The sequence below is a fragment of the Lolium rigidum genome, chromosome 2 (genome assembly GCF_022539505.1).
Source record: "Lolium rigidum isolate FL_2022 chromosome 2, APGP_CSIRO_Lrig_0.1, whole genome shotgun sequence".
Lineage (NCBI taxonomy): Eukaryota > Viridiplantae > Streptophyta > Magnoliopsida > Poales > Poaceae > Lolium > Lolium rigidum.
The window spans coordinates 55,451,668-55,516,269 of record NC_061509.1 but is presented as its reverse complement, the minus strand read 5'-3'; the positions used below and the strand labels follow the sequence as shown (position 1 = coordinate 55,516,269).

At 43.3% G+C, this 64,602-nt stretch overlaps 2 protein-coding genes and 1 pseudogene across 3 annotated transcripts; all 3 read left to right on the top strand.

Moving 5' to 3' along the window:
• The first annotated feature begins 14,106 nt into the window (after positions 1–14,106).
• Positions 14,107–18,443, top strand: LOC124691767 (phosphatase IMPL1, chloroplastic). Its single transcript, XM_047225041.1, has 10 exons — positions 14,107–14,419; positions 14,996–15,063; positions 15,191–15,324; positions 16,235–16,323; positions 16,437–16,494; positions 16,572–16,624; positions 16,825–16,923; positions 17,045–17,158; positions 17,649–17,750; positions 18,032–18,443. The coding sequence occupies exons 1-10, from the start codon at positions 14,162–14,164 to the stop codon at positions 18,128–18,130; spliced, it is 1,074 nt and encodes a 357-aa protein (XP_047080997.1). The 5' UTR covers positions 14,107–14,161; the 3' UTR covers positions 18,131–18,443.
• Positions 18,444–18,644: 201 nt separating this feature from the next.
• On the top strand, positions 18,645–21,503 carry LOC124691766 (pentatricopeptide repeat-containing protein At2g35130). Of its 2 annotated transcripts, none has more exons than XM_047225038.1 (8): positions 18,645–18,889; positions 19,143–19,357; positions 19,478–19,710; positions 19,818–20,067; positions 20,163–20,308; positions 20,396–20,601; positions 20,684–20,808; positions 20,905–21,503. In XM_047225038.1, coding segments are annotated over exons 1-8 (1,761 nt in total). In that variant the 5' UTR covers positions 18,645–18,887; the 3' UTR covers positions 21,489–21,503. The 2 variants fall into 2 exon arrangements, with proteins under 2 accessions (XP_047080994.1, XP_047080995.1); XM_047225039.1 differs by lacking the exon at positions 18,645–18,889 and adding an exon at positions 18,896–19,018.
• Positions 21,504–24,588: 3,085 nt separating this feature from the next.
• LOC124689756 lies at positions 24,589–25,578 on the top strand (annotated as a pseudogene).
• The last annotated feature ends 39,024 nt before the right edge of the window (positions 25,579–64,602 follow it).

Sequence of the window (64,602 nt, the reverse complement as noted above, 5' to 3'; positions counted from 1 at the left end):
GATGCCGAAGAGCCGTTCTGTTTTCGCTGTTTTTGGTTTCGAAATCCTAGTAAGGAAATATTCTCGGAATTGGACGAAATCAACGCCCAGGGGCTTATTTTTCCACGAAGCTTCCAGAAGACCGAGGGAGAAACGAAGTGGGGCCACGGGGCGCCGCCACACTAGGGCGACGCGGCCTAAGGGGGGTCCGCGCGGCCCTAGCGTGTGGGGCCCCCGTGACTCCTCCGACTCCGCCCTTCCGCCTACTTAAAGCCTTCATCGCGAAACCCTCTGTATCGAGAGCCACGATACGGAAAACCTTCCGGAGACGCCGCGCCGCCAATCCCATCTCGGGGGATTCGGAGATCGCCTCCGGCACCCTGCCGGAGAGGGGAATCATCTCCCGAAGGGCTCTTCATCGCCATGATCGCCTCCGGATCGATGTGTGAGTAGTTCACCCCTGGACTATGGGTCCATAGCAGTAGCTAGATGGTTGTCTTCTCCTCATTGTGCTATCATGTTAGATCTTGTGAGCTGCCTATCATGATCAAGATCATCTATTTGTAATGCTACATGTTGTGTTTGTTGGGATCCGATGAATATTGAATACTATGTCAAGTTGATTATCAATCTATCATATATGTTGTTTATGTTCTTGCATGCTCTCCGTTGCTAGTAGAGGCTCTAGCCAAGTTGATACTTGTAACTCCAAGAGGGAGTAATTATGCTCGATAGTGGGTTCATGCCTCCATTAAATCCGGGACGATGATGAGAAAGTTCTAAGGTTGTGGATGTGCTGTTGCCACCAGGGATAAAACATCGATGCTTTGTCTAAGGATATTTGTGTTGATTACATTACGCACCATACTTAATGCAATTGTCTGTTGTTTACAACTTAATACCGGAAGGGGTTTGGATGATAACCTGAAAGTGGACTTTTTAGGCATAGATGCATGTCTGGATAGCGGTCTATGTACTTTGTCGTAATGCCCCGATTAAATCTCATAGTACTCATCATGATATATGTATGTGCATTGTTATGCCTTCTTTATTTGTCAATTACCCAACCGTAATTTGTTCACCCAACATGCTATTTATCTTATGGGAGAGACACCACTAGTGAGCCGTGGACCCCGGTCCTATTCTTTACATCTGAAATACAATCTACTGCAATACTTGTTCTTTCTTGTTCTTCGCAAACAATCATCTTCCACACAATACGGTTAATCCTTTGTTCACGAGCAAGCCGGTGAGATTGACAACCTCACCGTTACGTTGGGGCAAAGTACTTTGATTGTGTTGTGCGAGGTTCCACGTTAGCGCCGGAATCCCCGGTGTTGCGCCGCACTACACTTCGCCGCCATCAACCTTCAACGTGCTTCTTGGCTCCTACTGGTTCGATAAACCTTGGTTTCTTACTGAGGAAAACTTGCTCATCGTACGCATCACACCTTCCTCTTGGGGTTCCCAACAGACGTGTGTTAACTGCACGCATCAAGCACTTTTTCTGGCGCCGTTGCCGGGGAGATCAAGACACGCTGCAAGGGAGTTTCCACATCCAATCTCTTTACTTTGTTTTTGTCTTGCTTTGTTTTATTTACTACTTTGTTTGCTCTTATATCAAAAACACACAAAAAAATTAGTTGCTAGCTTTACTTTATTTACTGTCTTGTTTGCGTTCTCTATATCAAAAACACAAAAAAATTAGTTACTTGCATTTACCTTATCTAGCTTGCTTTATTTACTACTGTTAAAATGAATACTCCTGAAAACACTAAGTTGTGTGACTTCACTAGCACAAATAATAATGATTTCCTATAAAACCCCTATTGCTCCACCTGCTACTGCAGCAGAATTCTTTGAAATTAAACCTGCTTTACTAAATCTTGTCATGAGAGAGTAATTTTCTGGTGTTAGTCTGATGATGCTGCCGCCCATCTTAATAATTTTGTTGAACTTTGTGAAATGCAAAAGTATAAGGATGTAGATGGTGATATTATAAAATTAAAATTGTTTCCTTTCTCTTTAAGAGGAAGAGCTAAAGATTGGTTGCTATCTTTGCCTAAGAATAGTATTGATTCATGGACTAAATGTAAGGATGCTTTTATTGGTAGATATTATCCTCCCGCTAAAATTATATCTTTGAGAAGTAGCATAATGAATTTTAAGCAATTGGATAATGGACATGTTGCTCAAGCATGGGAGAGAATGAAATCTTTGGTGAAGAATTGCCCAACCCATGGACTAACTACTTGGATGATCATCCAAACCTTTTATGCAGGACTGAATTTTTCTTCGCGGAACCTATTGGATTCAGCTGCTGGAGGTACCTTTCTGTCCATTACTTTGGGGGCGGCTACAAAGCTTCTTGATGATATGATGATCAATTACTCTGAATGGCACACAGAAAGAGCTCCACAAGGTAAGAAGGTAAATTCTGTCGAAGAAACCTCCTCCTTGAGTGATAAGATTGATGTGATTATGTCTATGCTTGTGAATGGTAGATCTAATGTTGATCCTAATAATGTTCCTTTAGCTTCATTGGTTGCTCAAGAAGATAATGTTGATGTGAATTTCATTAAACGTAATAATTTCAACAACAATGCTTATAGGAATACTTCTGGTAACAACTACAGGCCATATCCTTCTGCTAATAGTAATGGTTATGGTAATTCTTATGGGAATTCTTACAACAATAATAGGAATGTACCCTCTGGTCCTGAAGCCATGCTTAAAGAATTTATTAGTACACAAACTGCTTTTAACAAATGCATTGAGGAAAAGCTTGATAAAATTGATATTCTTGCTTCTAAGGTTGATAGACTTGCCTCTGATGTTGATCTTTTAAAATTGAAAGTTATGCCTAATAAGGATAATGATAATAAGATTGTTACTACAGCAAATGCCATCCAAGTTAGAATTAATGAGAATATAAGATTGATGGCTGAATTGCATGCTAGGTGGGAAAGAGAAGAAAACGAAAAACTTGCTAAAGAGAGTAATGTAGCTAAAGTTTGGACTATTACCACCACTAGTAATGATAATGATTCACATGTTGCTAAACCTCCTACTATTAATGGTAAAATAATTGGTGTTGGCAATGTTTCTACTCCTAGTGCAAAGCGTGCGAAACTGCCCGAAACTGCTGAAACTGTTTGTGATAAAACTGCTGAAATTTTTCAAAATATTGGGGACAATGATCCCATTGCTGTAGATCATAATGGTTTAGATTTTGATGATTTTTATATCTCTGAAGTTATAAAGTTCTTACAAAAACTTGCTAGAAGTCCCAATGCTAGTGCTATAAATTTGGCCTTTACAAAACATATTACAAATGCTCTCATAAAAGCTAGAGAAGAGAAACTAAAACTTGAAACTTCTATTCCTAGGAAGTTAGAAGATGGTTGGGAGCCCATCATTAAGATGAGGGTCAATGATTTTGATTGTAATGCTTTATGTGATCTTGGTGCAAGTATTTCTATGCCTAAGAAAATCTATGATATGCTTGACTTGCCACCATTGAAAAATTGTTATTTGGATGTTAATCTTGCTGATAATGCTATAAAGAAACCTTTGGGGAGGATTGATAATGTTCGTATTATGGTTAACAATAACCTTGTCCCCGTTGATTTTGTTGTCTTGGATATTGAATGCAATGCATCTTGTCCCATTATATTGGGAAGACCTTTTCTTCGAACTATTGGTGCTACCATTGATATGAAGGAAGGTAATATTAAATATCAATTTCCTCTCAAGAAAGGTATGGAACACTTCCCTAGAAAGAGAATGAAGTTACCTTATGATTCTATTATTAGAACAAATTATGATGTCGATGCTTCATCTCTTGATAACACTTCATTCACACTTTCTGCGCCTGGCTGAAAGGCGTTAAAGAAAAGCGCTTATGGGAGACAACCCATTATTTTACTTCTGCACTTTGTTTTATATTTGAGTCTTGGAAGTTGTTACTACTGTAGAAACCTCTCCTTATCTTTATTTTATTGCATTGTTGTGCCAAGTAAAGTCTCTTATAGTAAAGTCAATACTAGATTTGGATTACTTGCATGAAACAGATTTCTTGCTGTCACGAATTTGGGCAGGGTTCTCTGTAGGTAACTCAAAAAAATCTGCCAATTTAAGTGCGTGATCCTCAGATATGTACGCAACTTTCATTCAATTTGAGCATTTTCATCTGAGCAAGTTAAGTGCCCCTGAAAAATTCGTCTTTACGGACTGTTCTATTTTGACAGATTCTGCCTTTTATTTCGCATTGCCTGTTTTGCTATATTTGATGGATTTCTTTGTTCCATTAACTTTCAGTAGCTTTGTGCAATGTCCAGAAGTGTTAAGAATGATTATGTCACCTCTGAATATATGAATTTTCAATTATGCGCTAACCCTCTAATGAGTTTGTTTTGAGTTTGGTGTGGAGGAAGTTTTCAAGGGTCAAGAGAGGAGGATGATACAATATGATCAAGAAGAGTGAAAAGTCTAAGCTTGGGGATGACCCGTGGTTCATCCCTGCATATTTTAAGAAGACTCAAGCATCTAAGCTTGGGGATGCCCAAGGCATCCCCTTCTTCATCGACAACTTATCAGGTCACCTCTAGTGAAACTATATTTTTATTCAGTCACATCTTATGTGCTTTGCTTGGAGCGTCTGTTTGCTTTTATTTTTTGTTTTGTTTGAATAAAATCGGATCCTAGCATTCTTTGTGTGGGAGAGAGACACGCTCCGCTGTTGCATATGAACACATGTGTTCTTAGCTTTATTCTTAATGTTCATTGCCAAGGTTGAACTACTTCGTTCATTGATATATGGTTGGAAACGGAAAATGCCGCATGTGGTAAATGGTATAATGTCTTGAATAATTTGATACTTGGCAATTGTTGTGCTCATATAGATCATGTTTAAGCTCTTGCATCATATACTTTGCACCTATTAATGAAGAACTACATAGAGCTTGTTAAAATTTGGTTTGCATGATTGGTCTCTAGAGTCTAGATATTTTTCGGTTAAGGTGTTTGAACAACAAGGAGACGATGTAAAGTTTTATAATACTTACAATATGTTCATATGTGAGTCTTGCTGCACCATTTTATACTTGAGTTTGCTTCAAACAACCTTGCTAGCCTAGCCTTGTATTGAGAGGAATTCTTCTCGTGCATCCAAATCCTTGAGCCAAAAACTATGCCATTTGTGTCCACCATACCTACCTACCACATGGTATTTCTCTGCCATTCCAAAGTACATTACTTGAGTGCTACCTTTAAAATTCTATCCTTTGCCTTTACAATACATAGCTCATGGGAAAATAGCCTTAAAAACTATTGTGCTGAAGAATATGTACTTATGTATCTTATTTCTTAATAAGTTGCTTGTTGAGCGGTAACCATGTTTACGGGGACGCCATCAACTTTTACCTTTGTTGAATATCATGTGAGTTGCTATGCATGTTCGTCTTGTACTGAAGTAAGGGCGATTTTCATGATCAAATGGTTTGAGTATGCATATTGTTAGAGAAGAACATTGGGCCGCTAACTAAAGCCATGAATCATGGTGGAAGTTTCAGTTTGGACACAAATCCTCAATCTCTTATGAGAATATTAACTGTTGTTGAATGCTTATGCATTAAAGAGGAGTCTATTATCTGTTGTCTATGTTGTCCCGGTATGGATGTCTAAGTTGAGAATAATCAAAAGCGAGAAATCCAATGCGAACTTTCTCCTTAGACCTCTGTACAGGCGGCATAGAGGTACCCCTTTGTGGCACTTGGTTGAAACATATGCTATGCAATGATAATCCGTGTTAATCCAAGCTAATTAGGACAAGGTGCGAGCACTATTAGTATTCTATGCATGAGGCTTGCAACTTATAGGATGTCTTATACATAACACATATGATTTATTACTACCGTTGACAAAATTGCTTCTATGTTTTCAAAATGAAAAGCTCTAGCACAAATATAGTAATCCATGCTTCCCTCTGCGAAGGGCCATTCTTCTACTTTATTGTTGAGTCAGTTTACCTATTCTTTCTATCTTAGAAGCAAACACTTGTATCAACCTGTGTGCATTGATTCCTACATGTTTACCTATTGCACTTGTTATATTACTTTGTGTTGACAATTATCCATGAGATAAATATGTTGAAGTTGAAAGCAACCGCTGAAACTTATATCTTCCTTTGTGTTGTTTCAAAGCTTTCTACTAAGAATTTATTGCTTTATGAGTAACTCTTATGCAAGTCTTATTGATGCTTGTCTTGAAAGTATTATTCATGAAAAGTCTTTGCTATATGATTCATTTGTTTACTCATTGTCTTCACCATTGCTTCGAATCGCTGCATTCATCTCATGTGATTTACAATAGTATTGATCAAGATTATGATAGCATGTCACTTCAGAAATTATCCTTGTTATCGTTTACCTACTCGAGGGCGAGTAGGAACTAAGCTTGGGGATGCTTGATACGTCTCAAACGTATCTATAATTTCTTATGTTCCATGCTACTTTTATGATGATACTCACATGTTTTATACACATTATATGTCATTATTAAGCATTTTCCGGCACTAACCTATTGACGAGATGCCGAAGAGCCAGTTGCTGTTTTCTGCTGTTTTTGGTTTCAGAAATCCTAGTAAGGAAATATTCTCGGAATTGGACGAAATCAATGCCCAGGGCTTATTTTTCCACGAAGCTTCCAGAAGACCGAGGGAGAAACGAAGTGGGGCCACGGGGCGCCGCCACACTAGGGCGGCGCGGCCTAAGGGGGGCCCGCGCGGCCCTAGTGTGTGGGGCCCCCGTGGCTCCTCCAACTCCGCCCTTCCGCCTACTTAAAGCCTTCGTCGCGAAACCCTCTGTACCGAGAGCCACGATACGGAAAACCTTCCAGAGACGCCGCCGCCACCAATCCCATCTCGGGGGATTCAGGAGATCGCCTCCGGCACCCTGCCGGAGAGGGGAATCATCTCCCGGAGGGCTCTTCATCGCCATGATCGCCTCCGGATCGATGTGTGAGTAGTTCACCCCTGGACTATGGGTCCATAGCGGTAGCTAGATGGTTGTCTTCTCCTCATTGTGCTATCATGTTAGATCTTGTGAGCTGCCTATCATGATCAAGATCATCTATTTGTAATGCTACATGTTGTGTTTGTTGGGATCCGATGAATATTGAATACTATGTCAAGTTGATTATCAATCTATCATATATGTTGTTTATGTTCTTGCATGCTCTCCGTTGCTAGTAGAGGCTCCGGCCAAGTTGATACTTGTAACTCCAAGAGGGAGTATTTATGCTCGATAGTGGGTTCATGCCTCTATTGAATGCAGGACGAGTGATGAAAGTTCTAAGGTTGTGGATGTGCTGTTGCCACTAGGGATAAAACATCGATGCTTTGTCTAAGGATATTTGTGTTGATTACATTACGCAGCATACTTAATGCAATTGTCTATTGTTTGCAACTTAATACCGGAAGGGGTTCGGATGATAACTCTGAAAGTGGACTTTTAGGCATAGATGCATGCTTTGGATAGCGGTCTATGTACTTTGTCGTAATGCCACTGATTAAATCTCATAGTACTCATCATGATATATGTATGTGCATTGTTATGCCTTCTTTATTTGTCAATTGCCCAACTGTAATTCGTTCACCCAACATGCTATTTATCTTATGGGAGAGACACCACTAGTGAGCTGTGGACCCCGGTCCATTCTTTACATCTGAAATACAATCTACTGCAATTGTTTTTTCTTGTTCTTCGCAAACAAACATCATCTTCCACACTATACAATTAATCCTTTGTTTACGAGCAAGCCGGTGAGATTGACAACCTCACCTGTTACGTTGGGGCAAAGTACTTTGATTGTGTTGTGCGGGTTCCACGTTGGCGCCGGAATCCCTGGTGTTGCGCCGCACTACACTTCGCCGCCATCAACCTTCAACGTGCTTCTTGGCTCCTACTCGGTTCGATAAACCTTGGTTTCTTACGGAGGGAAAACTTGCCATTGTACGCATCACACCTTCCTCTTGGGGTTCCCAACGGACGTGTGTTAACCGCACGCATCACACTCCCTTATCTTCCGGTTCAGTGAAGCACTTCCCCGAACATGCCCATCCGAGCCTTTTGTCCTCGGAATGAGCAATGCTCTCCTTGACCAACTCAGGTAGTTGCTCATCCCTTCTAACTTTACCTCATTTGGCATGAGCTCCACGTTCGCACCATCTCTCGCTTGTGAAACACGAGCAGACACCCCTTCGCCGAAGTGCTCTCAGCATTCTTGGCCACGAGAAACTGGGCCAGCTTCTCAAGAGCTGTTGTGAGCACATCCCCCATCTTGCACATCACCAGCAGGCACTCCTCCAGTCCACTTCCTCTCAGCACAGCACCACCAGAACCCACGCCACCTCCTGAATCAGCACCACCACCTGCGCAGTCCTCCCAGCTCCACCTTAGGCCACTGCTGTGCAGTCACCATCGCCCCTCCATCGCCCCTTGCTCTGATACCATGATGTACAAAGAGATAGTGTCTAACCTGAATGCTCTAAGAGCTGGGGCGGCTAGGTCAGGAAGAAGGGAACGAGTCCCTTATAAAGCATCTTCAGAACACTCTCTAACATGGGCCACATGGGCCAAGTAGGTAAGTCACACAGCCAGGCCCAATACCTCTTCAACAGGACTGCACAACATGTTTCCCATGATCTGGGATTACTTTTTGGCAAATGGACTGAATTTTTTTGATTGGATTATATTTGATAGTAAAAGTGTATATTCACTGGTCAGCATTGTATCATGTGTTTACATAATTTGCATCTAGTCCTAACTTGCATAAAGAGTCATATGAAATAAAAAAGAAGAACTGAAGCAACCAAGAAAAGTAAAATATTGATGTATATTGATGTACCATGACTCCTGCACTATATCGGCACACGGAAATTTCAGTTACTCTAGAAATCAATGCAGTTTCACTGTATTGTGAAAAATATATTAGTTATGTCACAATTCAAGATATACACGTCATACAAAAAATATATTTAAGAGCAAAACAAATTCATTTCAACAGCTACGACCAGTGCTAGAAGAGGTCTGCTATAGAGGCGAAGAAAAACATACACAGATGCTTTGCTAGTTTGATGTAACATTTTTTACAGGTTCTTCTTATGATTTTGACACACAAAAACCCCAATGACATCAGTGGTGCAGAATAAAGGAAACCTTAAAGTATGCATCTGCTATACATGCTTCCTGACATCAAATGGATAAGCCTTATACGCAAACAGAGGGAAATTCTTAGGCTGAGGAGTAACTTCCTAAACCATTGTGCATTGAGCAAACTTGATTATTTACGGATGGCCTGTCGTTCTGCACTTTTTCCATGCTCCGGCGACAATGAACATCTCAAGTGTAGATCAGCATGGCTGCTACTGACATCAGTGGTATGTACTACATTAACAATATTCAGTAATTAGTGTAGAATAACCAAAAAGCAATGCATCTTGTAGATCTTGTAGTACAGAGTGATGTCATGTAAAGAATGACACCCAATAGCGACATTTTACTCAAGAAAACATGTGAGATTATAAGTTTACACTGAATCTCCAACGCTTGGATAAGTCAACTTTACTTAAGCAAATTTGTACTTATGCATCCTTCCCTGCTCTATTTGAAGACCATATCAAGAAAACACACTCATTTTCTATGCACATAGGATTCCGAGGTGGTGCAGACGTAGATGGAGGAACATAGCTGGAAGCCCATGTCACTGGGTAAGGGGAGGGAATTGGTGGGGAAATCGTACCACTGGAAGGAGCTTTTGATCAAATACTGGTTGCCGTGTGGCCTGCATGCCAGTGTTGCCTATATTTTCCACCTCGAGATATTTGAGAATACCTCTAGCTAGGCTCTTTATGACTCAGCCAACGCTGCACGACCAGGGGGGTTGGGGTGTGATGGTGTGAGGATCAGCCAAACCTGAAGTGCTACAAAACAGGGAAAATATCTTAGTATCCATCATTATTTCATCAAACGGTATGGGATAACATTAGATACAATACCTAATGATCAAGCATTTGCAAGGATCTATACTTGGGAAAGGAAGACGAACCCTATATACGATAGCATAATCCGTTTGAATTCCGAGATCAAATACAATTAAGTCATCATTATACTTACAGGAGGAATCTACTTTAAAGAAGAAGTGTATGTTGCTTCAGTGTCAAGATTGAAATATGAAGAAATTCATGCGGTACACTTAGCAAGGAAATTATGATGATAAAATGTAAGTTTTATGTAATGTAGCAATGGCTGTAGGAAATGGAAAGTTGCAGGAGATGATGGCACCTTGAACTTCAATTACATGGAGAAGAAAAACAGTCATCCTTCATTGATGCAAACTGGACGGGTGTAAGATATACAATAACATAAACAACAATCTAAGAGTACTTATTTTGTAGGTTGCAAGAAAATATCAATTGGGGTTTCAAGTATCACAAGACTCTCTATTTGGTGATAATTCATTTAATTCATTGATATGAGTATTAATGACTCTCTAATTTCTGCTTACCTGATGCCTCCTATATCCCTTCAGAAATTACAGATGTAGGCATATATCTACATGTGAACTCGTCTTCTTTCAGTGGCGAACTGAAAAATAAGGCCACTGTTAAGGTTACTGTTGCTATTTTTAGCAGATGTTTAAGCTTGTAGTCCCCTTTTTTGGTACCTAAAGCTCCCTCTCTCCCCCTCTCTATCTCCCTCTCCCTCTCCCTCTCTCTAATTCGGAAAACACAAACACAATATAGCAACCCAATAATGAAAGGAATTCTCGGTGCTCTAGTAGGACATGTAAAGCAAGAAAATAGTAATCCGACATTGAGACATACAAACATGTGATGTTGTTTGTAGAAGGCAGAGGGCCACTTCCCTATGATGTTATTTGCATAAATAAAACTGTAAGAAAAAATTAGTAATCTGTGAACAAACATGTTCATTGCCATCCTCCCTAGTAAGTGAACAGCTGTGTGCATCCTGGTTATGCAGAGGCTGGATGTAATTGCTTATCAAAAGTAATAAAGCATCCTTTATCGAAAAAAATCCTCCCTAGTAAGTGTGTATAAAATAAAAAAATCACTTTAACGAAATAACTTAGAATATTATCCCGATCCAAAATCCTGGTCTAGGCCTACACCAGGATGAGAAGCAGTAATGATAGATTTTCCAAACTTCAAAATAATAAAAAAAATACATCCTGGATAGGAAATTGTCTCTTTTGTTCAGTTCCTTCAAGTCCAGAGTATGGTGCTTCTTGCAAACACATAAATTAGTATGCTTAGGTTGCAACTATTGCTAGATCGAGAGAGTGAAAGATTGTGAGAGGATGATCAGGTTTAACAAAAATGAATATATGAAAGTGGTACACAAGAGGCATGAACTAAACATGGCATTCATTTTCCTATTGAACAATAGAAGCATAAGAATTAGTTGACATTTACAACATACAGAAAGAAGTATCCATTCTTCTCTAAAGATCCCAAGAATGCAATCAAATATAGAAGATTTTTGCATCCAAAAGAAAAGAAAATTAGGACATACCGGTGGCACAATCAATTGGATGCTTGCCCATGAGGATTTCTGTCCTCTAAACATATATATAACCTGTAGAATATTTTGAAAAGTAAATAATAATAAGAAAGTATCTACAACGGCAAGAAAAGAGGCAAAAGCTAAATAAGAGAGATGTCAAAGTCCTTCTGTCCAGGCCCTAGGTCATGATATTCTTTTTTAACTATTTGTAACACCATATGCATGAACTCATGGAAGCTTCTCATGCATTTGTAAAGACTTGGTTGATTTGTTCTTGAGTCGGAGCAACCAAGGCAATAATTTTAGTATGGAAAGGGATAGCCAACATATTTTTAATACTACAATGAACAAATTTGTAGTTCTGAAATCTGGCCAAATATATTTCCAGCGCATCTAGTTCTGAAATCTGGCCATATATATTTCTAGCGCATCTGGGCAAACTGACATTTCAAGAAGGAATGATCTCATTTCTCTGTCTTGAGTTTATTGCACAATACACATCTATAATCTTCCAAAAAGAGACTCAGATCTCATACGTTTTAGTTCACTACATGATTTCCAGAATCAAGAACTCGAATGGATAACTGAATATGAATATGCAGTATGAATATGCAGTGAGAACTTCCTACACATTAGAAGTACTAAAACCTGAAACTGTCCAGAAATAAAACCAAGTATCACTCTCATTATTGACCGGCAAGGAAAAAAATTGATATGCTTCCCTAGAGCAGAAAAAAATCATGTTGCTGATCAAATGCTTGTTCTAAAAGGGAAGGTGATATATCGTAGTTGATGACCCGCTGGACAGAAAAACTTTGACCTTTTGCAAAATAAGAGATCAGGCCACTGATGTTGTAGATTTGTCCATTCCAAACATCAAGACAGAAAAAGTAAGAAATTATTTGTAGCCTGCAAGGTGATTCATGGAATCCCTCCACCATAGGGAATAATCTGCCGTGGAAGGGAGATAACTTTGATCAATATGAAGCTCACAAATTAATCCGGCCGGCAAGAAGTGGTGGCCGTGATCAAGAGGAAACATGAGAGATTAGAAAGAGGAAACATGAGAGATTAGAAAGGGGAGGTGTACCTACCTTTACTGAAACCATCAATCAGCAAGGAAAAAATTGTAGCAACAGAATCTTGCCAAGGGAATATGAAGAGATAAGGAGGACAAATGGAGATCTTCGGTGGCTCACTGCCGCCTAAGGCTAAGAAGGACAAACTTCGTACCCCAGCTAGGCAGGATGGAGGTGGAGCAAGACAAATAAAACGCCGCTGTGGTCACGACGAATTCTGCCATCTCAGATCTCCTTCCGTGCTGTGCTCGCCGGCCATCACCGAATTGGTCCCCTCTACTAATTCCGATGCTGCTGCTCTTTAGGTGTATGGCCCCTCCCATGCTGCTACACGACGTTGGCATCTCCAAGATTCGAGCAGTAGAAAAGCCGATGTAGCAACAGAGAAGGCGAGGCAGATGGACACGATAGATACCAATCCGTCATCTGCTCGTAGGAACGGAAGTGAAACTCGATGATCTGCACCAAAAGACGAATCACCATGAGGAAGAAAAAGGTCAACAAGAGCAGACCAAATCAAGCAGGAAGAGGAAAGGATTGAGAAAAGAAGCATACCACAAGAAGGCCAATCCGAAGAGGAGTCTGCACGACGAAACAACAAATCGATAGATGGAGGCCGAGGGCTACTTGTGCGGCTGCGCCAACACTCCCAATCCCCCTTCCCCTGTGCCTCCGCTCCCGCCGCCGTCTGCGACTTCGTCCAGCCAGCCCGCGGCGGCGGCGAGGCACCCTCCCGCCTCCTCTCCCCATGTTTTCCCTCTCTCCTATGAGCCTCTCCGCTCGACATAGCAGGCCTGCTTGATTCTGGCGAGGCCTAAGGTGGTTGTACAGTGAGGGGAACAAAGGAGGGGTGGGTGCTCACCTTGGGGCGTAGGCGCCGTCCTCTAGCGGCGTTCGGTGGTGGACCGTGCTCTCCTTGTTGAGCGCCTCGCCGTATTAGGCCTGCTCCATGCCACCAACTGCTTTCGAAGGGAGAGGAGAGGGCGAAGCTGCTCCACCCAGAATGGGAGTACGGCGCCGAGCTCCTCCTCTGCACCGCCAGTCCCCGACGATGCGTTTCGTGTCTTTCTGGATGGCGATGAGGATGCAGACGAAGCGGGCGAGAGCGACATCGACATGAGCGAGAGGAGGGCAAATTGGCTAGTCGGCTTGAACCAATGCAGCGTTAAGCGGCTACCGCTTTGACCGTCCGTTAATGCTACAACCACACCGGGAAGGAAGGCAAAAGATATTTTCCAGTCTTCTTACAAATCCTAGAGAGCACCAGAAGTACACACGGAAAAAATCACTTCAGGCATTAAACTGTCCAAGTACATACGTGTCAGCTCCACATTAACCCCCCAAAAAAATTCAAAACTATCACAAAAAAGATGTGTGTTCCCGAGTAGTATAGTAGTTATGCTGAGCGCTGCAAAGGCTTCTTTTGTTTTGTTTTTTGTGTCAACCTGGTTACCTGACGCACACGAAGTGCAGCGGGAGGGGAAAATCAGACCCTTTCTACCCTTTCTCTCAGCACCAATGGCACGGTATCTTCTCCCTTCCACCACCACCGCCGTCTCTTCGCTCCCCAGGGATGCCAGGACCTCGCCGGCGCCCTTCCTCGCCCTGCGCGGGCTCGCCTCCAGGTCCAAGCAGGCGCGCCCTATCATGGCGGTGGTGTCGGAGCAGCCCACCGCGCCCAGCAAGTTCCCCAAGGTGGCCGCCCCCACGACCGGCCCGATTCCCGCCGACGAGCTGCTCGGAGTCATCCAGGCCGCCGCCAAGGCCGGCGCAGAGGTGCGTTTGAGGTTCTATACTCTTCTCGTCAGGCTTCCTTTGTCATGTTGGTTCAGTTAGATGATTGCAGGTTCCGTCCGGGGTAAGGGTTTGTAGATTGAATTGCTTGCTTCGATTTGGGGTGACGGTTGCGATGAAAATATGTCTGTCATGGGCAGCCATAAGAGCCAGTTCGTCTCGAAGAAATGCTAGTCGCTTAGTTGAATCGGCAGGTGCTGGTCAATGTTCTACGATACCAACTACTGGTTTCATTGGTTTCTGGGGATAGAATAACAGACATATTTGACAGAATCCAATATTGTGACTATTTTTAGACCAACAGGGGCCCGCCTATTTTGACTAACTAGAGAGCCCATATTGGTTCATCTCTTAACCAAGAGAGGATGAACATAGGGGGTACAACACGGTGCTGTATGGGTTGCATAGTTCATATAGTTGTGTTTAAGGTGCTCAGTTCCTCATTCTTGTAAGATGTAGTGTGATACTTCCACGCCCTGATGCAAGTTCCTCATATACTTGTTCTAATTTTAATGAATAAATTCCCAAGTCAATTTCCTTGTCTTCCATTCATTTCAGGTTGTAATGGAAGCTGTTAATAAGCCGCGCAATATCCAATACAAGGGGACTGCAGACTTGGTGACAGAGTAAGAATGCTTCTCATGCATATTCTTATTTCTGCATGTGCTGTTGGCTCCACTGTTATATGAACCAGGGCCTATATTTTTACTTGGAACTTCATGTGAATTTATTATTCTATATACTTCTGTTCAGCACAGACAAACTGAGCGAGTCTGTCATTCTTGAAGTTGTGACCAAGAACTTTAAAGACCATCTCATACTTGGGGAGGAAGGGGGCATTATTGGAGATTCCCTGTCAGAGTATCTCTGGTGCATTGATCCTTTAGGTTTGGCTGCTTTATAACTACTTATAGTACACTCAACATTTTTTTCCTGTAGTGGGGTTAATTGGGATTTTTCTAACGAACAGTATGTATCATTGGAAGATTCTTGTGGTATTTCTGATTCAGAGGATTGTTTAATTTTCTGGATGTAAGCTGTGCACTTGTCTGGGTTAGTCCGTTCCACTGATTTGGAAAGTGACAATTCTACGTAGATTACTAAGTGGAAGAATGATTCGACATTTAGACTTGGTATCTAATTTTGAAGCATTATCACTTTCTCTGAGCCATTTGATTACTCCCTCTGGCCCAAAATACATGTCGGAGGTTCCAGATTTTAGCCTACATTTTGCCTAAATCTGCGACAAGTATTTAGGGTCGGAGGGAATAGATAAAATGCAAAACAAAAAATGCGACCAACCGCACTGGCATTTTAGAGAACTCCTTGACACCCGCCAAGGTTCGAACCGGTGGCAGCGTTCCCCACGTCTTCCCCAGACCGACAGTCTGTTCTCAGATAAAATGCAAAACAACCTTTCAATTTCGTAAAAGATACAATTCATGGTGGGCAATGGTGGACAAGATGAAGATGATGGTAGAAGGATGTATCTCGTGGCAAGACCAAGGCGTGGGATTGTGTAGGATGATATTTTTTTAAGTTTTACCTTAAGTCCCTGCATGGACATGGATCTTTGTTCGTTTTGAAACCTTCGGTTGGCTTGGCCTGGTGCCGTAATATTTTCTGGTTTACCTGTTTTGTTTTGCACCTTCTGCCTGAACTGGTATCCCCAGATGTAACGAACCTATGTTGCTTTCATAAAAAGACAGGGCCCATGTGGGTCTCCCCTCTAAAAATGATACTATTCATTTTCATCATCTTCTTCATGAACGATCTAATTGAGTTTCTCCTCTTTAGATGGAACAACAAACTTTGCACATGGTTACCCCAGCTTTTCTGTATCCATTGGTGTTCTATTCCGAGGAAAGCCTGCTGCTGCCACTGTGGTATGTTTATGCATGTAATATTGTCGAACCATATGATTATGGAGTACTGGAGAAAAAAGTGTTGGTTTTAGAAATAGTTTCTCTCTATTTTACTCAAATGTTATCTCCTTTAGGTGGAGTTTTGTGGTGGGCCTATGTGCTGGAGCACTCGTACAATATCTGCATCTTCTGGTAGGATCTTTGATCAACAATAGGTGTTCTCCTATACTGTGAAATGTTTTTTAAGGATTTGTTTGCTCCTTGAACAGGCAATGGTGCTTATTGTAATGGGCAAAAGATTCATGTCAGTCCAACGGATAAGGTAACCTATTTTCTCTTATGCTACATTATAAGTAATGATATGTGAACACTTGTGTGTACCTTTAGGAAAATCTTCCAGCAATCATAGACTCAAATTATCTAATTTAAATATTTCAGGATGCAATCATAATTCATGTGGCATAGATAGTTCATGCCAGCCGACATGAATTTATAATCTGTTATCTCTAATTGTTTCTCTAGGTGGAACAATCTCTTCTGGTTACTGGGTTTGGATATGAACATGATGACCCATGGCTGACCAATATAAATTTGTTCAAGGAATTTACTGATATTAGTAGGGTAAGTGAATCTTCCCCTGATTAAAAAGGTATTACTGTGTGTCCACTAACAAGGGAACCAAATACCATGCACCCATTTTTTGTCCTTTTATTATTTCTTTTTTTAATGTAGTTTCTTTCAGGGGGTACGAAGGCTAGGCTCTGCTGCTGCTGACATGTCCCATGTTGGTCTTGGCATTACAGAAGCCTACTGGGAATATCGGCTTAAGCCATGGGACATGGCTGCTGGCGTTCTGGTAATCTTTTTAACCTGATGGGAATACCCACAATTAACAATTGGAATCTGAATTGCTAAACAATCATCAGTTTGGCATAAAGTGGGAGTGGCTTATTTGCTTACTTTCAAATCTTACAACCTTTTCATTCAGATGATAATTTTCATGTTTATGATGGTTCTTATATTGTTGAATTCTTATAATTTGGGTTGAAAAATAATATGGAGCAGTTTGCACTAAAGATAATCTTAAAGGTAGAATTGAGCACTTTTGAGCTATTTTTTAAAAGCAATTGATATCATTTTCTGTAATCGAATGTAGATGCATTGTAAAAGGTACCACAATGTTGCATGTATTCTGAAATGTATTTATGTACTTTTGATTTCAATTAGTTGAATTTCTGCTCATTGATCCTCAGTAGATGGCTTCTTTTTTCCGGATCTAAGCAACTCTTACTATGTGGGGTTTATCAGTATAATTACTTGACGAATTTGGTTATTTTTTTCAACAGATAGTTGAAGAAGCTGGTGGGGTAGTGTCACGCATGGATGGTGGAGAGTATACCGTCTTTGATCGTTCTGTTCTTGTTTCCAATGGTGCTGTTCACGAACAGGTTGGTTTAAAAAAAGCAGCTTGTTCTCTTATTTGCTAAAAATCACGCGCTCTAATGCTAGTACTACTAGTATCTCAAGGAATTACTCTCATTTCTACAAAGGGTCAAACCATATGAACTTAATAGTCCACATTACATGATTTGTCATACTAGGGGATCTCCAGGTTTAGGGTGTTTGTGTTGTTTGGTTTATGGATTGCCTACAACAATGATAATTCTGTTATGTTATTTTTTAGAGAGTTTCTATAGGGTTGTTGATGAATCCTATCACTGAACTGCAGCTTTTGGATCGGATCCGGCCTGCTACTGAAGATCTTAAGAAGAAAGGAATTGATTTCTCCTTGTGGTTTAAGCCTGACAAGTACCCTACAGACTTCTGAGTTACGCAGCCCTTCAGCTACTTGTTCTCTTTGAAGCAAAAACAAGGATACTTTTGCTCAACAACCATGTACTTAGACTGACAATACATTTCAAAGTCATTTGAGTTTTTAAAACTTAAAAGCCATTTGACTTAAGCGGCTGGGTTATTATAGCCAAACTGTACAGGAAAAAAGAGTAGAGCTGCAACGAGCTTCAATCAATTTCGTTTTTCTCAATAATCAGATGTATCAGAAATTAATGTCTGCAAAAGAGTTATGTATGCATAGTTGTGCCTGTTGTATTTGGGAAAATATCAGCAAGTTTTGCCAATCATGGTTACTCAGCAAGAGCGCATGAATTTGCCATTACTAAAGAACTTGCTTGCATGGCGATGTTACAATCATGTAAACACAAATGCACGCGATAACCACGAATTTACCCCTAATAAACACCTCTGTCTTGCATTGTGCATATTAACATTTGTACAGAATTAAGAAAAACCACATATATTAGTCAGTCCACTCAAAGGGTGCTGCACTGCCCAGCGCAGCCCCCACAGCAAGGATTTCTTTGCCTTCTGGATAAGACAACTGGATGATATATCTTGTGAGGCTAAAAATGACACGGTAGACAGAACAACCCAAAGGGAAAATTGTTGACAGATATTCCAGTATTTTCCTCACTCTTCCACCACTATCAGAAGCGGGCACGAGCTCAACGTCATTTGTCCCTTCTCAAAGCTGCAGCTTTGCCTGTGGAGACCTTCATCCTGCGCTCATGTAATCCACCTCCTATCTTCCTGAATTCTTCTTACCTTTGTTGTTTCTATGTTCATTTAGTTTTTCCCAAATTCAGGCAACTGCAGTTAAATTTGGTCTGTGTTCTTGATGACACTTCTATATAACCATGTAATTGTTCCCCTTTCTGAATGTTTTGACAGGAAGTTCTCAAAGGAACACATCCTTTCTACTTCTTCCACTGTACTGAATGTTTTGCAGTTGTACTGACATCTCTTCCCTCCACATGTTGTAGGTTGAGGATAGAGTCACCATTGTATTATCCTCCGGTCGTAGGACCAAGATGGCGAATATGTGCTTGCGGAAACATCCAGCAAGGAACTTCCCTGCACGACGCAGAGGTGAACTTATATAGCTACGTCGAAAGGAAGAACAAATACGACGGCGCTTACATTGACAAAGATGGTGAGACGAGGACCTTTGATCGAAAGAAAATGTCACGGAAAAGAAGTAATTGTCCATCCCTTGCTTGATTTAGGCTTGCGTTAAGTTCTGCAACCAAGCGACGTTGCCTTTTGAGTTTTCTGCCATTGAAACGGGTTTAACAGCTTGGAGTCTCATCTCATGTAGCGGGTGCAATGAGAGGCCGAGGTTGGAAGTACGGCTCTGGATTTGTGGACGGGGTGTTCCCCGTGCTCAGTCCAATGGCACAGGACATCTTAGAACTCGTCCAGAAGGAAACAGACGTTGCCAAAGTCTGGGAGTCGCTGGACAGCATCCCTGCCACGCACAGCCTGTGGGACGACATCCTCAACGTCGCCGTCCAGCTCCGGCTGAACCGGCAGTGGGATCCGATCATAACAGTATGTCCCCAGACCAGCACACCGCTGTGATCGTTCATCGCATTTTCGCCATTTCAGCTAAGCCCTGATCAACATCTTGATGTGTGATTTCTCAGAACTGTCTGTAGGTCTGCGAGTGGATTGTGTACCGGAGCTCCTTCCGTCCGGACGTCATCTGCTACAACCTGCTCATAGATGCGTATGGCCGAAAGCGTCAGCTGGACAAGGCAGAGGCTATGTACACGGCTCTGCTGGAGGCGCGGTGTGTGCCGACAGAGGACACCTACGCCCTCCTCTTGCGAGCTTACTGCAATGTCGGGTCCCTGCACCGGGCAGAAGGCGTGATCTCGGAGATGCGGGAGCACGGGATCCCTCCAAGTAGGCACAGTTTGCTCTGAACCGTCTGTCATGGAGAAGAAAGATTCAGGTTAACTGAGACATTCACTCACGAAGAAATGGTTTCTTCTTTCCAGGCGCAACCGTATACAACGCGTACCTCGACGGGTTGCTGAAGGCGAGATGCACCGAGAAGGCGGTGGAGGTGTACCAGAAGATGAAGAGGGACCGGTGCCGAACGAACACGGAGACGTACACCCTGATGATAAATGTGTATGGGAAGGTCAGGCAATGTTGCTAGGAAATGAACTGAAAATGTTCTTTGAGACAGTGGCTTGCGCTCACATTTCTTTGGGATTTCGATTGACAGTCGAAGCAGCCGATGTCGGCGATGAAGGTCTTCAACGAGATGCAGTCCATCGGGTGCAAGGCCAACATATGCACCTACACGGCGCTGGTGAACGCGTTCGCGAGGGAAGGGCTGTGCGAGAAGGCGGAGGAGGTGTTCGAGGAGATGCAGCAGGCCGGGCACGAGCCTGACGTCTACGCCTACAACGCCCTCATGGAGGCTTACAGGTGATCCATCCATCGATCAATCATCCATAGTTAAACTGTTAAATGTGTTCATGATTGCAAGCGTTCTGTCGATGTATTGCAGCCGCGCAGGGTTTCCGCAAGGCGCTTCGGAGATCTTCACCCTGATGCAGCACATGGGGTGCGAGCCTGACAGAGCTTCCTACAACATTCTGGTGGACGCCTATGGAAGAGCCGGTCGCCACCGAGGTAAACTGATCAAACCAATTCCAGCCAGCGTTCCCTGCTCTGCCCTCCTCTTACGAGGTGCTGAATCCGACCGCCATTGTTAATGGATGGATGCAGAAGCGGAGGCTGTGTTCGAGTCGCTGAAGAAGCAGGGGATGGCGCCGACGATGAAGTCGCACATGCTGCTGCTGTCGGCGCACGCCAGGTCCGGCAACGTGGCGCGGTGCGAGGAGGTGATGGCGCAGCTGCACAAGTCCGGCCTCGTCCCGGACACCTTCGCCCTCAACGCCATGCTCAACGCCTACGGCCGCGCCGGGCGGCTCGACGACATGGAGCGCCTCCTCGCCGCCATGGAGCATCAAGGGTCCTGCGACGTTAGCACGTACAACGTGGTGGTGAACGCGTACGGGCGCGCGGGGTACCTGGAGAGGATGGAGGCGGCGTTCGCGGCGATGCAAGGGAAGAGGGGGATCGCCGCCGACGTGGTGACGTGGACGTCCCGCATGGGCGCGTACGCGAGGAAGAAGGAGTACAGGAGGTGCCTGGAGATCTTCGAGGAGATGGTGGACGCCGGGTGCTACCCGGACGCCGGGACGGCCAAGGTGCTCGTGGCGGCGTGCTCCGACGAGCGGCAGGTGGAGCAGGTCACGGCCATCGTCAGGTCCATGCACAAGGAGGCCAAGACATTGTTCACCTTATAACAGAGACTTAGAAGATGTCAAAAAAAATAAAAAATTGAAGGAACATAAGATGTAAATTAGTTAGCAGTATATACGATTATCTTCATAGATTGTTCATCTAAAGAAATTTATTCTTTTACGAAGATCTGAAATCAATAGATTAAAAATTAAAAGTTCCCTCTCGAAAAAAGTTTAGGCATCTTTGATTCAAAGACGCAAGGATAGAAAAAAAAACCACTCCACATTATTGCAATATCATGTCCACTTTAATCTTACATGATTCCGTATGCACCATGATTATTTGATTCCATGCAGGAAAAAAACCTTTAAAAAGATTTGAGTTGATGTTAGATTCCAATAAAAGTCTAAAGCAAATGTTTTTTTTAGAAAAATAATTCTTTGAGACATGATCCTACGAACCCAACTACCCAATATAGGAAAGAATCATAAGGATTATTTTGATCCTCCAAATTTTCTATGCAAGTCGTTCAAGTCGTTTGAACGAGAAATGTGCTGATCCCTTCATGATTTGTGCGAAATTATTGCGAACTAGTCCCAGAATATCTTTTACATTGTCCCAAAGTTGCACTCTGACAGTAGAAAACTTTGCTAATAAATCAGTTGTACTCCCTATGATGTGGATATCATGAGGGGAACTATTATATTATTCTCGCTAAACCATAAGACTAGTAAAGATTAGGTTACTAAATGGATGCCATGATATCATCAAATGTTATCTTACAAATGGATGACAACAAAGTGCTCTTCACACATACGGAAAAATAAATATGTTAAAGTTTTACATTATATCTCTGTGGGAATTGCTACTCCTATGATGGATAGATACACTATGGGCCCACTCATGTGTTCGGATATTCGCTATCGTCTCGCAGAACACGTGACTAAGTTGTTAGTCACAAGAATATCGATAATATGGAATGAGTAAAAAGTACATGTCAGGTAGCGAGAATATCATAATAGTTTTCCATCATGTTATGCCAAGTATCGAGGAGCAATATGACGTGTATCCGACAATAATATGGAAGTTTCACACAATAAATATCTTTGTGTTATATGTTGTACTCGCTGCGGTTATTTATTATTATCGTAGAAGGTGTTCCGGACATGTCCACATATATCCAACCCATAGGGTATGTCACACACTTAAAGGATTAGCGACATTTCGACTGTGAGTGCAATTTAACATATGGATGAAGTGGTCCTGAAAGTGGTTCTAAGAGTCTTGGATTATTCCGCAGGTGTCCGAAATATGATCGAGGGTGTTCAAAGTTGGTTCGAGCAAATACATCAGAAGGTCATACAAACATCATGTAAGGTCCGACATATTCTGCGAAAGGTTTAGGAGGGTGCGCCCCAGATGGGCACCATCGTCCTAGGGAAAGGTGACTCCTAGCCCAACTAGGACTCCCCCTTTGCCGATTTGGGGTGGGGGAGGAGAATTCCACTTGTACTCCAACTCCCCCCCCCCCTAGTCGGCTTGGGCAAGGGGTCACCAGCCTACTATATAAAGTGAGGGAGTGGGGAGGCGGCGAGGCCAACCCTAGCCGACAGAGGATCCTTGAAGAAGAAATTGAATGTCATGAAGGACTCGGAGCCTAGTGTATGAGTACATAGAACACCGAGTACCACATGGAGGACAAATTCAACCCATGAACATAGAATGAGCCAGGCCATCGGTATGGAGACATACTAGGATACGAGGTAAACAACCAAACTTAGAGAAGACAATACACACAAAGTAATACCCGGAATACCAGAAGACTAGTTTGTAACTAGGATTCTACTTGTAAACCAACTTGGTTCACTTGTAAGCCCATCCTTGGCTGCCTATATAAGGCGGGGAGGAACTACCGAGAGACATATTTAGTCTCATACACAAACCATATCATGTGGTACATAAGCAATACACCTCTCCACCACTAGGAGTAGGGTCATTGCCATCATGTCCCAAGAGGGCCCAAACGTGTCTAAATTAGCCTCTCTTGTGCAAACTCATTTAGATATCCTAGCGTACCACCCCATCTTATCACTCCATGTTAAGTATTGTCGGTATAAGACATCCATATCAACCTTAGATGGTGGATGGGCTTTCAAAGACCCCCGAGCGGCCTATTTGTGTATCAAGGACTACGGACGGCGGTGCTACATCTCACGGACAAGCTGGGTCGTGTACCCCAGAGGCTGGTGTTGTTGGTGTACCGTGTAGGGTGCGACATAGTGGTTGGAAAGTCGCGACGACGGCCCCGATGGCTGCGGTCCTCGTTTTATGGGATGGTACAAATGTCACAAGGTTCTAGAGGCAGCTTCACCTACTCCAAATGTTGGGGCGTCAGTAACGGCTTGGTTTCTCTACCTTGCGTTGGTGTGGTGTTTGCGGTTTTATGGTGCGTTGCTTTTCCGTGGTTGCTCGTTTGTTGGAGACTTTGTGGTGTGTTTATCCAGTTCTGTCGCTTTGGCGGGCAACCGGAGATGCCTATATATAAATTGGAAAATCTTTTTCTATATAATGGAATTTTTTTGGTCGGGTTTCCCAAGCAAAAAAGGTGAGTGTGAGAGAAAGGCCACTAAAAATTCAAGCACGTGTATAAAATTCCTTTTATAGTTGTAAAATAAAATTAGAACCTGAGTGTCTTAATTTTAGAGCTACAATTGTGTAATTCAAATAATACGGTAGGTAGAGATTTTTTGTGTGCATGAGATAGATAATTTTATTCTTTATCAAAACGAGATGGTGCCATTAGAGGGCGTTGGTACGAATGACAATCAACGCTCCTATTGTCCTGTCGGGCCCAGGGTCGCCTCCTCACCGCAGCTACTCACCCAAGAAAGCCGTTCGCGCTTCCCATGATGATTCAGAACTCGAAGCGTGCCCATGCGGCCTTCATCGTCATCGTCTCCCAACATTCCAGACTCCAAACGTTCAACCTTCATAACCACTCTCTCTGCTATTGCTCCACTCCAGTTACTAGTTACTATACCCGGAAACCCAACAGTTCGTCGCCCTTCTGTATCAACCATTATATATATAGATTGACATACTCCAACTGAATTACCGGAAGTATTCCACTGGCCATGCATCCAAAGCAATACACAGGCAAAGATGTTCGATTCCTGCTTCATGCCGTTCAAGCTTCACTATGCGGAAACAAAGAACCTTGCCGTCGGCGACGTCGTCTACGCTGAGCCTGAGATCATCTCCGCAGGGGGATACCTATGGAGGATTATCTGCTATCCGCGTGGGGAGAGTACAGAGGACAACAAGGCGGGCGACCACCTCTCCATCTACCTCGAGCTTATGAGCAATGCCACAGGCGTTAAGGCCATCTTTGAGGCCTTCATCCTGGACAAGGACGGTGAACCATCTTCGCTTGACAATAGGCTCCTGGATACACACCCAGCCGAGGACTCTTTGTCCTGGGGGTGGCAAAGGTTTGCGAAGCGAAGCGACATCGAATCTCAGTGCGTGAAAAATGGGTGGATCACGATTGTGTACGGAGTCATAGTCGTGCGAGACGATCCCCTGACTGTGCCGTCCTCTGACATCGGGGATCACCTGGGCAGACTCCTGGACTGCGCCGATGGATCCGACGTTTCATTCCTCGTCGATGGCGAGGAGTTCACTGCTCACCGGGCTGTGCTCGCCGCCCGCTCGCGGGTCTTCAAGGCAGAGCTCCTCGGCTCCATGGCGGAAGCTACGATGCCGCGCATCACACTGGATGATATTGAGCCTGCAACCTTCAGACCTTTCCTCCGGTATATGTATACGGATGCCCTGCCTGGGGATGACGAGCTCGGAGACTCGGCTATTGAGTTGTATCGGCATTTGCTCGCCGTTGCTGACAGGTACGCCATGGATAGGTTAAAGCTGATGTGCGCAAGAAGGCTGTGGGACAATGTGACTGCAGACACCGTTGCTGCAACTTTATGTCATGCTGAGACATACAACTGCCCGGAGCTGAAAGACAAGTGCATTGCTTTCTTTGCGGACGAGAAGAACTTCAGAGAGGCTGTGCTGACTGATGGATTCGTGCAGTTGGTTCAGAAGTTCCCATCAATTGTTGTTGAGCTAAGGGAGAAGGCTAAGAAGTAGGGAGAAGTGTATTTCATAGTATTTCCAATTTGGTCATGTCTGGTTGAATTATGTTTTAAAACCTCTTAATATATTTTTCATGTCAGAGATACATGTTCATATACTCCTGGGTGGCAGCGATCAGGGGTGCGCCCTCGGTGCTGGCCATAGTGGAGTTCATGCTGACCTGGTAGCGTGTTCAGCAGGTGGTTGTCGGCGAGGCGCCGGATACAGTCACTTGGAAACTTTCCACCTCCGGTACTTACACGGCAGAATCCGCATACCAAGCCTTCTTCCTGGGGACAGTGAGAGCCATGGCGGCTACCGACCTTTGGAGTGCAGGAGCCCCCTTGCAGCACAAAATGCACATGTGGTTCGCCATGAAAAACAACATGTGGACGGCAGATAGGTTGGAGAGGAGAGGGTTGGAGCACCCGGTGGAATGCCCTCTTTGCTGCCAAGAATCGGAGACAACGAGTCACTTGACGCTCCAGTGCTCATTCTCTCGGCAGGTTTGGTACAACAACTTGATTCAATGGAGGTTGCACAGGTTTACGCCAACGGCTAACTCAGAAATCGCAACATGGTGGAGCTCGCTTTCGGAGGCAGTGCCCAAAAAGCACAGGAAGGAGGTCAATGCCCTGGTCATTCTAGTGGCCAGAAGTCTCGACGCAGCGATTCTACAACGTCGTGGGCGTCCCCGTCCTATCCGATGGTGTACAGTGCGTGAAGATTGGTACTGCGCCGTTTTGCATTTTGATCCTGTACAAGTCCATCTTCCTGCTCCTATAGACACTGAAGTGGACGTGTTCATCTTCCTCGCTCTCTCACCTTATCCTCTCCTCGTCGTCCTCGACTCCGGTGCCGCCCCGGTCCTCGTCGTCCTCGACTCCGGCGCCGCCCCGGTTCCCGTCGTCCTCTACTCCGGCGACCCCGTCCCCGAGCTGGAAGAGAGCAGCGCCCCTGTTGTCGCGTTCTTCCCGGCGCAAGTCTGGACCGCTCCAGGTCCGCCACGGCCCTGCTCCGTCGCCAACATCGACAAGAACGAGATGGCGCAGCTCGGGAGGCTCGCCGGCCACGTCTCACCGTCGTACCTCTCCGCCGGTTGGGAGCGCTCGTGCGAGCCGCTGTCGGCGATGTTCTTGTTATTTTTCAACCCGACTTGCTTTCTTTCCAATTCTTGTTATTTTGTGTGATTTATTCCTGGTGATGTTTACGAATTATGACGGGAATCAATTTTCTTGTTCGAGATTATTCTCTTCCATTCTTTCCTATTTAGCCTTTACTTTTTCCTAACACAATCCGGTGATTTGCTATTCCATTTTTTTCTACCTATTTAGCCTCCATTTTCCTAACATAATCTGGTACAGATCCTGCATGTGTGCTGTAAAAAAAGGTCCAGATCCAATTAACGGTACTGGACAAAATGGTACAGTTAAATCTGTATGTTGATTTGTTCTAAACATAATGGAAATGAGCTTTGTTGGTTCAAGATTCTGTATGTATGATTTTTGGTGAACATTCTCCATGTTCAGATTGTTTGAAGAAATCAATCTAGATGGTACATGTTCAATGTTAGTTTTATGGTACACATCTAGATTACACTAACGATTCTGATGTGCAAAATTTTCGTTGCGTGATGGATTTGAAGACTGGATTCCTATACTCCCGGGTTGACAATTATTCTTTTCCTAAAACCGTACTAATTAAAGTATACTAATATTGTCCTACACAATATTATGTCCAAAGGTACTGGAAAAAAGGGTCCAGGTCCAATTAATGGTGTTGAAAATGGCTAACGAAATCATTATGTGCTAATTATATACTAACTGATTTGTTGAATCCGTACTGGTTGGCAAGGTAGTATGGAACCTGTTTGCAGCACAGGGATCTGACAGCAAATAGTCTGTAAATTAAGGTTATTTTTTACTGACCAGAAACATATACATGGAGGGGTTTTCTGCAATGTGGACAGCAGCCTGCACAGATCTTGAAGCAAAAATGAACCCCCAGGATAAGCCCGGGACGCCCACATATATGTAGAGAGTGATTTCCGCCAGAAGTCTATGGCTGGAGAGAAACAGCAGGGTCTTCGACAAATTTGCTACCCTGCCCATGGAACTCTGCCGCAAGATCAAGGCTGATTTCGAGCAATGGAAGAGGGCAGGCCTATGTGAAAAATCGAGAGAGATTGAGTAGTCCTCGGTAGCGTGTGGAGTGTGGTAGCCACTGTTCGCCTGTGATCGGTGTGCTGCCTGTAACTTGGGTTCTTGTAAATTCACTCCTTTCTATCTTAATGCAAAAGGCACGCAACTCTCTTGCTAGTTCTTGAAAAAATGTTCATATACTCCACATTTGAGTGTAACACTTAGTCCACTGTTCATATACTCCACATTAGTTAGTTGGTACTCTTTCAAGACCCATTCCAATGAATGTCAATTTATCCATTTAATTGAGCTAAGATTTAGAAGAGATACGGTATGTATAGTTGTCCATGTATTTCATTTTTTGCTGTTATTTTTAATTATATGTTGAACCTCTATTTTCTTGTAGCTTTACGTAGTGTCCCTGTATTAATTTAAGATATTTGTATCTTGATCTTCATGTGTAGTTGATGTGAGTACTATTAACATTTGTGTTGCTATATTTACTAGATATATAACGGTTTATTTAGTGTTTTTTATTTGGTATTGCTCCATAGGTGGATGATCTAATGTACTACCACATCAATTACAGTAGTAAATACATATATTCCAAGATGCTACCAAATGCATGTCATTTCACAAAAAGCTGTACTAGATCGGGTATAAATAGATTTTGTTGTTCGTGTGTACACTGGTGTATGAAAAATGGAAGCACTTATCTCCAATTGTACATCTTCCACTCCCGCTCATATCAGTTCAATTTTGTTTGCGAATTCTCCGGCATGAATTGGCTTTAAACATGGGCTGCTAGTACACAAACCTTGTATTTTATTCCTTTATGGCTCACTCCCTAACTTATTATGTAGTTGTGTCTTAATTAGCAAACTGATGTTCATGTTATTCTAAGGGTGTGTTTGGTGTCGTCTTAGATATTCTCAGCTCAACCTAGCTGAAGCAGCTATTTGTTATTTGTTAGACCGGGTCGGTCCGTCTGAGCACTGCCGATCTCGTACGAAAAATGCTTCTGAGCCAGGCCAAGGTGAGAAGCTCAAATCGAGCTTCTCTGTTCGGCTGTTCGCCCAGGCCGAACTCGCCCCGCACAACACTGTAGCACGGGCCCCGCGTGCGCCCCCCCCCCCAGACCCCCACCCCATCCTCATTTCCGCCCAATCCTGCTCGCGCTCCCATCCTCCTCCTGGAGCGTCGCCGCCGCCTCCTCCTCCCTGCGACCGTCCCCGCGCCCGAGCTCCGTCCGGTGGCGCTCCGCTCTTCCCCTTCCACCACCTTGGAGCAGACCCGGCGCTCCGTGCTTCCCCTTTCACCACCGCGACGAGGCAGAGCAGACACATCAACCTCACCCGGAGGCCGGAGCCACGGCTTGATGCACGCGGCGTGCACGAACACCGGCGTCCGCCATCTCCCGTTCTCGTCCCGCCTCGTCTGCCCCGTTCCCGCCCCCGAGCAACGGCGGCCCGACCACAGAGCTCCGACGCGCCCCGAACGTCGAGCTCCGGCGCCCCGACCATAGAGCGCCATTGACGCCACACTTGCTCTGTCTCTCTCCGTGAAGCTCCAGGATGAAGAGTTCTTGGCGAAGCTCACGGCGATAGCGGCAAGTAGTGCATCAGGTCTGTCGGCCGGGGCTCTCCTAGCAGTCAGCGCCGCCGCCTATCACTGCCAGCCCGAGAATTGCCCCACACGCCCAGACCTCCATGGGGTGGAGTTGAGACAGGGACCCGATTGGTTTTTTTCTTTCTTGTTAAGGTTTTTTTTGTAAAAGAGTTGGATGTGGGCAGTGCCCAGATGAGAACGAACTCCAAACACACTCTCTGTTCAGCCTGGTTTAATGCATACGAGCTACCAAACATGCAGCAAAATCTCTGCCCAACTAGTCTGATGAGTGATCTCAAAAAAAAAAAAAAAAACTAGTCTGATGAGGGCAATGCTCACGTGGGAAAATGATTCCCAGATGATAGTTGTTTTTATCCGAGCCTTGTCTTCTCTCATGGTGTAGCTTCTTTTTAGCAGATGCGCTAACCAATCTCTTGCAATATTCCGATATATAAACATTTAGGTTGTCTTAGTCTACTATAGTCCCCTCGTCTTGATGTAGTTAACTGATTGCATTTTCCCGTGTTTCCCATTGCAATAAGGCGAAAGCATTTCATATTATTTCTCCACTCTTGCACATGTTTAACTTTAGGTTGGTCCACCCCCTTGCCTTCCTTGCTGCATCTAAGTTTATATCAATTATCATCAACATCACTCTCCGATACTTAAGCGAGTATGTTTTCGCTCTAATATTAAGCTCATCTATTATGAGCATGTGAATCTCTCCTTTCCATCTTTACACACACCACTTCGATTCTCAGCCTATCCTCTGAGTAGGGATTCTATCATTATTTTGCCATATCTCAAATGGAGTATCCCTACAGCGATGGCATTACATTATGCTGCCATTATCTCATAGAAACCATCATCTGGTTGGTAAGCGGATAGTTCAAATGATAATTTTACATTTTTACCTAGGTGTGCAATTTTTTTATCTAAAGGACGCTTTATTACTTCAAATATTTAAGCATTGCACTTGGCCTCTACATAACTGAGATGCACACAACCACACAAACATTCAACATCTAACGATACAAAAGGCAAAATATAAAAAGTGCAATATACATGATCAACTTAAAATCAATATGAATACCTAGGGTGGTGGAGGTCTAATCCGCAGACTACACTGCCATCCATGTTGGGCGGGGGGGGGGGGATTCTCTCGCCGTGTCGTCCAACTGTGTAGACACCTCCATAAATAGGTCGTGATTTTCCACGCGCTGAAACGGCGACCATAAACGGAGCATAGCAATGCACTGGTATATAACCTGCAAGAGAGAATATTGATTTTTGGAATGTGCCATGTGATTTTCAGAATTTGATTTTTGGAATGTGGGACTCCAACTCTCTTCCAACTAGCAATGTGGAACTAAACTTTAGCCCCCACTAGTGCTGCCATTGGTTTTTGGAATGAGCCATGTGAGTTTCAGAATTTGATAATGGGCCATGGGCCAAAGGCCAAATGCCCAAAAATTCTAGCAATCCCCCACAAACTCTCATTGGCACATCTCATCAATAAGTTTCCAGAACATTGTTTTATATACCGGTATGTCGTGGAGACTGTTAAGTTGAACTTCCACTTAAAGCTTCATATTACACTAGATTGCAACTTAGATAGTGGACTATGCCTTGAACTACAAGTTTTCTGCGCACTAGCTTCATACAAAGCCTAGACCGATACTAGGTTGCCGCGAGGCTTCCTCCCGGTTTGGAGCTTATACGTCATACTCTAGGGCCTTTCATGAGTTTACTAGAGAGCACCCAAATTTCATAGATTGCGACGTTTAACAATCAAACTCATATAGGTGTGTTCTTCAAAAGATGTTATCAACCTGCCATGCAGGACAACATCTCTGCTAAAATAAGCCACTTAGAACACATTAAGATGATTATCAACTTGCCATGCAGATTAGGAGAGTATTGCAGCTTACGGAGTGGTAAAATTGCTATAGGGATATATACTCTCCTCCCAGCTGACCAACAACTTGTCTCCCAGCTCTAATTCACGGGATCTCCGATCACATAGAGTGGGTTACCACCGTGGGCAGCTCATAGTATGGGTCTCATACCCATCTCCCTCGATGCATTTTCTATCACATTTTGTGATAGTCCCTTTGTGAAGGGGTCTGCCAGGTTTCTAGACGTAAGGATATAATCCAACGCTATAACTCCGGAGTTTCTCATTTTTCTGACAGTTTTCAGTCTCCTCTTCACATGCCTTGATGACTTCATATTATCTTTAGAACTGTTTACTTTGACGATCACAGTTTGATTATCACAGTTCATAGGAATAGCACGTATTGGTTTCTCAACCACAGGTAAGTCCATCAAGAGCTCACAAAGTCACTCTGCTTCAACAGTGGTTGTGTCTAATGCTGTGAGTTCTGCTTCCATAGTTAACCTTGTAATGATGGTCTGCTTGCAAGACTTCCAGGAAACAACGCCACCTTCAAGTGTAAACAAATAACCACTTGTGGCCTTAGTCTCATCAACATCAGATATCCAATCTGCATCACTATAACCCTCAAGTACCCTTGGATACTCAGTATAGTGAATTGCATAACTCGCAGTGCCTTTCAAATAGCGCAAAACTCTCTCAACAGCATGCCAATGAACATCTCCAGGTCTAGACACAAAACGGTTGAGTTTACTTACAGCAAAGGAGATGCCAGGCCTCGTGGCGCTGGCTAAATACATAAGTGAGCCAATGATCGCGAATATCACAATTGATATCTAGCAATTCTTTTATTCTTACGAATTATCACACTAGGATCATAAGGCATTGGAGAAGATTTGCAGTCGATATACCCGAAGCGACCCAGGATCTTTTCCACATAGTGGGACTGAAGCAATGTAATCCCGCCATCGTCATCCTTCAGCAGCTTGATGTTTATGATCACATCAGCTACTCCCAAGTCCTTCATCTCAAAACAACGAGATAAGAACTCCTTGACCTCCTTAATCACAGTAAGGTTGGTCCCAAATATCAATATGTCATCGACATAGAGACAAAGAATAACTCCCTCGCCCCCACCATGGCGATAGTATACACACTTGTCACCTTTGTTTACAACAAAGACTTCAGCGGTTAAAGTTCTTTCAAACTTCTCATGCCACTGCTTAGGCGCTTGCTTAAGCCCATACAAAGACTTCAACAACTTACACACCTTTCCTTCTTGATCATCTACTACAAATCCATCAGGCTCCTCCGTATAAATTTCCTCATCGAGCTCTCCATTTAGGAAAGTTGTCTTAACATCCATTTGATGAACGAAAAGACCATGGGAGGCAGCCAAGAAAAGTAGTACTCGAATAGTGGTCAGTCGAGTTACAGGTGAGTATGTATCGAAGAAGTCTTCGCCTTCTTTCTGAGTATAACCCTTGGCCACAAGTCGTGCCTTGTACTTTTCAATAGTACCATCGGGTCTAAGATTTTTCCTGAACACCCGCTTGCATCCTACAGGTTTGCACCCATAAGGACGATCAGTAACCTCCCAAGTTCCATTAGCTAAGATGGAATCCATCTCGCTACTGACAGCTTCCTTCTAGTAGTCAGCATCCTGAGATGCATAGGCTTCTGAAATGGAAGTGGGAGTATCATCCATGAGGTACACAATGAAATCATGACCAAAGGACTTTGTAGTCATCTGTCTCTTGCTCCTTTTGGGAGCTTCATTGTCATCCTTCACATGATTATCATAGTGTTCTATCGCAATGGTAGGTTCAGGAATTGTAACTAACTTCTGACTTGATGAACTAGGCATCTCCTGATTTGATGAGCTAGACTTGTCTTTCATGGGAAAGATGTCCTCAAAGAAAGTCGCATCATTCGACTCCATAATTGTACCAACATGCATGTGGGATACCTCATATTTTACTATAAAAAAATCTGTAGTCAATGCTATGAAATGCATATCCCAGAAAACACAATCCACGGTTTTTTGTCCAAGCTTGCGCTTTCTTTGGTATCGGCACATTTACTTTCGCCATACAGCCCCAAGTTCGTAGGTAAGAGAGTTTCAACCTTTCCTTTCGCATTCCTCAAAAGGGGTAATGGTTTTGTTCTTTGTGGGGACACGGTTTAGGACATGATATGCAGTCAATATCGCCTCCCCCACCATGCCTTGGATAGACCCGATGTATCTAACATGGCGTTAACCAAATCAGTTAGAGTACGGTTCTTTCTTTCGGCCACCCCATTTGAATGAGGTGAGTAGGGAGGCGTCCTCTCATGGATAATACCATGTTCCGCACAAAAAGTATCAAACTCGTTGGAAAAATACTCTCCACCATGATCAGACCTTAGCCGCTTGATCTTTCGATCAAGTTGGTTTTCTGCTTCAGCTTTAAAGATTTTGAAGTGATTAAGAGCTTCATCTTTAGATTTCAGGAGGTACACATAACAATATCGAGTAGAGTCATCAATTAAAGTCATGAAGTATTTTTCCTCCTTTTGTCAATTCACCATTCATTTCATAAAGATCCGAATGTATAAGCTTCAGCGGTGCCATGTCTCTTGCATCCGCAGTCTAGTGAGACTTATGTGGTTGCTTAGGTTGCACACATACTTGACACTTGGATTTCTTGACAATAGAAAATTTTGGAATTATATTCATATTCACTAGCCACATCATGCTCCCAAAATTAATGTGACAAAGTTGTGAATGCCAAATATCGGACTCACTATCATTGCAAACATGATTAATAATTTGAGTACATACGTCTGACAAAGATAAGCGGAACAAGCCTCCGCACACATAACCCTTTCCAACAAATTGTCCACACTTCGAAATTACAACTTTATTGGACTCAAAAACCAACTTAAAACCATCTCAACATAAAAGCGATCCGCTAACGATATTCTTATTAATGGAGGGAACGTGCTGCACATTCTTCAGCTGGATGGTCTTTCCCGAAGTAAACTTCAGATCCACCGTACCAACACCACGAACAGAAGCACGCGAGTCGTTTCCCATCAGCACGGAGGAAGTCCTTGCGACCTGATAAGAAGAAAACATAGAAACATCAGAACATACATGTGTATTGGCTTCGGTGTCTATCCACCAATCAGGAGAATTACATACTGAAAGGACAGTATGATAAATACCGTACCCAACGTCCTTCATCTCAGTATCAACGCCAATAACAACATTTGCGGACTTGCCGCTGTTCCCACGCCGATCATGGCGTTTTGGGCAATCAGGAGCCCAATGTCTAGGAGCACCACAAACATGGCAGTTCCCTTTCTTCTTATAAGGAGTCTTCCGCTTGAAGTTGGTTGAGTTAGAGGCTTTGTTCTTCTCGTCAAACTTGCATTTTCCATTGTTCTTATTCTTAGACTTGTGAGATTGGAAGTTCTTCTTCTGTACCACATTGGCACTAGAACCTCCCTCAAAACTACGAGCGCGTGTGTCCTTTGCTCTCGCCTTCTCTTCCACATAAAGCGAGCCAATGAGATCCGAAACGGAAAATCTTGTCTCTTATGTTTCAGAGAAGTAGCAAAGTTCCTCCACGAAGGAGGAAGCTATGCAATAATGCCACCGGCCACAAATTTGTCCGGTAAGGTACACTTAAACTGCTCAAGTTCTTTTGCAAGGGACTGAATCTCATGAGCCTGTTCAACCATGGAGCGCTCATCAGTCATCTTGTAGTCATAGTATTACTCCATGACATACAATTCAGTGCCAGCGTCCGAGACCCCAAATTTGGCCTCGAGCGCATCCCACGCATCTTTACCATGGTCGAAAGCCATGTATGGGTCAACAATGTTGTCCCCAAGAATGCTGAACAAGGCCACCCTAAACATGGCGTCGACCTTCTCAAACTTTTCCTGCTCCTCTGCAGAAAGATGCCCCTCAGGTCTAGCACCTGTGGCGCTAAAATAGCCTAGGTTTGTAAACCATAGAACTGACTTTGTGCGCCACCTCTTGTAATGCATACCATCAAAGAGGGGAGGTCGAGTAGCGGCAACAACGCTGCTTGAATTGATTTACCTATAATCAGGTTTTTTGATTGTTGAATATATAAGCAAATATCCATAGAAATAATCCATACAAGTAATTGATAAATCATGACTATGAAAATAACAAATAAACCAATGGTGCATACTAGTAAGGTAGATGAACAGATCACATCTAAACAAGACAAACCGATCACATCTACCACAGAAACTAGAAGAATAAACTCTAACAAAAACTGAAAGAGAAACGACAAGATCACATACTTCGCAGCAGCGTCGTTGTCGCCCATGTTGAGGTTGCCGAAGAAGTCGCTGAGGTCCGGGAAGAAGTTGTTGGTGTGGAGGAACTCGTCGTCCGATGACGACATTGTGATGGCAGCAGTCGTGCCGGAGCGCTCCCCAAAAATTTGATTGCCCCTCACCCGTACAGGTTCACGAGAGGCAGGGTTCCGGAGGCTTACTGTCCCAGCAGTCGGTGCACGCCGACAAACAAGATGAGGAAGACGAAGGCGGCGGCGCAATGTACTGGAAACATGTAGTCGCGTATGTGTCTAGTACATGCTAGGGTTTGCGTCCGCGCTGATATAGTGCGGTTCAGGAAGGTCGTGGGACGCAGCCCACGTACGAGTTCACGATCAGCCCGGAACGAAAATGGCCGTGTTAACGTCCGTTAATGACTCGTAATTGATTACACAATTAATTTCTCAAACATCAAAAAGATAAGCTCGGCTCGGCGAGATTCCCGCAACCTGCGGCGCGTCGCGTCGTGACGTGACGTGACGAGGCGTGGCGAGGCAAGGCGGGTGGCGGAGGAGGAGCAGTGGGCGAGGGCTCTCTCTTCTCACTCACTTACTAGGACTAGAACAACCCACCTTATATACCACTCCAACACTCTTCCAACTAGCAATTGTGGGACTAAACTTTAGCCCCCACTAGTGCTGCCATTGATTTTTGGAATGGGCCATGTGAGTTTCAAAATTTGATAATGGGCCATGGGCCAAAGCCTAAATGCCCAAATGCCCAAAACTTCCATCCGTACGAGTCCCAGGTTCCAGTAATTTTAGGATAAAACCCTTGAGCTAACATACTTTATCTTCATGATGGTTTGCCAAATCTCATCTTCAGTTTAAAGCTTGAATAACCATTTTCCAAGAAATGCTCGGTTTTTTTACCACAAGGTCTTGAATACCAAGTCCTCCTTGATATTTTGTACAGCAAATAACTTTCAGTTCAGTTAGTCGATTTTTTCTTACTATCTCCTTGCCAAAAGAATCTGGATCAGAATAGTCCAATCTTTGCAGGACTCCTTTATGAAACTAGAAGAAGGAAATCATATACAATATCATATTGTTGAGTACTGAGTTAATGAGAACCAACCATCTGCTCAGAGAAAATAATTTGCCTTTCCAGGTACTTAATCGCTTTTGGATTCTTTCCTCGACATGTTTTCATTCAACATTTGTAAGCCACCGATAATGAATCGGGATGCCTAAATACTGGTAGGGAATTGACCAATCCCACAACCAAAAAAATCATCATACTGGATGGCCTCATCTTGCGTCTCACAGAAGCAAAATAATTTATTTTTATGGAAGTTAATTTTAAGACTAGATAGCTTCTTGAAGGCTGATAAATTATCTTATAAATTCTTGCATTCTTAAGATTGTGGTCCATAAATAGAATCGTATCATCGACGTACTTCTTGTGGGTATACTTTATGGGTATATCAACGGCATGGCCTAGATCCGGCAAGCCCGGGTGGCCCATAGTTGGTGATGAGGCATGTGGCCCATCGGGCGGCCCAGTTGCTGTAGATCCTGAAGGATGAAGTCCAGCCCAGGAGCAGGAAGCCGGATCCCAACTGACCTAAGAAGGAGGCCGGATTCGTGACGGCCCATGAAGTATCCGGATCCAGCACGTACTTAGGGGTAGGCGGATCCTTGACGTACACGGCAAGACTTTGTACCGTAGTTAGGCAACTTGTATTCCGGCTAGGACTCTCCGTGTAAACCCTAGATCCGAGCGCCTTTATAAGCCGGATCCCGGGAGCCCTGGAGGCACAACCACAACTCATTGTAACAACGCGAAAGCGCCCAGATAATTCCAGAAAAGCAGCAGTAGGCCTTGCCATTGTGCAGGTGTTCCGAAGCTGGGTAAATCGCGTACCACCGTCCTGTGTGCACTCCGCCCTATGGCCCCTACTTCTTCTCCCCCTCGTGAGGATCCCTCCTCCGAGGTACCATCGAATAGGCAACGACAGTTGGCGCCCACCGTGGGGCCAGCGGCGTCTGGAGGCCGGAACCGGGAGGGTTCCGCCATGGGAAGCTACGACGACACCATCGATGTGGGGCGCGTCCTTTACGCCGGAAACCTTATGATCGTCTCTCCGGATGAGTGCTAGATTTTGGCTAAGACTGACCCCGTGAAGCTCTCCATCGTCCCAGTTGGCGGCATACACATCTTCATCGGCGAGACCGTCGATTCCGACGGGAACGCGCTGGTAAGTAATGCTGACGCGACCACCGCTGAGCAGGACGCAGTCGCGAAGATCCGATCTGAGACGCAGGAACTTCCCAAGGAAGATTCTGCCTTAGATCTGAAAAAATCAAAACCCACCCAATCCGCCCCTGAGCAGGAAATAAAGGTGGAAGACCAATGCAGATCCGCCTGGGTCTCCCAGGTGTTAGAGAAGCAAAGGTGTCACTTCGTGCACTTCTTAGCCCATACCGCAGGAGCCGCCCCCCAAGAAGTCGGAGCAGACCCCATGCAGGTTGAGGAACCGGAAAATAACGCTGCTCGGGATCAGCAGGAGGCTGTCGGAGAAAGTAGCGCTCCGGGTGAAGAGTCGATCCTGGGTAACCTAAGCCCAATTTCCGGGGATACCCCCTCCATGGATACTGAAGAGTTCGATCGCAAAGTGAAGGAATATGGATACGGTGATCAGCCCGAAGTTGAATCCGCCCAGCCTAAGCAGGTTCTCGCAACCTTGGCGGCGCTGGATCAACGGGAATCAGAGGATGAAAACACCCACACTGACCCACAACCATCCCGTGCGGGATCTCCGCTCTCGCGGGAATGTCCGCACAAGAAAGTCCTGTCCCCAGAAGAACTGGTTGAGCAAGCAGGCATGGATGCAATCGCACATTCAGTTATCCTAAACAAACCCATAACCCCTGACAATGCCGCAGATCCGGAGGCTCTAGAGGCCAAAAGGCAGGAGATGCTGGCAACAGCCCAGAAAATCGCCAGAACCGCAACGGCAATGCTGGATGAGAGGAAAGAAGATGCGCACTTCGTGGAAAATTTCCACCAGCGAGAGCTTGAGGTTGACAAACAACTGGTAAAAGTCAAGGAGCTCCAGCAACACTGGAATGACAAGGTCACCGAGCTTCAGCGGGAGGGGGATCAAATCAGGCGAGATGCTATACCTCCCCGTAAGATCACCTTCGCGACCCCCACTGAGCAACAGCCACTCGCAACTCCAAAGGACAACATGAAGAAGGCTGCGGAGATCTTGAAGAACAAGGACGAGGAGATCGACATCGATTACGTCCGTACGCTCGTTGCTTCAGCAATGAAGCAACAAAGCAAGGCAGACACTTCGCGCAGGTTGGAATCCAACCCGGATCACTATATCTCTAGCGCGCAGAAGGACGCCCACGACAATCGCCATCGCGATGATGAATCGCGGACCGGATCCTCGGAACGCAGAAGGAAAACCAGAGAACACCCAAATCCAATCCCTGTGCCATCAAAGACATCCCCGTCAGATCTGAAGAAGGGAAAGGATGCGATGTACACTGGTAGGGACAAGTACCGGAACCCCTCACCTCCGCCCAATGGATACCCGCGTCCTCCACCTCCTCGCCGCCGTAGTCCAGTCGGAAACACCAGACCTCATGGTCCAAGTGGAATCAACATCCGTGACAACGTGCCGCCTCCGAGGAACAGAGAGCGTACGCCGGAACCCCGCCGAAGCCGGAACAATGATCGAGAATCCGAGCCCAGGGGGAGTCGGAACGAGGACCGCGAGCCGGAGCCGCGCCGAAGCCGGAACGGCGAAGGTAGCCAGCACCATGGTGAAGGCAGCCACCGAAGCCGGAGTCAGCACCGCGAAGGGCGAGGAGAGTCGGATGGCGGAAGCAAGAGGTCACATCGGCCCCCTCGCAGATCTCCCTCACCACCACCTAGCGGTGGAGGTGGAGGCGGAGGCGGCGGCCGGAGATCTCGCTCTCGCTCAAAATCCCCCCGCCACGGCACGCGTGACGCGCGGGAACGTCTCAATGAATACAGAACTGACTACATAGGCTCAAAGTGCTTTGGTAGGATGATTCGAGAGGAACCAACGCCAAGGATGAACCTCAAGTTACCCGGAAACCTGAAGACATATGATGGCACGGAAAGGCCGGATACCTGGATTGAGGATTACTATAATGCAGTACCCTTTGCCGGAGGAACCCCTAACATTGCCTGCCGCATGCTTCAGCTGTACCTTGTAGGTCCAGCCCGGATCTGGCTCAGCGACCTCGAGAAAAATTCCATCTTTTGCTGGTTTGACCTGAAGACCGCCTTTGAAAAGCACTTCAGGGGCACCTACAAGAGACCTGCCACGACAAGCGACTTACATCCATGTATCCAGAAGAAGGGTGAAACATCAAGGATCTTTCTCACCCGATGGCTAGCAACCAGGAACGAGTGTGAAAATGTTGATCACACCACGGCTATGCACGCCTTTATAGGTGGACTGCAGAGGGGAGGATTACTGCGGCACAAGCTTACTTGCTTGGCTAACGCAAACAAACTGACTTTGGATGACATGATCTCCATTGCCAGCGATCACACCGCCGCCGATGACGACACAGGCGGAGACCTCGCAGCCATAGCAATTCCCCTGCACCAGCAAAAGAAAATCCGTGATAACGGTAACACCAGCGGCACTAAGTGGAGGAATCCACCTGATGACCAGAAGAGTGGCGGATCCGAGATGATCGCCATGGCTTTCCAGCGCGGAGGTCAAGGAGGCGGAAGAGGCCGCGGAGGCGGAGCCGGCAGGGGCCAGCAGCGCGGTGACGAGGTCACAGCCGCCGGAACCCGCGCCCCCCAAACATATGAGGAGTACAGAGACATGCCCTGCGTGGCCCACCTGGATCCGGCTACGGGGAAGTCCACTCACACTAACCGCAACTGCAAGTGGGTCAACGATCTTAAAGCTGACCCGGAAGCAGGATACAAGCGAGCCCGGAAGCACCGCCCACGCGGCAATGGAGGCAAGGGCAAGAACAAGGACAAAGAGGAAGACAGTTCCGAGGCAATGAATGAGGATGACGCTTCGCCGGACCTCAAAGACGGATCCGCAACTAAATCCAACGCCTTTGGCAAAAAGAGTGTAGGCGCGTACCACACCTTCCTCGGAACCCCAACAGTCCGCGCAAGCAAGTCAGCTTTCCGGATCCTAAACGCCACAGTTCCGGCTGTGCCGCAGTATGTCAGGTGGTCGGAAGTCCCGTGCACATTTTATAGGCAGGATCATCCTACCATTGTGCCGAAATAGTGCTACGCCTTGGTTGTGAGTCCCCGCATCGATGGCTACGACTTCTCCAAGTGCCTCATGGATGGCGGAGCCAGCTTGAACATCATGTACCTGAAGACTCTGGAGTGGATGAACCTTACCAAGGAGCAGCTTAAACATAGCACCACTGAATTTCATGGTGTGGTTCCGGGTAAAAAGGCGAATTCCCTCGGCAGCATCAGACTTCTCGTGGCCTTCGGCGACATCAATAATTTCCGCGAAGAGATGATCACGTTTGAGGTCGTGCCCTTCAAGAGCTCTTACCACGTCATCTTCGGCAGGCCCACCTACCACAAGTTCCACGCAAGAGCGTGCTACATCTACAACAAGCTCAAGATTCTGGGTCCCAATGGTATGATTACCGTATCTGGAGACTACAAAAAGGCTCATGAATGCGAGTTGGGCGAAGCCGCCTTCGCAGAGTCTGTGATATCTGGAGAGGAGCGGAAAGGCTACAGAGCCGCGGTGGATCCGACTGAAATGCAGACCACCAAGAAACAGATATCCGAACAGAAAAACTCCTTAAAGGCCGCGATAGAGACCAAGAAAGTGAACTTCAAGGAAGGGGACGCCACCAAGCAGGCCTCGGTCGGAGCCAACATGGACCCCAAATAGGAAGACGCACTCGTCGAGTTCCTCCGCACTAACATGGATATCTTCGCATGGCAGCCATCTGACATGTCCGGAGTACCAAGGGAACTCTCCGAGCACTACCTCAACATAAACCCGGGGGCTAAACCGGTGAAGCAAGCTATGTGACGCTTTGGAGATAAGAAGCGCCGCGCCATAGGAATGGAATTAGCAAAGTTACTAGAGGCAGGTTTTGTAATAGAAGTTATCCATACTGATTGGGTCGCAAATCCCGTCCTTGTACCCAAAAAGAATTCTGAAATACTAAGAATGTGCATCGATTACTCCGGCTTGAACAAGCATTGTCCGAAGGATCCGTTTCCCCTGCCGCGCATTAACCAAGTCATTGATTCGACAGCAGGGGCGGAACTTCTGTGTTTTCTTGACGCATATTCCGGGTATCACCAGATCCGGATGAAGAAGTCCGACCGAAAGGTGACCTCGTTCATCACCCCATTTGGCACTTACTACTATGTTACCATGCCCTTTGGCTTGAAAAACGCAGGTGCCACCTACCAACGTACGATGCAGCGGTGCCTGAAGGACCAAATTGGCCGGAACGTACACGCCTACGTCGACGACATCGCGGTCATGACCCGGAAAGGATCCGACTTGATCAGCGACCTCGCAGAAACCTTCGAGAATCTCCGACGGTACAAGATGATGTTGAATCCGCTGAAGTGCGTCTTTGACGTCCCAGCCGAAAACTCCTTGGCTTCATCGTCTCTAATAGGGGCATTGAAGTTAACCCGGAGAAAATCAAGGCAATCCTGTGCATTAAAAGACCAACTTGTCTCAAAGATGTGCAACAACTAACTGGTTGTGTTGCAGCAATCAGCAGGTTTGTTAGCCGTCTTGGCGAGAAGGCGCTACCCCTGTACAAGCTATTGAAGAAGACATACAAATTTGTCTGGGACGAGGCAGTAGATGCAGCACTTCAAGGGTTGAAGGAAATACTCACCTCCCCACCTATCCTAGCAGCACCAGGGGAGTCAGAGCCTATGCTCCGTTACCTGGCAGCTACCAACAGAGTCATCAGCCTCGTCATCATGGTGGAGCGACAGGAAGAAGGACACGAGTATGGAGTCCAAAGGCCAGTCTACTACATTAGCGAAGTGCTTACGGAATCCAAACAAAGATATCCTCACTTTCAAAAGCTAGCCTATGGAGTTTTCCTAGGTAGTAGGAAGCTGAGGCACTACTTCCAGGAGCATCCAGTAACAGTCGTGAGCAAAGCTCCGCTGTCAACGATTCTCAACAACGCTGACGCAACAGGACACACCGCAAAATGGGGCATTGAATTATCCACCTTCGACATCAACTACAAAGCCAGGACTGCGGTTAAATCCCAGATCTTGGCGGATTTTATCGCAGATTGGACAGAAGCTCCGGATACAAATCTGGAGCCGGAACCAGAGACATGGGTCATGCACTTCGACGGATCCAAGCAGCATCAAGGCTCAGGAGTCGGAGTCACCGTGAAGTCCCCTACCGGAGAAGAGCTGCAGTACGTTCTGCAGATCCACTTCGAAGCTACAAACAATATGGCGGAATACGAGGCTCTACTACACTGACTGCGCATCGCTAAGGAGATTGGGATCAAGCACATCATCTGCTGCGAAGATTCCGACCTAGTGGCACAGCAAGTAGCCGGAACCTGAAACGTCAGAAACTCCGTCATGGCGGCTTACAGAGACGAAGTTGACGAGATCGCCAAATGCTTCCTCGGATACAAAGTCAAGTACGTCAGGAGAGATGATAACACAGCGGTAGACATGCTATCCAAGCTCGGATCCGGCAGGAAGCCAATTCCGCCTGGTATTTTCCTGGAGCATCTCCGAATACCCTCGGTGAAGGGCGCTAACTTGGAAAACCCAGAGGTGGCAGTATCTCCGGCTAGAGAAGTGATGGCTATCATTCCGGCTTGGACACAACCATTCCTAGACTACCTCATCGATCAGAAGTTGCCAGAGGACGAGGTCCTCGCACGACAGATCATCAGACGAGCAAGATCCTACACAATCGTTGATGAACAGCTCTACAAACGAAGCGCAACAGGAATATTCCTGTAACATTCCAAAATTTTCCTAATTCTGGAATGTTAAAATTTAATAAATTAAGTTGATTGAATTGTTTGACTTTGATTGGAATTATGAATGAAAAGAAATTTTGATGACTTGTTTGAATTTTATTTTTCAACCTTGCTTTAAAATATATTTTTGTACGAGTGGATTAACATGACTATCCAAATTGTTTTCTTTTTGTTTCAACCACTTGGTTTCTTTGGTTTGAACTAAAATAATTACCCAACCATACTAAATGTATAAAGAGAGGGAATAAAATGACTTTCCCAAATTATGGTGGATTATTATTCTAATGTCCCGACTAATTTCTAGGTCATTTATATTTAAATTTGTGGAATCTTCAAAATGTTTCTACCGCCTATTTCAAGAGAAAAGATAATATGACTTCTTCATTTTTTATTTGTATGCTAAGATTGTTCAGTTTTATGCATTTTGTGGCATGTTTGAATTTAATTCGAGCATTAGAAAACTTATTTTTGAATTTACATAAGTAGCCATGTGAGGCCAACCCTGTATAAAACTATTTCTCTACAATAGGTTTCGGACCGGACCAATGCTCCCTGACTCCAATAAAACTATTCGTATTTTCAAAAGAAAATCGAAATTTAAATTCAGTTTTCCTTTGGGAAAAAGTTTATATGAGTTGTTTCTGATCTACATTGAGATTTAAAAAAAATATGGAAAAGAAGAAATAACAATGAGAACGTGACATACCTGCCACACCACGTCCATCCCACATCCACGCACGCACGCGTGCACGAAGCACCGCATCGCTAGTCCGGCCTAGGATGCAACAGCGGAGGCCAGCTCCTGTTTTCCTTTTTTTTCTTCTTTCCTTGCCAAGGCTGACAGCCAGGGTCCACGCTGGCCCGTATCATCTTCAACCTCCTGCAGGAGTTTGACATGAATACGAGACTACTGAACCGACTCAAATCCCCAGAAATTCGTCTCGATTTCGTTCGAATTCGTGATCCCTAGGCCACGAAAACTTCTCTATATAAACTTCCGCATCGTTCCCTCTCTATTTTTCCAAAAATCGTAAACTCTAGATGACGAAAAATTCGATTTCCGATCTCGCCGGAGCACCACCACCGAGCTCGGGAACGAAGATTCCAGGATCTCCTCGTCCCACCTTTTTACCCAACCTTTTCCTGCTGTTATCCTGCATCTCCTAATCTTCTTTTCCCTCGCACAGAACCACATGAATAGGCAGACAGGAACGCCGAAGGTTCGTCGGAAATGGAGGAATTCAGCGACAAACTGCCGTCGTTCGGAAGTACAAGAACTGCTGACGAAGACGGGAACGGGATCTTCTGGTCGAGCCGCACCTCGTCGTCACCTTCAGAGTTGGAGGCCACCACACCGTCGCCGCATATCTCCTTCGCCGTCTACCACCATCAGATGGTAACGCTCCCAGGACAATGCTAGATGTATTTGTACGTATCCGTGAACCGGTAGCAGGACAACGTTATTTTTTTTTTCTCTCGCTTGGAATGCCACGATCCAATCGATCAGTTCGTCACTTGAGCTAGCTCCTCCTCCGGCTAAAACTTTAGAATTTAATATCTTCAAATCTATAGATCCGTTTTAGATTTTATTTCTTGCGTTGAATTCGTAATTAAAAGACCTATCTAATGGTACTAGTTTTTATAAATATAGATTTTATCAAATCTGTAAGTTTAAAAAAGAAGAAAGTCCACTTCTCGTCCTTCAACTTTTGAGGAAGTTCACATTTCGTCCTAAAATTTATCTTTAGTTTAGAACGGGCCTTGAACTGACATGGAAAGAAGAAACAATCAACCAACCAAATTGTATTGAACTAGACCAAGCCCAAACTAGTTAGGATGTCGAACGCAACATCTTAATGAAAAAATTGAAACTCTTGTGTCCCCGACATTACTAGTAAAATCATTATAGGTAGGAATGTATTCTATGGCGCACCTACAAGTGCGTGCTCCACAAAAATATTTCCGTGGCCACAGAATCTTCTTCCTTTTTGTGGCGCATGGGGCAACATGAATTCTGTGCCGCACCCGACATGCGCCACAGAAATAAATATCTGTCGCATGTGACTTCTATGGCGCATGGCATTTGCATCACAGAAGCTGAAAACGGTGCGCCTGCCTATATGCCCATGTTGCGTTGCCTTGAGTTTTCTGTCACCCGTGGCAGATAATTGCCTAGCTCGTCGGGATAAGGACTAAAATTGAACTATTCTTACATTATAAGGGCCATTTTGAACCAAATAAAAGTTCTAGGATCAAAAGTGAACTTCCACTAGAATTTAAGGACTAAAAGTGGACTTTTTCCTTTAAAATTTTGATTTGAAACCCATTTTGGCTGTGTCTCTATTAAATCCATAATTGAAAATAATATTTAAGATCGAATCCGCATCACTACTTCGCGCAACGTCGGAGCAGCGGTCGTCGTGACATCAACCAAAGCGTGAAGACTACACGGACAGGAGCATATGGAGTCGTCAGATGCAGATCCAATGGAGCACGTTCATCGCGACAAGTTCTAAATCGGGAAAAAGCTACATCCTTGAAAAATTCATATTTAAATAACCGTAACTCCGTTTGGATTGATTATTTTTGCGATAGTTTTATAATTTAAATATATACACTTTGATGTTGGAATTTCGAAAATAAATAATTAATTTTCTATCTTGTAATATTAAAGCGCTTAAACCTTAATTTGAACATATTTGAAGTTATATAAATCCTATTAAATTAATTCCCTTTGCAAATTGTTTATTATGACCATATATAATATTTGGACCAAACATAACTACTGTAACACGAAATAAATATGTAACTTAATATTATTTTGCATTTTCCTTTGTTTTACATGATTATGTCTTTTGTTGGCTCTTTATTTGCAATGGTTGTTTATTGTGTGTAATTTTTCTATGCGTTAGATTTATTCGGAGTGCGAGCGAAAGTCACAAGGAAGAAATCATCATCAAATATTACTAAGGCAAGTTACACCTTTGTTCATATGTTTGTCCCAAGTTTTCTACTATGCATGTCTTTTTCCTTCAAATGATTAGTATGCATGTGTAGGATGTTTTGGTAGATTTTACTTGGTAAATATTTTACAAGTTCGCGTGCTATTTTGTAGATTACCATGAGTAGAAATAATACTTAGAAATATTTCCACTTGATAACATGGCCATAGGAATCCCTAAAATTTTCTAAGTGTTATGCTTGTGCTATATAAATATCGAAAGGGTTCGAAACAAGAAAATTTCTAAGTACTTGAGCTCTGTTTATGAGCAAAACTTTTCTCCTAAAAGTCTTCTTCAAAATAACACTAATTTTTCTTCTGGGCGGAATGGTTTTGTCGGGACAACGAGTGGAGATTGGTGGAGGACTGCCGCCCAGGATCAAAGAAGTCTGCCATGTTCCAGATGTCAGAAGCTTCCAGTGCAACCACAATACAATATGGGCTCTGTCTTGGATAAGTACTTAGTGGGAAACCTCGCCTGGGTACCGCCATTGGGAGGAATTTTGGGCACGGGCGGATCCGGAAGATCAAGGGGCTACTAAGGAAAAGCTTCGTCGTGACCTTGTCCTGGCCTTAATGAAGATGAAGAATTTTGGCAAAAAGGCTTGGTTGTGAATTATGGGTAAAGAGCGCAACCTCTCGAGAGTGTTAACCTGATCGATCAGCCGTGTCCACGGTAAAAGGACAATTTGAGCATCTGAAGGATGAAGCCTCTGAATGATTTCCTCTCTCTTTTCAAATGAGTTTTCAAAACCCTATGGCGTGTGTAATATCGTTCATAGGTGGGTTTTTGGGCCTTGGTGTGTAATATCCAAGTGCTCGGGACTTGGTGTGTAATATCCAAGTGTTTGGGACTTGGTGTGTCATATCCAAGTGTTAGGTTGATTTGGACACTTGGTGTGTAATATCCATGTGCTCTACTCGGCCAATATTATTTATCAATGTTTTGCAAAGTAGGATAAAATAATTTTTCTCTCTTTACTAAGTAAAAATTGGCTTTACGCAAATAAAACTCAAGCCTTCTCTTGTCTGCCTTGCATGTAGATGTAGTCAATTTTCCCCCTTCTTGGTGTAATTTGCCATACATTCAAAGTATTGACCGCTCTCGTGGCTGCAACCTTTCATGTTGCAGGTTATTCGACAACTTGTGAGAATGCGTAGGTCGCGAGTCTACACTCAACCAGCCTGTGGCATTGATGGGACTCCAGGATGTTATTTCGTTTTCCGTTGTATTGAGCTAGCCTTTGGCTATGCAAGTTGTAAACATTTGTACTCTGGATTATTCGAATCGTGTAATAAAGACTTGTGTTTTACATGATAATTCATCGACTGTGAATGCTAGCTAATGATCCAGGGACTAGCATGTTTAATCACAGGGACTTTGGATCCTACCAGATCCGGGGTCGTTACAGATGGTATCAGAGCACATGTTGACTGTAGGACGTGACCTTTAGCCATGGAAAACCTTAGGACTAATAATTTATGAAATAATCTAGTACTACTAATCTTCCATCCTTAGAGTGAAAATTTTCTAATCCATTCTCTTTTCAAAATTAATAGTTGATCCATACCCACTTCAAGAGACTTCTCAAGATGATATCTTACACAAATAAGAACTACAATGTTCCCGCCAATGATGCTTCAATGATAGTCTACTAAATACTCCGAAGACTTTGAAGTACTATGAAGGTTCAGAAGACTTGAAGACTACAAAGACACTTCTCAAGACTATGCAGATTATGATATGAAGATTTCAAGTTCCTTAGGAACCAAACCTAGATAGACTCCGCTACAACGTTAAGTGCGATGACTTGTGCGTTGTCATTCTTATTATTTTGTTGACAACAACAACAACAAAAAATCAAAAAAAAATTTGTATGGGGTACCAATGCATCTTTCTCTCTTCTTTGTATAGTCTATTCTCCCCTATCTTAAACCCTGAGACAATGTATTCATGATGAGGATATGACTTGAAGATCAGAAGAACGTCTAAAACATGGAGAAGGATTACATAACAACGAACACAAAGAAAATGATCTTCTATCTTAAGTAAATCCCGGAGAAGCGCACTCAACATGGTGTCCTAAGTATCAAGCCTTTGAAGTCCAACAAGAAGCAATCATCACATCAAGGTGGTACCAAGACAACCTCACCTGTTCATCCATATGTGCAAGACAAGATAACGACATTAAGACATCCTCAAGATAGGAGCTTTGAAGAAGTCAAGAAGATGGAGATACCAACAAAAGACGAGGGTACAGGTTGAAAACATAATTTTTTTTTTGCAATACCTAGGAAGACTCCTTTTAAGGGGGGTAGCAACCTAGTCTATCCCAAACCTTTCTTTCTTTCTAGCCTTCTCGAATCTCGAGGGCGAGATTCCTTTTAAGGGTGGTAGTCTGTAACATCCCAAAATTTTCCTAATTTTGGAATGTTAAAATTTAATAAATTAAGTTGATTGAATTGTTTGACTTTGATTGGAATTATGAATGAAAAGAAATTTTGATGACTTGTTTGAATTTTATTTTTCAACCTTGCTTTAAAATATACTTTTATACGAGTGGATTAACATGACTATCCAAATTGTTTTCTTTTTGTTTCAACCACTTGGTTTCTTTGGTTTGAACTAAAATAATTACCCAACCATACTAAATGTATAAAGAGAGGGAATAAAATGACTTTCCCAAATTATGGTGGATTATTATTCTAATGTCCCGACTAATTTCTAGGTCATTTATATTTAAATTTGTGGAATCTTCAAAATGTTTCTACCGCCTATTTCAAGAGAAAAGATAATATGACTTCTTCATTTTTTATTTGTATGCTAAGATTGTTCAGTTTTATGCATTTTGTGGCATGTTTGAATTTAATTCGAGCATTAGAAAACTTATTTTTGAATTTACATAAGTAGCCATGTGAGGCCAACCCTGTATAAAACTATTTCTCTACAATAGGTTTCGGACCGGACCAATGCTCCCTGACTCCAATAAAACTATTCGTATTTTCAAAAGAAAATCGAAATTTAAATTCAGTTTTCCTTTGGGAAAAAGTTTATATGAGTTGTTTCTGATCTACATTGAGATTTAAAAAAATATGGAAAAGAAGAAATAACAATGAGAACGTGACATACCTGCCACACCACGTCCATCCCACATCCACGCACGCACGCGTGCACGAAGCACCGCATCGCTAGTCCGGCCTAGGATGCAACAGCGGAGGCCAGCTCCTGTTTTCCTTTTTTTTTCTTCTTTCCTTGCCAAGGCTGACAGCCAGGGTCCACGCTGGCCCGTATCATCTTCAACCTCCTGCAGGAGTTTGACATGAATACGAGACTACTGAACCGACTCAAATCCCCAGAAATTCGTCTCGATTTCGTTCGAATTCGTGACCCCTACGCCACGAAAACTTCTCTATATAAACTCCCGCATCGTTCCCTCTCTGTTTTTCCAAAAATCGTAAACTCTAGATGACGAAAAATTCGATTTCCGATCTCGCCGGAGCACCACCACCGAGCTCGGGAACGAAGATTCCAGGATCTCCTCGTCCCACCTTTTTACCCAACCTTTTCCTGCTGTTATCCTGCATCTCCTAATCTTCTTTCCCCTCGCACAAAATCACATGAATAGGCAGACGGGAACGCTGAAGGTTCGTCGGAAACGGAGGAATTCAGCGACAAACTGCCGCCCAGGATCAAAGAAGTCTGCCATGTTTCAGATGTCAGAAGCTTCAAGTGCAACCACAATACAATATGGGCTCTGTCTTGGATAAGTACTTAGTGGGAAACCTCGCCTGGGTACCGCCATTGGGAGGAATTTCGGGCACGGGCGGATCCGGAAGGTGGAGGGGTGTTGTGACCCGACATACCACTGCATGGTGTAGTATGCAAGTCTGATATAACACCAATGAAACACCGTTTCACTCGTATTATATCGCTCAGAGTGGTACAACAGAAACATATGCGGGTCCAAGACATGTCTATAGAATTACAACACAGACTCTTTACAAAAGATCCACACAGCCTCCTACTTTACAATGATGTAAAACTGCAATTAAACTCCAGAAGAACGACTCGTAGTCTAATCCTAACACGAACTCTATTTGTAGAGTATTTAACTAGCTACTGAGGCTATGAATAGATTCTAGCTAAATAGGAGCTAGGTTTAGGAAGCTAGTTCCCTTCTACTGCTTAATCTAGGTTTTCTCCATGGTGGATGTGGTATATGACTCTTCCGGCAGGTTTCTGTCCCTTGAAGTCGTTGTTGACTCCTCGGTCTTTGAGTTGTACTGGAGATCCTCCTTCATGGCCTCCATATCTAAGCAGGGGATTTAAGAGTGGGATGAGTACGAGCGTACTCAACAAGTTCATTATAGGAAAGAGGTGTTTAATGCACTAGCTACAGCATTAGACCAGAAAGTCTAATACCAATGCAGGTTTTCATAACCATTTCTTCAAAAGGTTGCTTTTATTCAGAAGAACTATATCCGTCAGCCTTCACCGGTTTACTAGAACTTCATGTAGCTCCTTTCCGGCAGCGTTCGCAGTTCCATATCCCGGAACAGGGAGTGACAGGTCACGGTTCTTTCCACTCTGCAGAGGTGTGTTGCTTTACCCATAAGAGATCTTAACCTTGGTGCTGATACGTCTCCGACGTATCGATAATTTCTTATGTTCCATGCCACATTATTGATGATATCTACATGTTTTATACACATTATATGTCATTATTATGCGTTTTCCGGAACTAACCTATTGACGAGATGCCGAAGGGCCAGTTCCTATTTTCTGCTGTTTTTGGTTCCAGAAATCCTAGTAAGGAAATATTCTCGGAATCGGATGAAATCAACGCCCAGCATCCTATTTTTCCACGAACCTTCCAGAACACCCGAGAGTCGCCAGAGGGGGGTCACTGGGCCCCTAGATGACAGGGCGGCGCGGGGGCGCGCCCCCCTAGTGTGTCACCGCCTCGTCGCCCTTCCGACTCCGCCTCTTCACCTATAAAAAGGTCCCTGACCTAAAAACCTCGACACGTTCGACGAAACCAGAGAAAACCTTCCAGAGCCGCCGCCATCGCGAAGCCAAGATCTGGGGGACAGGAGTCTCTGTTCCGGCACGCCGCCGGGACGGGGAAGTGCCCCGGAAGGCTCCTCCATCAACACCACCGCCATATTCATCAACGCTGCTGTCTCCCATGAGGAGGGAGTAGTTCTCCATCGAGGCTCGGGGCTGTACCGGTAGCTATGTGGTTCATCTCTCTCCTATGTACTTCAATACAATTATCTCATGAGCTGCCTTACATGATTGAGATTCATATGAGTTTTGTATCACTATTCATCTATGTGCTACTCTAGTGATGTTATTAAAGTAGTTTATTCCTCCCGCACGGTGTAATGGTGACGAGTGTGTGCATCGTGTAGTACTTGGCGTGGGCTATGATTGTGATCTCTTGTAGATTATGAAGTTAACTATTGCTATGATAGTATTGATGTGATCTATTCCTCCTTTCATAGTGTGAAGGTGACGGTGTGCATGCTATGTTAGTACTTGGTTTGGTTATGTTGATCTGTCATGCACTCTAAGGTTATTTAAACATGAACATTGAATATTGTGGAGCTTGTTAACTCCGGCATTGAGGGTTCGTGTAATCCTACACAGTTAGTGGTGTTCATCATCCAACAAGAGGGTGTAGAGTCTAGCATCTATCTATTTATTCTGTTATGTGATCAATGTTGAGAGTGTCCACTAGTGAAAGTGTGATCCCTAGGCCTTGTTCCTAAATGCTGCTATCGCTGCTTGTTTACTGTTTTACTGCATCTTTACTTCCTGCAATATTACTACCATCAACTGCACGCCAGCAAGCACTTTTCTGGCGCCGTTGCTACTGCTCGCATTTATTCATACCACCTGTATTTCACTATCTCTTCGCCGAACTAGTGCACCTATTAGGTGTGTTGGGGACACAAGAGACTTCTTGCTTTGTGGTTGCAGGGTTGCATGAGAGGGATATCTTTGACCTCTTCCTCCCTGAGTTCGATAAACCTTGCGTGATCCACTTAAGGGAAACTTGCTGCTGTTTGATAAGTCTCCGACGTATCGATAATTTCTTATGTTCCATGCCATATTATTGATGATTCCTACATGTTATATGCACACTTTATGTCATATTCGTGCATTTTCTGGAACTAACCTATTAACAAGATGCCGAAGTGCCGATTCTTGTTTTCTGCTGTTTTTGGTTTCAGAAATCCTAGTAACGAAATATTCTCGGAATTGGACGAAATCAAGTCCCGTGGTCCTATTTTGCCACGAACCTTCCGGAAGACCGAAGAGCATACGAAGTGGGGCCACGAGGGGCCACCACCACAAGGCGGCGCGGCCAAGGAGGGGCCCGCGCCGCCCGTGGCGTGGGGCCCTCGTCGCCCCCGACTCGCCCTTCCGCCTACTTAAAGCCTCCGTCGCGAAACCCCTGATGCGAAAAAACCACGATACGAAAAACCTTCCAGAGCCGCCGCCGCCAATCCCATCTCGGGGGATTCTGGAGATCTCCTCCGGCACCCTGCCGGAGAGGGGATTCATCTCCCGGAGGACTCTACACTGCCATGGTCGCCTCCGGAGTGATGAGTGAGTAGTTCACCCCTGGACTATGGGTCCATAGCAGTAGCTAGATGGTTGTCTTCTCCTCATTGTGCTTCATTGTTGGATCTTATGAGCTGCCTAACATGATCAAGATCATCTATCTGTAATGCTATATGTTGTGTTTGTCGGGATCCGATGGATAGAGAATACCATGTTATGTTAATTATCAAGTTATTACCTATGTGTTGTTTATGATCTTGCATGCTCTCCGTTATTAGTAGAGGCTCGGCCAAGTTGAAGCTAGTAACTCCAAGAGGGAGTATTTATGCTCGATAGTGGGTTCATGCCCGCATTGATATCCGGGGGAGTGACATAAACCCCTAAGGTTGTGTTGTCGTTGTTGCCACTAGGGATAAAACATTGATGCTATGTTCGAGGATGTAGTTATTGATTACATTACGCACCATACTTAATGCAATTGTCTCGTTGCTTTGCAACTTAATACTGGAAGGGGTTCGGACGATAACCTCGAAGGTGGACTTTTTAGGCATAGATGCGGTTGGATGGCGGTCTATGTACTTTGTCGTAATGCCCAATTAAATCTCACTATACTTATCATGACATGTATGTGCATTGTTATGCTCTCTATTTGTCAATTGCCGACGTAATTTGTTCACCCAACATGCTTTTATCTTATGGGAGAGACACCTCTAGTGAACTGTGGACCCCGGTCCATTCTTTTAATACTGAAATACAAATCTGCTGCAATACTTGTTTTTACTGTTTTCTCTGCAAACAATCATCTTCCACACAATACGGTTTATCCTTTGTTACAGCAAGCCGGTGAGATTGACAACCTCACTGTTTCGTTGGGGCAAAGTACTTTGGTTGTGTTGTGCAGGTTCCACGTTGGCGCCGGAATCTCTGGTGTTGCGCCGCACTACATCCTGCCACCATCAACCTTCAACGTGCTTCTTGGCTCCTACTGGTTCGATAAACCTTGGTTTCTTACTGAGGGAAACTTGCTGCTGTACGCGTCACACCTTCCACTTGGGGTTCCCAACGGGCGTGTGCTTTACGCGTCATCACTGTTCTACAAACCTCTGCTCTTGGAGGCCCAACACTGTCTACAAGAATAGAAGCTCCCGTAGACATCAAGCTATTTTCTGGCGCCGTTGCCGGGGAGGAAAGGTAAAAGGCTCTCATACTCCGGTCTCGGGTAAAGTACTTTTCTGTTGCCGTTGTGTGTGTGCTCGAAGCTATTTCCTTTAGATCCTGCAATTGCATCTTTTTGTTTCTTGTTTACACTAGTTAGGCATAATGGACAACAATGAGCTTCTTATTCTATTTCCTGATTTAAGACATGGATGGTTTGATGCGAAAATTAAAAAACCTATGGCACCTTATTTGCATGCTGGTAGTAATATTAGTATGAACGCTTTGAACACCATTGTTGATAATGATATAGAAAATTCTAAGCTTGGGGAAGATGGTTTTCATGATCTTTTTAGTCCCCCAAGCATTGAGGAGAAAATTTTCTTTGATGATACTTTGCCTCCTATTTATGATGATTATAATGATAGTGGTCTTTTGGTGCCACCTACTATGGAGAGTAAATTTTGTTGTGATTATACTATGCCTCCTACACTTGATGAGAATAATAATGATAGCTACTTTGTTGAATTTGCTCCCACTACAACTAATAAAATTGATTATGCTTATGTGGAGAGTAATAATTTTATGCATGAGACTCATGATAAGAATGTTTTATTTGATAGTTATATTGTTGAGTTTGCTCATGATGCTACTGGATATTATTATGAGAGAGGAAAATATGGTTGTAGAAATTTTCATGTTACTAAAACACCTCTCTATGTGCTGAAATTTTTGAAGCTGCACTTGTTTTATCTTTCTATGCTTGTTGCATCACGCTTCATGAATTTGTTTATTTACAAGACTCCTATGCATAGGAAGCATGTTAGACTTAAATTTGTTTTGAATTTGCCTCTTGATGCTCTCTTTTGCTTCAACTAATATTTCTTGGGAGTGCATCATTAAAACTGATGAGCCCATCTTAATGGCTATAAAGAAAGAACTTCTTGGGAGATAACCCATGTGTTTATTTTGCTACAGTACTTTTGTTTTATATTTGTGTCTTGGAAGTTGTTACTACTGTTGCAACCTCTCCTTATCTTATTTTATTGCATTTGTTGTGCCAAGTAAAGTCTTTGATAGTAGGGTTGATACTAGATTTGGATTACTGCGCAGAAACAAATTTCTTTGCTGTCACGAATTTCGACCTGCCTCACTGTAGGTAGCTCAGAAAAATATGACAATTTACGTGTGTGATCCTCAGATATGTACGCAACTTTCATTCAATTTGGGTATTTTCATTTGAGCAAGTCTGGTGCCATTTTAAAATTCGTCTTTACGAACTGTTCTGTTTTGACAGATTCTGCCTTTTATTTCGCATTGCCTCTTTTGCTATGTTGGATGAATTTCTTTGATCCATTAATGTCCAGTAGCTTTATGCAATGTCCAGAAGTGTTAAGAATGATTATGTCACCTCTGAACATATAAATTTTTATTATGCACTAACCCTCTAATGAGTTGTTTCGAGTTTGGTGTGGAGGAAGTTTTCAAGGATCAAGAGAGGGAAATGATGCAATATGATTAAGGAGAGTGAAAGCTCTAAGCTTGGGGATGCCCCGGTGGTTCACCCCTGCATATATTAAGAAGACTCAAGCGTCTAAGCTTGGGGATGCCCAAGGCATCCCCTTCTTCATCGACAACATTATCAGGTTCCTCCCCTGAAACTATATTTTTATTCCATCATATCTTATGTGCTTTGCTTGGAGCGTCGGTTTTTTTTTGTTTTCATTTTTGTTTGAATAAAATGGATCCTAGCATTCATTGCCGCTTTTGCATATGGACAAATATGTCCTTAGGCTTTGCTCATAGTATTCATGGCGAAGGTTGAATCTTCTTCGTTAAATTGTTATATGGTTGGAATCGGGAAATGCTACATGTAGTAATTCTAAAATGTCTTGAATAATTTGATACTTGGCAATTGTTGTGCTCATGTTTAAGCTCTTGCATCATATACTTTGCACCCATTAATGAAGAAATACATAGAGCTTGCTAAAATTTGGTTTGCATATTTGGTCTCTCTAAAGTCTAGATAATTTCTAGTATTGAGTTTTGAACAACAAGGAAGACGGTGTAGAGTCTTATAATGTTTACAATATGTCTTTTATGTGAGTTTTGCTGCACCGGTTCATCCTTGTGTTTGTTTCAAATAACTTTGCTAGCCTAAACCTTGTATCGAGAGGGAATACTTCTCATGCATCCAAAATCCTTGAGCCAACCACTATGCCATTTGTGTCCACCATACCTACCTACTACATGGTATTTCTCCGCCATTCCAAAGTAAATTGCTTGAGTGCTATCTTTAAAATTTCCATCATTCGCCTTTGCAATATATAGCTCAAGGGACAAAATAGCCTTAAAAACTATTGTGGTATTGAATATGTACTTATGCACTTTATCTCTTACTAAGTTGCTTGTTGTGCGATAACCATGTTTCTGGGGACGCCATCAACTACTCTTTGTTGAATATCATGTGAGTTGCTATGCATGTCCGTCTTGTCTGAAGTAAGGGAGATTTACCACTCATTTAAATGGTTAGAGCATGCATATTGTTAGAGAAGAACATTGGGCCGCTAACTAAAGCCATGAATCATGGTGGAAGTTTCAGTTTTGGACATATATCCTCAATCTCATATGAGAACATTAATTGTTGCTACATGCTTATGCATAAAAGAGGAGTCCATTATCTCGTTGTCTATGTTGTCCCGGTATGGATGTCTAAGTTGAGAATAATCAAAAGCGAGAAATCCAAATGCGAGCTTTCTCCTTAGACCTTTGTACAGGCGGCATAGAGGTACCCCTTTGTGACACTTGGTTAAAACATGTGCATTGCAATGATAATCCTGGTAATCCAAGCTAATTAGGACAAGGTGCGGGCACTATTAGTATACTATGCATGAGGCTTGCAACTTGTAAGATATAATTTACATGATACATATGCTTTATTACTACCGTTGACAAAATTGTTTCATGTTTTCAAAACCAAAGCTCTAGCACAAATATAGCAATCGATGCTTTCCTCTTTGAAGGACCATTCTTTTACTTTTATGTTGAGTCAGTTCACCTATTTCCCTCCACCTCAAGAAGCAAACACTTGTGTGAACTGTGCATTGATTCTTACATACTTGCATATTGCACTTGTTATATTACTTTACATTGACAATATCCATGAGATATACATGTTATAAGTTGAAAGCAACCGCTGAAACTTAATCTTCCTTTGTGTTGCTTCAATACCTTTACTATGAATTTATTGCTTTATGAGTTAACTCTTATGCAAGACTTATTGATGCTTGTCTTGAAAGTACTATTCATGAAAAGTCTTTGCTTTATGATTCAGTTGTTTACTCATGTCATTACCATTGTTTTGATCGCTGCATTCATTACATATGCTTACAATAGTATGATCAAGTTTATGATGGCATGTCACTCCAGAAATTATCTTTGTTATCGTTTACCTGCTCGGGACGAGCATGAACTAAGCTTGGGGATGCTGATACGTCTCCGACGTATCGATAATTTCTTATGTTCCATGCCACATTATTGATGATATCTACATGTTTTATACACATTATATGTCATTATTATGCGTTTTCCGGAACTAACCTATTGACGAGATGCCGAAGGGCCGGTTCTCGTTTTCTGCTGTTTTTGGTTCCAGAAATCCTAGTAAGGAAATATTCTCGGAATCGGATGAAATCAACGCCGAGCATCCTATTTTTCCACGAAGCTTCCAGAACAACCGAGAGTCGCCAGAGGGGGGCCACTGGGCCCCCAGATGACAGGGCGTCGCGGGGGCGCGCCCCCCTAGTGTGTCACCGCCTCGTCGCCCTTCCGACTCCGCCTCTTCGCCTATAAAAAGGTCCCTGACCTAAAAACCTCGACACGTTCGACGAAACCAGAGGAAACCTTCCAGAGCCGCCGCCATCGCGAAGCCAAGATCTGGGGGACAAGAGTGTGGTGACCCGGCATACCACTGCATGGTGTAGTATGCAAGTCTGATATAACACCAATGAAACACCGTTCCACTAGTATTATATCGCTCAGAGTGGTACAACAGAAACATATGCGGGTCCAAGGCATGTCTATAGAATTACAACATTGACTCTGTTACATAAGATCAGCACAGCCTCCTACTTTACAATGAGGTAAAACTGCAAATAACTCCAGAAGAACGACTCGTAGACTAGTCTTATCACGAACTCTAATTGGTAGAGTATCTAATTAGCTACAGAGGCTATGAATAGATTCTAGCGAAATAGGGGCTAAGTTTAGGAAGCTAGTTCCTTTCTATTGCTAATCTAGGTTTCTCCTTGTTGAATGTGGTACCTGACTCTTCTGACAGGTTCCTGTCCCTTGAAGTAGTTGTTGACTCCTCGGTCTTCGTGTTGCACTGTAGATCCTCCTTCGGTGCCTCCATATCTAAGCAGGGGATTTAAGAGTGGGATGAGTACGAGCGTACTCAACAAGTTCATTATAGGAAAGAGGTGTTTAATGCACTAGCTACGGCATTAGACCGGAAAGTCTAATACCAATGCAGGTTTTCATAATCATTTCTTCAAAAGGTTGCTTTTATTCGGAAGAACTATGTCCGTCGGCCTTCACCGGTTTACTAGAACTTCATGGAGCTCCTTTCCGGCCGCGTTCGCAGTTCCATATCCCGGAACAGGGAGTGACAGGTCACGGTTCTTTACACTCTGCGGAGGTGTGTTGCTTTACCCATAAGAGATCTTAACCTTGGTGCCAACCGAGCTTAAGTTCTCGTCCACACTTCCTTTGGTGTGAGGCCCGGTATAAGTTCTAGCCAATCATGTTCCTCCGCTACCTCGCACACCCACCCTTTGTTGCAAACCCCGGCCCTGGGTCCTCGTCGGTCCCATTATTCCCATAGATTTCAGGGTGGACCCCGACCACGACGACAGTTTGGGACTCGTTAACCAAACTCCTTCGCCGGTAGCTGCAACCCATCATAGACCACTTACCGTGGGGAATTAGAATGGGATCCCTACCCCACAGCTTGCCCAAACTGGGTCAAGTGTCTACGGTAAGCGCATCCGTTGATGTACGAGAGGTGGAAACACTTTTGACTACTCCGTCCCACTCCGGATCTTATGGTTAACACGGGTATTACGGCACAAGAATCACTGGCGACATTTGTTGTTTAATCCTAGATGGATATAAACCCTTGCAATGGAACCTCCACCATATCAACACAATCCATGGTTCCATTGCCCACCACATAGTCATATTCATAGTTATGAAAGTAGTGGTTTTGATTTTTATGCAATAGTGATAACCATAATACTTTGCAAGTAATTTGATAGAAATACTCAAATGACATGAGCAAGTGATGAACTTGCCTTTCTTGGCTGCAAGATTATGCAGACAAAGTCTTCGATACGTAATAACTCCCAATTCTGAAATAGCATCATCGTCCGGTAAGGACGATGTTTAAAAGATTGCCAAGGATGCAATAATGCATAAGTATGAGATGCAATCGTTCTAAACGTGACCTAACCCCGATGATTTAGGATTAGTGAGTTGAAATGATTTGTTTGAAGTGTGTTGCACTTTTAGAGTGATTCACAAACAAGGTTTTTATTAAGAATTGGTTGCTTGTTATCATAAGCAGGTGATGTAATAAATCATAATAACAACAATAATAGCACACAACAATAAGGTTTGGTGTAATCCTAACAGGTACTGGATAGTGGTTAGTTTTAGTACTATATGTCATGGTTAATGATTGATTGTTATATACTTCAAAAGAATAACTTTTGAAGAACATGTTCAATAATAAAGAACAAGTATAATAATCAGGGTTGTGGAGTTCTATGGTTTATTATGGGTTTCAACTAGTTTCTAGGGTAAGTGTTAGTTGGATCCCAACAATGTTGGATTCATCAGCTACTAGGGCTTATATGGTTTTAGTGAGTCATATTATAATCAAATCATTATATAAAGGTGTAATCAAGGTTGGTATACCTTGTTGTTGATAACTCGGATAGAGTTTATCAATCCTATTAAGCTCGGTTTGATGGTTACTCCCTATTTTCTTCAAAAGAATAACTTTAGAAGAACATACTTCTTAAGTAATAAGAAGTATTGCAATTAGGGTTATAGGTTCTATTAGGTAGGGTTGAGGATACTCTCTATTTTCTTCAAAAGAATAACTTTTGAAGAACATACTTCTTAAATAATAAGAAGTATAATAATTAGGTTGAGGTTGTTTGGGTTTGCTATTTAATTCCCTAAGTAAAGATTGGTTGGCTCCTAAATAGGATGTTTGATAATTATATAACACTAGTAGGGTTTAGTGGGTATGGTGTATGATGCACAATTATTGGGCATGGTTGCTATTATGGTTCATCACAAGGGTGTGATGCTAAATATGGATAATTAAGGTTGTTGTCTCTAAGGTTAGGAACTATGGTTGGTTCTATTTGATCATCTAGGTTTGATTAATATGAATACATGGGATACTAATTTAGTAATGATGGTTATTACATTTTATGTGATCATGGTAAATATTTAGAAGCTACTATGGTTCTATGGATGAAATCAAAATATCATGATCACATGTTCTAACTTAGGTTTAGGTTTGGAAGCAATTTAGGGTTCACATGTAATAATGGAGCTAGGTTTCTAAATGAATTTAGGGTTTTAGGGTACCACATGGAATGATGAATTCCTGTTTTTCTACCATATAGAACTAGGGTTCCTAATTAATTTAGGGTTTTAGAGTTCAACATGAAATGATAGGGTTGTAATACTATTCCATATGGAATTAGGGTTTGCTAATAACCCTATAATTATTGGATTAATAACTTCATTCATAAAGTTGAAGTTATTAATAAATTTGAAATAAAAATAATATTAGATTTGATATTTTATTATTTTTAAATAATTAATAATTAAGGTATTTATTAATCATGGTTTTAAATCCTCCTAATAAGGATTTAATAAGTTAATAGAAAATGAAAACTAATTTTAATGTTTTCCTTATTTACTTACTGGTTTTTATCTTTTTTATAAGATTTTTACTAATTATTGAATTTTAATTGAATTTGGAATTAAAAGTAAAGGCTTAATTAACAAGTATTAAATAAGTAAATTTTTATTAAAAATAAGAATTTCCTTTTATATTTTTATTGGATAGAGTTTTCTTTTCTAGGAATTTTAATATCTCATTTATATTTTTCTGACTTAATTTGGATTTTCTAAATTTCTTTGAAGTTGCAGTAATTTACTGGATTTAAATTTAGAAGGAAATAACTAAATACACCCGGCTAACCTACCCACCCAGTCACTGACTGGTGGGGCTACTGCCAGGTCAGTTGCCACGTGTGGCTGACCAGGTCAAAATAGGTGAGATGGCTGGGGAAGCTCCTGGCCGGCGGGATTCGGCGACGGCGCCGCCGTTCCCGGGCCCGGGCGGACGATTCACTAGCACCAATCGAACGAACACACCACCGTGAGCAATATGGTACTAGCGCCGCCCCTATTTGGTCGCCGGAGCAAGCTCAACGGCGAGGTTCTGCGGCGGCGGACACGGGCGAGCGGCGTGGCGACGATGCGGGCGTAATCAAACGAAGCGAGGGTGCCGGGAGGCTCGTGAGCTCACCAGGAACGCAGTGGTGAGGTCGGCGAGGCGAGGGGAGGTCTATGGCGACGGCGAACAGCGACAGTTGATGGTGACCGGCGGGCAGTGAGGTCGCAATTCGAGGTCCTCGGGGCTTCCCGGCAAGCGTGCGTTGACGAGGAGGTTGCTGGGGGCTTGGCGGAGCTCCAGGGCTTCTCAGTGTGGCTCGGCGATGCTTCAATCGACGGCGACGAACACGACCGGCGAGCTAGGTTTTCCGTCTGTGAGGAATTCGAGCGGAGGAGGAAGGAAACGGAACTCATTTGTCGACCTGGTTACTTATAGGGCTCCAGAGGCGAGCCTCGTCACCGTTTGGAGCAAGGGGAGGTCGACAGCACGACGGGGAAGACGAGCACGGCGTCGCTGTGGCCTCCAGCGCACGGAAGGGATGAGGACGACCCCCTCCCATTATTTTTTAACGAAAGGGTATCCAGGCTGCTCATGGGCTGGTGCTTGGGCCGCGTTGGTGGGCTACTGCTGGGTTGCTACGGGCTTGGTTGCTGGGCTGCAGCCTGGGCTGCGGTGCAGGTAAGGTCCAGGTAGTTTTTTCCCTCCTCTCTTCTTTTTTTGTTTTATTTTCTGTTTTCAATTCTGGTTTTTTAATTCTTGTTTTAATTCTAATTTAAATAATGTGATACCATGCAGGTATCAAATAATTTGAATTTCAGTAGGACTATTAAAGGATGAATACTTTCCTGCATTGTTGTTGGGATAAACATTTAATATATGTGAGCTACATTGTTAATTTTTATTAATCATGATTTTATGCACTCATTTTAATTTTCTTTTTCTTGTGTAATCAACTCTGTTTAAAATTATTAGAATTGATAATTCCAGCTCAAGGTATTTCAGGAGTTATCATTAGGGCTTGTTATCTTGTTTGAGAAGTTGGTTGTTCACATATGATTTTATGTGAGCATCAACTATTAGGGTTTTATGATTTCTGTTACAACCCCCTTGTAAAGTTAACACTATTATTATATTTGAAAGTATCTAAGGTAGGCATTGTTCCATCATGGTTGATCTTGATTACAAAGATAAATAGTTGATCACCATGTGTGGGTTTTAACTATAGGACTTATCATTAGATATCTCTTTTGTTTAGTAATTGAGCATGAGAGTGCAATGCTAGGGTTGTAATGATGTTTACCTACTGGCCATGGGTTTGATTCACAATTATGGTCTAGGTTTATATTGCAATCTCCATAGTGGTGTGTATACTAGGGTTGAGATACAATTCTAATTTATAGAATTGGGATGACATCATATTACATGTGCTACGATTTAATCTCCCCTAACCATGATAATGTGGTTGCTTGCTTCATATCTTATGTGCTTCTCTAATTGCTAAGGATTTGAGAGTTGGTTTTATCTTCTACCAATTAACTTCTATTGATATCCTCAATTTATCATTAAAGTAACTTCATTAGTTATAGTTCTTTTTATAGTTAACTTTGGTCTTATGGAGTTATGGTTTCTCACCAAATAAAGTATAGTGTTCAACTCTAAGGTTTTCTTAGGTTCATTAATTTATGAAATATAGATATGGTAGGATTATAATTATGATCACCAAGTGGTGCACCAGTAAAGGTTGGGATATAATTCTATGGTTGATTACTAGTTACCTCCCTATGATTTCATGTGGTGAAGGATATCTACTTATCCTATTAGGATTCAACTTATTCTCACATACCTCAAGTGTATGATCATGGATTAGACATGATCAACTTGCTCTTAATACCTCTACCTCCAGTTCTTAGGGTTTATGATCATCACTCAATTTATAATGATCAAGGTTTGGCTTCCTAAAGTATTTCTAATGGAATGGTTTATTCTAGGGTTTATGGTGTACTCACAATATCTCAATAGGTATTAAGTCTAAAACTCCACTTGGCTATCTTGATTGAGTTAATCTCCTCCTTACTTTATCAATTCATGGATATGGTATTATTCCATGTGATATTAGGTTATCTCACCACTCCATGGTGAAATGGTTTATAACCTAATACTTTAGTTCAATGGTTGTCTTTTATTCTTAAATAGGTAAAGCTTGGATTAGAATAAATGGTCTCTCTCATTCTGGGAATGTCTTGAGTGATATCTTAGAGCTTCTCTTAAAGCTGATTATTTGAATGCATGGATGTATATCCAAGGTTTAACTCAAGGTTTGTCATTGCTCCTCTAATAGTTATAATAGAACTCTCACCTCTCTAGGTTTGATGTATAATAATTTGGAATAGAGAAGAATTATTTTTCCTTAGTTGGATCTCCTTGTCTTGTTTCCAAGATTGAAGTGAAATGGTTACCATGAGGTTCATGGTAGGATCAAGGATTAGTTTAAAAACATAAAGAAAATAAGTCAAGAATGGTTTCTCCAATTATTGTTACTTGATTTCCAATTAAATGGATATTCATATGTTATGGAAAGAAATACCATGTTATGATCTTGTATAAGATCAAGTAGTTGATCCTTGTTTAATATGTTGTTGTGTTGATCTTAGTTCCATTTGATCTAACCCATTAGATCAAATCATCTCTACCCAAAACAAGGTTTTAACAGAGTCACATTGAGGTTTATAGCTTTTGACTTGATGAGCTACTTCAATTCCACCAAGGTCAAGTGAAACTTCAGTTACTGTGACTATTTTACTTTAAAGCGCGAAAATTCCCTAGA

What these genes read in the sequence shown, in the direction of transcription:
- LOC124691767 (XM_047225041.1), top strand. Translation starts at nt 14,162, where the DNA reads ATGGCACGGTATCTTCTCCCTTCCACCACCACCGCCGTCTCTTCGCTC. An exon ending in AGCCTGCTGCTGCCACTGTG is followed by an intron (nt 16,324 to 16,436) that starts GTATGTTTATGC and finishes TATCTCCTTTAG; the next exon opens with GTGGAGTTTTGTGGTGGGCC. An exon ending in AATTTACTGATATTAGTAGG is followed by an intron (nt 16,924 to 17,044) that starts GTAAGTGAATCT and finishes AGTTTCTTTCAG; the next exon opens with GGGGTACGAAGGCTAGGCTC.
- LOC124691766 (XM_047225038.1), top strand. An exon ending in AGTGGGATCCGATCATAACA is followed by an intron (nt 19,711 to 19,817) that starts GTATGTCCCCAG and finishes AACTGTCTGTAG; the next exon opens with GTCTGCGAGTGGATTGTGTA. An exon ending in AAGAGCCGGTCGCCACCGAG is followed by an intron (nt 20,809 to 20,904) that starts GTAAACTGATCA and finishes GGATGGATGCAG; the next exon opens with AAGCGGAGGCTGTGTTCGAG.